The 72,089-nt window shown below is 37.5% G+C and overlaps 3 protein-coding genes across 3 annotated transcripts; 2 read left to right on the top strand and 1 right to left on the bottom strand.

Annotated features, from left to right (window-relative positions):
* Positions 1-24,921: 24,921 nt before the first annotated feature.
* On the bottom strand, positions 24,922-36,459 carry LOC140236278 (uncharacterized). Its single transcript, XM_072316235.1, has 2 exons — positions 36,379-36,459; positions 24,922-25,917 (listed from the first exon to the last, which is right to left on the bottom strand). Exons 1-2 carry the CDS (start codon positions 36,457-36,459, stop codon positions 24,922-24,924), a joined length of 1,077 nt encoding a protein of 358 aa, XP_072172336.1.
* A 5,419-nt stretch (positions 36,460-41,878) lies between these two features.
* LOC140236277 (kappa-type opioid receptor-like) lies at positions 41,879-43,000 on the top strand. Its single transcript, XM_072316234.1, has one exon. The coding sequence runs from the start codon at positions 41,879-41,881 to the stop codon at positions 42,998-43,000; it is 1,122 nt and encodes a 373-aa protein (XP_072172335.1).
* A 10,694-nt stretch (positions 43,001-53,694) lies between these two features.
* On the top strand, positions 53,695-66,636 carry LOC140236178 (gamma-butyrobetaine dioxygenase-like). The gene is made up of 8 exons (XM_072316144.1): positions 53,695-53,813; positions 55,270-55,407; positions 57,571-57,864; positions 60,255-60,505; positions 62,472-62,577; positions 63,917-64,116; positions 65,638-65,804; positions 66,386-66,636. The coding sequence occupies exons 2-8, from the start codon at positions 55,285-55,287 to the stop codon at positions 66,565-66,567; spliced, it is 1,323 nt and encodes a 440-aa protein (XP_072172245.1). The 5' UTR covers positions 53,695-53,813; positions 55,270-55,284; the 3' UTR covers positions 66,568-66,636.
* The last annotated feature ends 5,453 nt before the right edge of the window (positions 66,637-72,089 follow it).

The following is a 72,089-nucleotide window of genomic DNA, read 5'->3' as shown; positions in this document are numbered from 1 at the left end:
CACGTAAAACACACAAGACTTCAGCCTATTGAATTAAGACTTGAAGTAATCCTACGTATGTGCGGAATCTTTACGGTACACGCGTACGCAGATTTTCGTTGAGCTCGGGATGTGCTAGATCTGTCGATCTACTTTTTTCAATACAACGCAAAACGGCGTATTTTGCGGTTTTGTTGCAAACGTAATACTTCTAATTCAGCGGCTGTATAGCGCTAATAATACTGCGTCGCACTAGCTAGCAGACTACGAATCCGTGGCCATGGCAAACAATCAAGTTTTTTATTCAAATTCATGAAATTCTTCCGTCGAGATGTTTTCATTGCAACTGATTGACAAATTGCCCCACATCGACGTAAATAAGCACTGAATTGATCAGTGTTTTAGTAGTAGCCATGATAAAAAAATCATGGGCGTACATACTCGAGCAGGATTCGAACCTACGATCTCCTGATCACCGGACAGGCGTCATCTCCACTAGACCACCGAGCTTTCGCCCGACAGCAAGTGTTGGTTCTAATCCTTATAGCATGCAGCGGGTACTGCTTTGTTATTCAAAATTTCTTTGTTATTCAAAATTCATGAATTTGAATAACAAAGCAGTACCCGCTGCATGCTATAAGGATTAGAACCAACACTTGCTGTCGGGCGAAAGCTCGGTGGTCTAGTGGAGATGACGCCTGTCCGGTGATCAGGAGATCGTAGGTTCGAATCCTGCTCGAGTATGTACGCCCATGATTTTTTATCATGGCTACTACTAAAACACTGATCAATTCAGTGCTTATTTACGTCGATGTGGGGCAATTTGTCAATCAGTTGCAATGAAAACATCTCGACGGAAGAATTTCATGAATTTGAATAACAAAGCAGTACCCGCTGCATGCTATAAGGATTAGAACCAACACTTGCTGTCGGGCGAAAGCTCGGTGGTCTAGTGGAGATGACGCCTGTCCGGTGATCAGGAGATCGTAGGTTCGAATCCTGCTCGAGTATGTACGCCCATGATTTTTTATCATGGCTACTACTAAAACACTGATCAATTCAGTGCTTATTTACGTCGATGTGGGGCAATTTGTCAATCAGTTGCAATGAAAACATCTCGACGGAAGAATTTCATGAATTTGAATAACAAAGCAGTACCCGCTGCATGCTATAAGGATTAGAACCAACACTTGCTGTCGGGCGAAAGCTCGGTGGTCTAGTGGAGATGACGCCTGTCCGGTGATCAGGAGATCGTAGGTTCGAATCCTGCTCGAGTATGTACGCCCATGATTTTTTATCATGGCTACTACTAAAACACTGATCAATTCAGTGCTTATTTACGTCGATGTGGGGCAATTTGTCAAGCAGTTGCAATGAAAACATCTCGACGGAAGAATTTCATGAATTTGAATAACAAAGCAGTACCCGCTGCATGCTATAAGGATTAGAACCAACACTTGCTGTCGGGCGAAAGCTCGGTGGTCTAGTGGAGATGACGCCTGTCCGGTGATCAGGAGATCGTAGGTTCGAATCCTGCTCGAGTATGTACGCCCATGATTTTTTATCATGGCTACTACTAAAACACTGATCAATTCAGTGCTTATTTACGTCGATGTGGGGCAATTTGTCAATCAGTTGCAAATCATGTTTTTGTTGTTTGTTTTGCTTAATGTATTGTTTTGTTTTTAAGCAGACAGTACCGGAAACCAGCCTCGTCCCGTGTTTTTAGTTTTGACTAAAAAACTATAATCGACTATTAAGTCTCTTCGTAAAACGGAAACTTGCAGTTGATTTAAAGTTACAGCAGACTTCAAGTTGGATAAAGTTAGCGTTGATTTCACAATGAACGCTAACTTTATCTTGATAAAACAGGGCCCAGAAGGACCAGTGAACTAATTGTCTGCATTGCACCCAATACTGGTACTGCTGGTCTGTCTAAAGCCATTTTCTCTTTGAAAAGATGTTTGCTGCTCACTGACACAGGTATTTATAGCCAACTAGGACTGCTTGGAATTGTTACCTACTTTGAATTTCATTGTGTGACTTCACTGCCTTAAACACCTGGAAATGCTAACCTCTTCGACTTATACTTCATTATTACTAATAGAATTCTAATTATACTTCTTATTACTTGTATAATTTAGGAATTATTGACGATTCTTATCATTCGGCTGTCCTTAATTCTATTGCGTAATTCTCGGTGATGACGACCGTCTCTAGCGGTCCGACTGTTAGAGGAGAAGGTAGTAGAAGGATGGCAGTCGTGGTTTTTCTGGCGGCAAAATGTCAATTTTTTTTTATAGAACCGCCAGTAAATGATTTTAAAGAGAAAGTACTCCTTTGCATGTATTCTAAATTATATTAATGGTAACTGCCTTTGTATTATCGTTTGGGATAATGTTGAGTCAAAAGACTACAAGGGACAAAATGTTCTGCATCTTTGTAATAAAGTCAGGTATACTAATCAGACAGCTGGCGTGTCTTGCGACTGTGTTATGACGTCTTATCCATTCACATCAACTTCTGTCAATTGCTTCGAACATGCTAACCCTCGGAATACATGTACGAGTGTTATGTAATAGAATTTTTAAATCATGCAAATAATATTATGAAGTATGATGGAAATTCTATTAATAATAACGAAGTACAAGTAGAAGAGGGTCCCGCCCGTTTTCAATTCCTTCATCCACCCACGTGTTTCACAGAAGTTGACGTGCCATGTGTGCCTGGTATCAATGACTGATTGTGCTGTGCCTATTGTACTGATTGTGGTGGATGCATCCGCATGTGCAAGAATGAATCTGTATACAGCCTTTTTACTCTTAATATTCAACACGATTACTGCCATATTCAAATCTCAAAATCCACAAACATCTTGTCTGTCTTTAAATAAAGATATTCATGCTTTTAGCATCTTCTTTAATTTAAGGAGTACCTTATATCTGCCTGGGAAGAATAAGTCAGTAACTGGTAGACTGCAGTCTACTGGCACATTTACACTTATCTTTGAAAGATGAACACTCCTTACAAACCCACTCCTTTATAGCCATGAACACTTCACACTCCGCACACTGGAATTTTAACTACTTTGAATTCCTTTGCGTGATGCACTGCCTGAACACGTGGAATATGCTAACCCTCTTCTACTTGTACTTCGTTATTATTAAAGGACAAGTTCACCTTCATAAACATAAGGATTGAGAGAATGCAACAATATTAGTAGAACACATCAGTGAAAGTTTGAGGATAATTGGACAATCGATGCAAAAGTTATGAATTTTTAAAAATTTTGTGTTGGAACCGCTGGATGAGGAGACTACTACAGCTTGTGAGTCATATGCGTACAACAGTATAAAGAAAATGTAAAGAAAATTCAACATATTTTCACTTTTTTCGCATAATAAAAGAGCACTTGACTTGCCTCTTTCTAAAGGCAGGGAGAATAATATTACCCATAACATTTGTCGATAACGAGTCGGGGGAACGTGTACTTTTTTCAAAAGATGAAATTTTGTGAAATTCTCTCTATATTTTCCTTATATTGTTGTACGCATGTGACATCTAAGTTATTCACACACTGCAGTAGTCTTCTCATCCAGCGGTTACTGCACAAAAACTTCAAAAATGCATAACTTTTGAACGGATTGTCCGATTTTCCTCAAACTTTCAATGATGTGTTCTACTAATATTGCTACATTCTCTCAATCCTTATGTTTATGAAGGTGAACTTGTCCTTTAATAGAATTCCAATTAGTATACTTCATAATATTATTTGCATAATCTAAGAATTTTGTGTGGGGACTGAAAATAGGTGAAATAGGTCAACATAACCAAACTTGAGTTTTCCATATTTTCTGAAAGAGCAAGTCTTTTTCTACATTATATTGAAGTCTGGGATCATAAAACAAACAGGAACTTGTGTTTTCGGCAGTTTCTCTCGAATACGTTTTGGTGGAATAGTGTGATTAGTTGTTTCTCATGGAACCCTCTTCCCATTTCTCAAAAACCATGTTCATGCACTTCACTTTCAACTCCAATATCTTTGGAGAAAATGATGCTACTGCAATGAAAGTCGGCATTAATCATGTACAGAAAGTGCTAATGAAGCATGCTCAATTTCAGCCTGGTAAAGATTAAGCGCTTGAATACACCCTGCACTTCAGAGCCTGTTTTCTCAGTTCACACTTTCCAGAGTGTGTCATTTCTTTCCAATATTTAGATAGGTTAGGAGAGTCCATTTGAATTGAATTATACATCATTTTAAAGCTTAGAATCTGTTCTTTCAGAATATACTCTTACCTGTAACTAAAAATACATATCTGGCGACTTTTTGTTTATTTTGTGATGCAGGGTCACATTTTATCACAACATTTTACTCTATTTTCGGAATTTTAAGAGCCTTATTTTATTTTGGGATTAACGAACCTTCGGAATAACGAACCTTATTCTATATTTGTATCATCGAACCTTCGGAATAACGAGCCTTATTTCATTTTCGGATTAACGAACCTTCGGAATATTAACGAATCTAATTTCATTTTCGCTTTAACGAACCTTCGGAATTACGAACCTTATATCATTTTCGGATTAACGAACCTTATTTCATTTTCGGATTAACGAACCTTCGGAATAATGAACCTTCGGAATAACGAACCTTCGGATTAAAAAAAAATCTTCGGTATAACGAACCTTCGGAATAACGCGCTGTAACCAGTTAGAACATCGTCTTCGTGTGCCTGCTGCTGGCAAATCTCCTCACACAGAAATCCTGAACACAACTTCATCTCTGGTGTATTCTAGGGGCTGCTAGCTACTAGTAGAAGTAACCGTTAGACATTTTCTAGAAGCATTAAACCGTAGTAGAACCTCTAACGTACAGTACTACTAGTTTAGTAGTGAGATGCTGACGTGTTTCATGCCGCTAGCTAGCTAGGCCCATATCAAGAAAGTCAAACTTAGCATCAGTCGGACAATACAAGCGCAGCCCGTACGCCGAACACGGTCTGGTTTATTGCTATGGTGCGCCAAAGTAAATAATGTTTGGTACTATAAAAACAATATGAAAATCAGGGATTCAGAACAAAATCAATGCAAAATGTTGCTCTTATGTCAAAATCAAGGGCATCAACATTATTTCATGAAGCCTCCGGCTTTTAAAAAAAAAAAATATTAGCTGGGAATTGTAACAGAACCAGACACGGTTCCTTTCGGCGCACCATAACAAAATACAACAACCCGGACGCACTCCGTCCACACAGAGGGCTCCGTTGCCTCTCCCTCGCTTCTTCTACCACCCCGACTTTGCCACTGTCACTATCAGTGTCATTGTCACTGTCATCACTCAATTCACTTTCGATGTGAAACTCAGTCTTTCCGTACAATGTAAGGTAAAAATTGGACGTTTTAATGTTTCAGCCGAGAAAGCAGACGCGACTACAGACAGGCCAGATATTGTATCCACTCACCAAGAAATACGTACTTTATGAATGGCGGCCTCGATGTCCCGCTGCACTCCTAAAGGGCTTTGTCCATTTCGTGACGTCATATTTTAGGGCTCGAAAAAGACGGCTGTTCCGGAGCGAAAATCTGTGAAGTAAATCAGTCAGTTTTAACTCGCGATTTCGCAGTGGGGCGAATATCTTTTAATAAGTCACATTAAAAATCTGTTATTGGAGACATTCCCCTCTGCTTTGACACCTTCTTTCATATGATCCTCTTGATTTTAATGTCTCTTTCACCATACTTAAAATGTCAAGAAAAATAAAGAGAATAATAAGAAAATTCTCGCTTCTTTTGACCATAACTTCAAAAATGTTCCTTTATATGTAGAGACCAATAAATCATTTAAAAGGTTTTATTTTGTACTTTATGACAGAGACCGTACTTCAAAATCTTCAAAAATGGACTTATCGGTTTTTGCGAACATACTCTTCATATATATGACCGTGCATCATAAAACCAACCAAAAATCGCACACACTGGTTTTGTGTGAGGATTGAAAAATAGGTGAAATGGGTCAACCAATCCAATATTGAGTTTTTCATATTTTCTAAAAGAGAAAGTCTTCTTATACGTTATACTAAATCTTGGAATCATAAAACGAACAGGAAATTGTGCTTTTGGCAGTTTTTCCTCAAACACTTTCTGGGAGAATAATGTGAGGGTCCATTTGAATGGAATCATACATCATTTTAAAGCTTAAAGTCTTCTCTTTTAGAATCTGCTCTTAACTAAAAATCCATGTCTGGCGACTGTTTGTTGGTTTTGTGATGCAGGGTCATAAGTATATATATATATATATATATATATATATATATATATATATATATATATTTGAAGAGCTTGCTTCCAAAAGGCGCTAAATTCTTCATTTATAATCATGTTCCATTTGGAACATTTGTTTATAGCATTACACTTCTTTTCTTAAACCACAATTCGCTGTACATGGCTTTGAACGTAATTGCGAAAGACTCATACATTCATATGTTCATATGTGAAAAAAAAACTGTTATCCAAAAATGCATGAGAATTGGAAATATTCAAAAAATGCATGAATCAACGCCTCTTCGCTCTTATACTCTCCCTCTCTTTCTACCTATATTATATGTTTACATCATCTTATACTACTTCGGGTATCTCAAATATTCTGCCATTTTATAAATCGGTCTTTTTAAGTTTACCAGATTTTTTTAACACCCGACGCCCGAAGTCAATATAACAGATGAAAAACGGAAAAAATCAGGGTTGTTTAAGTTAAGTCAAATAACTATACCCAGAAGATTTGAAAGGGAGGGAACAGACTGAAGTTGCAAGCCACGACGTAAGGTAAACGTACTTTTGTTAGAATTCCTGGAATGTTCTAAACAGGACTTAAAGGTCCTGTTTACCTTTGGGAGTGATTTAAAAAAATATTCAAGATATCACTTTTGATGCATATAATGTAGGTCAGTTGTATCACAAAACATCCTATATAGCATATATAATTTTTGCAATAAAGCCTAAATCCTGATGCGCTTATAAACATGATAAATAAACAACTTGTTTCTGTTCAATCTTGGATTTTTGCAAACAAATTATCCTTTTTAATAAACATTGATAAAACTCATTATATGTTGTTCAGTAATTCGGCACCTGTGTTACTTCTCTCTGTCAAGGTAAACAACATTGATCTGTCACAGGTCAATAGTACAACATTTTTGGGTCTTTATATCGATAGTGATTTATCTTGGAGAACCCATGTTAATTATGTAAGCAGAATTATTGCTAGAAATACCGGGGTTCTTAACAAACTTAGCTATTATTTTCCATGTAATATTCTACAGAGCGTATATTCAACTTCTTCTCCCATTCTTAATTATGGGATTCTGGCGTGGAGAAATGCTTCTCAAAACCTTATCGATTCGTTATTTCTTGTACAAAATTTAGAATTGTTAACCACACTAGGTATTTATCCCACACGAACGAACTTTTTGTTAGTAACAAAATTTTTGAAAATTCCCGAGTTATTTCATTACAACGTTGGCCTGTTCATGTTTCAATTTTCACCTGGCCAGTTACCAGACGTATTTTCCCAAATGTTTACAAGAAATTATACAGTTCATGATTATCCAACTCGTCAACGTTACGCGTATCACCTTCCACGTATACCCGAACAATTTTCGTGAAAAAAAAAAAAAAATTGTTCTCTGGGCCCAAGTATTGGAACGAACTCCCTACGGAACTTTTAAGTTGTACCACTGTATACCTCATTCAAACGAAAATTGAAGCAGCAATATCTTCTTAGCAGCTACATTGTACGGCATGCATAGTGTATAGTACTTGTTGCTCTTTATCTCAATACCCCTTGTCTATCCCTTATTAGTAGTCCGGCGAGATCATAACCATGAACACTCTCTTTCATCAGTCTGCCTGTTGCGCTGTTCAAGCACCTATTGTTCCATTCGATTATCGAAATTCTCGCGCGTGACAGCTGTCGGTTGCCATAGTCACACGGCCTGCATGGTTTTAGGACCCATGCTGGAATGTTACTCCCGAGCTCTATTGCCCTAGTACACGGTATTGTCTACATCCACGACAAATCTCATTATTATTCCACCTTCTACTTATGTATTTACGCCATATTACGTCATTTTCTATACTTCACACCCCTTGAATCTCTGCAATCCCAATAATTGTTGTCCTACCATAATGTCCTTACTTGTAGTAGGTTATAATATTGCTGCAACATGTGACCTTTCTGTATTTTATTCAGTAACACTTATTCAATTGGATTTTTTGTTTTGTTTGTTTTAATCGGTTCCCCCAGTTATAGTTGGTCTTAAAAACATCTGCATTTTAAACTTCTCCTCATCGGATTCATCACGGGACCTGCGGCTGTACAAGCTAATGCTTTTACGCAGGCCCCATCATATTTTTTCCCATCATGACCACAATTCAATTCGAATGTATACAGACCTTGTGTTTATACCAAGTCAAACTTTTGTACATCTAATTTATTTTTTGTATAATTTTCTTATTTATATACTTTATTGTGATATATGTGAGAAATATGAAAATACATTGAAATGAAATGAAATGTAATGAAATGAAATGAAATGTAATGAAATGAAATGAAAATATAAAGGGATATCACGATTTTCTCGTTAAACCACACTGGAGACGGTTTTGTTTGGAAACATCTTTATCATAACTATTGTTCACATTTTTGTATATTTAACAATACTTAACATCGATTATATTGGTTCAAATTTTTACATTTGTTTTTTTCTATTCCTAATTCCCATTTAAAAAAAGAAAAATTTGAAGTACTAATGCTGGGTTTTGTGTTTCACACACAATGGTGTGATAACGCACATTACGTTGCACTATTCATTCATTCATTCAATCATTCGTTCAGTAATTGCTCTGATAATCGCAAATGTTTCTAAATATCTAGGTCAACTAGACCCGATAAATACATATTCGACAGTTATTTTAGTACCTTGTAAAAAAAAGTATCTTAAATATTAAATGCTTTTTGGATCTAAGTTCTGCCACGGAATGGTCATACCCTGTCTCTGTAAACTCAGTCAATTCAATAAAAAAATGTACTTTGCAGGTAGTTTTATAGCTTGAGTTGCCTTGATTTCTGGAAGACATCACCATGAACTATTCTTAAAATCTAACATATCCGAAGACAAGAAACGTGGCTAATATTACTATATTCGGCACCGGTTCGCCTATAGGGTGCAAAGATCAAACGTTCCCTCATTTACACCTGTTATGGACATTTTTCAATTCAGTTTGTAGATTGATAATATCTTTAATTGCAAATGAGTATATTTATTTATATTCCACATACTAAGAATCTTGCTGTAGGATTGGTCAAGAGCTGAGCACGTGATAAAGCGTAGTTTTGCCCATCACATCACCTGAGAAGAAAAGTTCGTTACACTCTATGATGATAGTCATTTTGTTTTGCTGATCTCTTAGTCCACACAGTTTTAACGCGCGATATAACTTACGATTTTGAGCATGCGCGAAATAAAAGCGCGTTGCACTGTGGTCTAATATTTCACCTGGGTCAAGTGATAGACCACAGTGCAACGCACTTTTAATTAGCGGCCGTCTTGTAATCGCCAGCCCACTTCTAAAGGCCGTGTCACACCATTCCGGGCAAGCTACGCGGGCTTGTGGCGAGGAGGTAGTTTCCAGCACGTAGAAGATTTTCAGCGGGCGAACAAGAATGTTTGCAATTTTCATTCATGCCTTGTCATACCGTACGGGGGAAGTTTTGCGGCTTGACTTGCGGGGAAACAAATTTGCTCCCCGGAGCTCTCCGCAGTTGATCCGCACCTGACAGTATCTAGCGCGTAGTTGCCCGGAGGTGCTCACGCAAGTCCGATTTAACCGCAGCCAAGTTTTGAGCGTGACCAAAACTTTTTCCGGGTGAGTCGCGGGAATGCCCGTAGAGGTCCACGCAGAACGCCAGTAGGAGGCCCTTAGCGGCAGCACTTCCCAGGCATATCCCACGCAGGTACTTCGCAGTCCCGTATGCAGCCAAGATAATGAAATTCTGTGGGATTTCAGCCATTCCATTAGAGGAATTCCTTCACTGAGTTGTCAGCCCCCACGCGACTGTACAAAGGTCACACAGTGTACTCGCAAGTGTAATTTAAGTAGAACGCGTCCAGCAAGTAAGACACATGCGCTGACTCGCTCAAATCCTTTTCCGCCCTCAGGAATGTCCGGTAAGCTAGAAAATCCCTACACGTAATAAGCCCGAGTAGCTTGCCCGGAAAGGTGTGACAGGGCCTAAACACGGTTGCGGGTAAAAATATATGCGTGCGCACCTCCGGGCGACTACGGTTGAGATACATGCTAGGTACTGTCATGTGCGGATCATCTACGGGGACCTCCGGGTAGTCAAAAATGCTCTTTGCAAGTCACACGCAAGGCTTGCCCGGAAAGGTGTGACACGGCCTTTAAGTTGACTCGTATGTTACCGTACCGTGAGTGCACGTAGTCTAGGTGCCTTGCCCGTGTTTCAGAATGTCCATCGATTTTAGCAACAACACAATTGGTAAATGAACGTAGCTTAAAAGGCTTGGCGTAAAGATACCTAGATCTATATCTAGACTACCTAGCAGGCCCAACAGATCTGCAGTAGATCTAGCTGTGTTGTTCGCCCCCTCCCGTCTTGTTCCCGACAGTTAAAATGATATGAGATGTGGAATTAAACGGGAATCCAGATGTGGAATAAAAAGCAAATAATCAACTTGTGACTTCAGGCGATATCACTCCCTCGCTTATCCCTGCAATTACCCCCCGGCTAAATACTGGTTAGTGGTAAGGTTAGAGTTAAGATTAGGGCTAGGGTTAGGTTTAGTGTTAGGAGTTCGGGTAAGGGTTAGGGTTAGGTTCAGGATTAAGATTAGGATTAGGACCAGGGGAAGGGTCCGGGGTAATTGCCCAGGGGGTAATTGCCCTAGATCCCTTCCTCGGCGATCTGAATGTGTACGCTATCTTTCGTCAGCTGCGCTTCGGAAAGATCAAATAGCTACAATCAGATCGCCTCGGAAGTGATGGTTTGCCCCATCACCTTCACCAACGTTGATTATTTGCGTATTAGTTTATTATCAATTTATATCTTTTCACGATATCTATCATGGGGTAAAAGAAAGGAATTGGAGAATATCACTCTGACAAGAAACAGTCAAATCCAGAATGAGTTGAACTGCAGTACAACAGTTTAATTCTTTTAATTCATACAGTGGGGGCGCTGTGGCAAAGTGGATAAGACTCCCGACTCCCGATCGGAGGTTCCGAGTTCGAATCCCGCCCATTACTTACATCCTTGGACAGGATGTTTTAGGATTTGTATAATAATGATGATTATTATTAATATTATTATCATCATCATCATTATTATTTATATCATTGCTAAACCTAATAGAGTGGGATCGTACAATAAAATTAATAAACAGGTAGCATATCTTGGTCAGAGAACGGGTGGAATAAGTGCGAAAATGAGTTTGCTTGGAATAGATCATCAAAATAGATGGAGCATGCCTTTACTTAATCAAAGAGTGAAAGCAAGGATATTCAGTTTTACAAGTTTATGTTTAATGTCTCCTAATATCTATATCTACTGTGCTCATTCATAACAAAAGTAAGATATATTTCAATGCATTGTAAATGAAAAATTCCCATATACTACTTTTGAATCGAAGTTGTGAAAATGGTATTGTAATATCTCTTTCAACTCTTTCCTTTTGTCGTCTGTAGGCTTATAGTTAATGGTGTACCGTTATTTTTGATAGTATGTGTTGCGTGACAGTGATGGACACTTAAAGTTGATAATTTGATGTTTAAAAATGATAATTTGATAAGGATTCTTGGTAATATCACATTCATTCAATTGTTTTTCAGATAGAACATTTCCGAGGTCGAGAAACGTGGCTATGGGAAAGTTTTATCTTACTCATTATCGGTTGGAATAGAATTGCAAAGGGCAAAGGTTTCCTCATTTCTGTCTGTAGTGGAAAATTCTCATTAAAGGTGTGTAGACTGATCATATCTGTAATTATCACAAACACCATTGTACATAATTAGCTTATAATGATAAGATATATTTTCACGATATCTATTTTCAGGCAGATGAAACAGGAGTGGAGAATATTTGTTTTTACCAGTTAAAGTAGTCCATTTCATGACAGCGATAGACAAAGAGATCGTCACTCCAAACATAAGCCAACAGATCGATTTGATTGATTTATTCATTGATTGATACCAACTGAAGACATTTATTAGGCAAAATAAAATGTAAAGGTAAATCATACTGGCGTTTACAAATTATTAGAGGCAGACAACCTTAAAATCCTCTCCTGCAAACCTGTATTAGGTTGTCCATACAAAAAAAATACTGTACTTTATACAATAAAAAGCATATGTATTAGAATTTATGTGAAGTGAAATGAATAAACTACATGTATTTCACACAATCGCTCGTACATACGTACCTGCACATTTACGTACGTGCTGACATACGTGTTTAATAGTTACGCCCACATACAGGATAGTGGGATCATAATATAATGATAATTAGTATTTTTATCGGTGAAATGTGTTTACCGTCTTGAATGAATCCCAACGGTGAGTAACAATTTCGAAAAAAAAAAGTGTTACGAAATCTTGTTATGGCTTCGCTGTGTGTCTCTTAAGGCAGTGTACCCCTCTCAAGCCAGGAATTCTGTTCTCCGGACATGCCGGAGGTTTGTACAAGTTCTACAGTCAGGATACAGGATGCCTTATATTCTAAAATATAGTCACAGATCACAGACGAAATCATTTTCACACACACACATTTTGGAAAAGATTTGGAGAGCAGATTTCCCACACAATCTCATCTTATTTCTACTCCCGCCTTTTTTTACTTTGTTTTGCTTTTACTGCTGATACTCTAACCCTTGGTAAATTTTATCCACACATTTTACCTCTGAGAGTTTCGCCGTTGATATTTTCATCCTTTATAATTTTCCCTCGCATATTTACCACTGACAGTTTACCACCGACATGACATATACCCCGCACTGCAAAAACATCAGTGTTAGATTTAGTACCACGGGTGTTAAATCTAACACCGATCAAGTGCCAATAGAGGACCACACCTACAGGTGCAGAAAGTACGTTGTGATGGTGTTGAAAAGTGTTCACCTGGCAGTATACATGGTGTTAATTTGACACTACAACTGGTGATATTTTTGACACTGCGCTGGTGTTAATTCAACAATGACACCGCATAGCGTTGGTTTGATATTACTGGTGTTAATGGCAATGGCATAACACCCGCCCAGCTTCAATAGGAGACCACACCAACTGCTGTTACTGTGGTGCAAATGTGTTCACACTTTTTTTTTTACAAAATCAAGTACTTTATCGGAAAATTCTTGATCGTCTTGTTAAAGTTCAAAATCAACAAGAAAAACAGTAACTAAGAAACTATTCAAAAACAATTTTTATATTTTGAAATGACACCCGGAGGTGTTGATTTAACACCACAAATGAGCGCCGAAAATTTAACACCAGCTCGGTGTTTCGTATTTAACAGCGGACTTCTTGCAGTGCGGTCACATGCCCCATTATTTGATCGGAACTTGAGGACTGGCTCAGACATTAAAATTTTTTATCAGCGATCTTTAATTGCATTACAGCGATATCTAATTTAGGTTGATTTGATAAGATTCCTGGAAAGGTTATTACCATTTCAAGTGATCCAAAGATACTGTATGACATTGTAAAGTCACCGAGTGTGGCTGTGTGAAACATTCTATTAGCTTGATACAGTTACATGTATATTCTATATTATATATATATATATATTCTATATACGCCTATACAGAATACAAACGACATAGAGCTTATCCTTTCCTACGTAAGAGAACACCCTCGTATTTGTGTGTGATTTTTGTCTGTGCATTTCTGATTTTCTTCCTTGTCTTTTCGTTTTTCTTTTTCTGATTTTTCCTATACAAAGTGAAATGGCGCCACAACAGGGTCATTGCATCACGTAGCTCTCTGCGGTGTGAATTTGAGCGGACGCAAAAATAGCCCAGAACCGACCGTGCAAACTCGGACGACGCGAGGGTTCAAATCAGTCAATACATTCCGACCAAAAGTGGAGCTTTATCATTATAGATAAAGTGTTGCGTGTCATGCTTTGATAGAAGTTCTTGGAAGATCCTTATTTCAAGACTTCAAAAGATACAACAAGGCCAAGGTCAACATGTTTGGCTATTATGCAGCTTCTATTGTTTCGTACATTACAAAAGGACAAAAGTCCAATCTCCTCTTTCCATCACGTGCAATCTTAAATTGAATGTGCAAACAAATCATATCTGTTGTGTTCAGTAAGCAAACCTTCAGGTTCAAACATGTCGTTGTAATAAAAACATGAAGGACGCGCGTTTACCGAATAACCTTATTTTTTTTTTTTGCTTCCATTATTTTCATGTCGATATGGGATTTACCATATTCATAATTCATTGATCTCATTTCAGCACGGCACAAGCTTACCAGTGATGGCTGTTCTTCTGCATGTCAGTGCACGAATAAGAACAAAACAAAACAAAGATACAATTGTACAATCTTATACCAAGGGAATATAGATTAAAAATACAACATCATAGAAAAAAATACAAAATACAAAAAGAGAAAATGTCTTTTCTGTGTTATTATTATCATCATCATCATCATCTTTATCATTTATTCACCATCGAAAACTTGTTGATAACAGTAGGCCTATACATTCTTCCAGACTAGGTCAAAGAGCATATTAAGTATTTTTGATTATGTAATTCCCTGTTAATTATCCTGATCGTGGGAGAAATGTTGGCAGCTTATTCAAAACGTGACCTTCTCGTCGGGATACGATCGTGAAGAGAGTTATCTGGACTCGTGTTTGATCTGGTGACTGCATGAGAAGCTGCCATGGCTGTTGTGATATTAATGTGACTAGTGCTATGGTGCTACGGTTCCAGTCCAGGGCAACCTCGTTGCTGCTGTAGTCATGGATGTACCCGAACGACCCTCCATCTAGACTTTTGTTATGCTACCAAAACCTAAATAATGTCAGTTACCATCTTCAGTCAAATGTCTTTACCATAGTTCTCCTTAACATTGTTCAGCTTTGTTTTCATTGTTTAATCAAAGTTACGCACAGATGCTTCACAATGTATCAGACAGACAAGAACTGTCAGTAAAGCAGCATTTCAATAGAAGAATCGCAGAGTGGCAAGATCACACCCCGAGGTGATTAATGTTTAATTTATAGCTTTATTTTAACAAGTTTGTTCTTAACCAGATTTTTTTCACAACCTTATAAGTCAATATACTGGATGAGCAATTAAAAAAAACTGTCAACGTTCAATGAAATAACTACCATGAAGCTTTAAGATACAATGTATAGTGAGCAGCTTGAAGCCGTGACTTCATTCGAAATTTAGACGGTAAAATAACTTATGTGGGGATTCCTTGATTAATTCAAAGCAGAAAGTAAAGAGAGAGGGCTGGCATGACACAATATTATCCGCAATGGTTTAATCACACATATTTCCTACCTCATACATTCATTTGTGAAATTTAGTTGTTAATCATTAATCTCTCTAAATATCTACATCCATTCTCGCCTCTTATTTCAATGCTAAGTGTAAAATTTTTGAAATTAAATGCTATTCTATTGATTGATTGATTAATTAATTGATTGATTGATTGACTGATTGATTGATGGATGGATTGATTGATTGATCGATCGATATCTTTATTGTCCATAGTGAAATTCCTTGTATTGGAGATCTCAACAAAATAATCATCAAATACATCGCAGGTACAGCACAGACATATCGCAGAATGCAACTGAAAATAAATCATGTTAACATAAAATATCACATATGATACACCATAACAAAATGATACATTAAACCAACGTTTACAATTATGTAATAAAATATTAACATTTGGATCAAAGTTCTGACGATTCTAGTCTCCATCAAATCAGTACAAAAAGTTTTGGACCACAAATAACGCTTTATCACTATCGTCTTAACTCTATAAAGCCCAAGGGGGGGGGGGACACATTGTGCCCCCTACCATATTTTTGTTTGCCACTCCTACACCCTTTACCCGATTTCAACCAAATTTGGTGACTTTTCCTGAAATCTTATTGCAAACATTTTGATATATAATTCAGGTATGTCCGATATTCCATGTTAGTCAGATTTTGCATGATTTTCTGTTTCAATTTCAGTTAACAATATAATTATGGATGAAATGGGGGTTTTCTCAACTGTAATTTGCTGAAGGACCAAAATATGAAGTAATAATGGTTGTGAATTACCCTGAAATGGTATTCTTATTATTTCCTTTATTTTTTATAAGACATAGGCATCAAACAATAGATATAATAAAAATAATTGAAAACACAGCATTTTTCAAAGACTACCTTTTTATTTTGGGTTATCTTCACACAAGCTTTGCTTGTTTGTTTATCATATTATCAATCTGCAAAGTCAAAATCTCAATATTTTGGAAATATGAAATATGATACCAATATATGTACCCATTCCAAGCAATACATTATAGATTTCATATATTTCTTTATATTGTAATGAATTGGGCCCCCACATGTTGACCTTGAGAAATTTCAACCATAACAAATAGTGATGGTTGACTTGCTTTTCATTTGTAATAAATATGAAAATGATTGATATAAAATAAAAACATATATACTGGGGATAAAGAAATAGAAAGAAAAAACGTGACTTTAACGTATTTCCTATGTATTTCTTTATATTTTTGGAAATAGCGCCCTCATTGGGTAACCCTGAGAAATTTCAAATGTTGGGTCATGTAGAGCATGAGTTGCTTTACCCATGTGCCAAATATGGCGGTCATACATCATATAATAAAGAAGTTATGTTGGGGGAACAATGTGCCCCCCCCCCCCTTGGGCCTGGAAGGGGTTAAAATAGCTTGGGCTTTATAGGGTTAAAGGAGTGTTGCGTGACAGCGATATCTCTTATATGCTCATAATCAGTTATTTAGATAAAAGTTCTTGGAAAATTATCATGATTTCAAGTTTTCCAATTATACAACAAAGCCGAGGTCAACAATTGTGAATATAATGAAACTTGTACAAGGTATTCTTTCGCCAATCGAAAGGCAAAAGTCCAACCTCTCCATTTCGTCTCGTGCAATTCAAAATTGAATGGGCAAACTTATCATTTCTGTTGAATATTACCTGAACTGCTAAACTGAGTTGAAATGAGACCACACCTAGGAAAGTGCATAGGGGCGGGGTTTAAGTATCAAAAGGAACACGATTTGTCGGCGTTCATGCTGACGTAAATGCAGTTGCGGCCCAATTGCGGACGGACTTTATTTTAGCCTGAGACCGGTTATAGATTTTGAGATATCAGCGGTCAGACCGTTGTCTGTATAAACTTCTCAATTTTGTACACGTACCGCAGATTTTCCGTCCACCTTGAGTTGACAACACTTCTCTACTTCACCTCTCTGTAGGCTTCCGAAGTCTGAAGACGCATGCCTAAGACCGTTTATCACTTAGAGACAAAACATAAAAGGTAAGATATTGTAGAACTTTCTCACAAGAAGACCAGAATTAGGAACAAGTTTTTGGATCTAAAAGCTGGTACAGTACTTCGAAATCAATGCTGTACTTTCATATTGAAAGTGGGCTAATTGGAATGCAAATTATGAAATGAAGGATTCACATTTTCTATATCAGTCCGTTTCTTTCATTTATCTGCCAGAAACTTCTCTATTGTATCATGAGAAACTCATCTTTGCTTCGCACCATTAAAAAGAAAGAAAGAAACCAACAATGTAATCAATTCCACATCATTTGCTTACTGTTTTAAAACTTAAAAACGTCTTGCAGTAGTTTTCGCTCTTTTTGGTCGGTGACATTACTACCAATCTCTTACATCTCGATTTCTGCCTAAGTGTCAATGCAACTCTTTTTTCGTTCCTTTTACTTTCCCTTGACGTCTCCGGAAACATACAGACTGATCTGATGGAGTGAAGTACATGATAAATGAAAATGTACATATTAGGTATGTTTTCACATTGAAATTGATCAATGACGTCTAATCAACCGTTGACCTGGGAACAAAACTTATAGTGCCAAGATCAATATTAGACTGTCAATATAAGGGCCCACTTAAACCTGCCTGAAAACAAGTTAGACTGGAGTGTCATTAATAATTACTTAAAGCTGCGATCTTTTCCCCTTTTCAGCAATTGTTGCCGAACTGCCGTGTCAGTCACCTCTTCATAGACCGCTTCAGTAAGTAAGCACACTTTCTTCAAGAGCCATGTTGTGTATCATCGCTTGAGCTATATATTTTTTTGTGGTCTATACTTCTCTTTACAATAAAAACGTGTATCATGTACTGCAAAAAGAACAGTGTTAGATCTAACACCATGGGGGTTAAATCCAACACCATTCAAGTGTCAATAGAGGACAATACCGACAGGCGTTGAAAATATGTTGTGAGAGAATTAGAAATGTTCACCTTGAACTTCGTGGTGTCAGTTTGAAACTGTAGCTGGTGATGTTTTTGACATTGCGCTGGTATTATGACACTACATGGTGTTGATTTGATCTTACTGGTGTTAAATTCAGTGGTACAATACCCGCCCAGTGTCATTAAGAGAACACACCAATTGGTGTTACCGTGGTGTAGATGCATTCACATTTTTTTCTTCAAAAATCAAGTAGGTTCCTACTTTATCGGAAATTTCTCGTTAATCTTGCTGAAGTTCAAATCAACTAGAAGAACAGTAACTAACTACCTATCTAGAAAAACAAATGAAGTTGCGCTATCAAGGTGATAATCTAACATCACAAAATGGGAACCGGAAAATAAGCACTAGCTCAATGTTTCATACTTAACACCAGGCTTTTTGCAGTGCGGTAGCCTGAAGTTATAATGCTCTGGGTCTTTTGCCTGTGTGTATGACCGGGTGTCCCAAAAAAAGCGGAACGGTGGATTTTCAGTACCTTGCGGTCTAAAAGTTATATATCTTTTGACATCATTAGAAAGAGCATCTTCAGCAGAAGACTATGATACCAAAATAATCAAATTTGGTTCAGTACTTTTTATTCTACGCCAATTTCTGAAAATGCAGTCATTGCCAAATTTCGCCGGATTTTTGGGACTTATGATATAATAATTTGAGTGCGACACGCGATCCATACGGTGAATATTGTGTAAGCTCAGTGATCCATGTCAACAAAAGATACAGCTTTCACATTAGGCACGGGCCAGGAAAAAACCGTGTGTGTGTGTCTGTGTGTGTGTGTGCGCGCTCCCAATATGAAAGCGTTATCTTTTGTTGACATGGATCAACGAGCTTACACAATTCACCGTATGGGACGCGTGTCGCGCCCAAATTATTATCTCATAAGTCGCAAAAAATTGAAAATGACTGCATTTACAGAAATTGGCGTAGAATAAAAAGTACTGAACCAAATTTAATGATTTTGGTATCATGGTCTTCTGCGGAAGATGCTCTTTCTAATAATGTCAAAAAATATATCACTTTTAGAACGCAAGGTACTGAAAATCCACCGTTCCGCTTTTTTTGGGACACCCGGTATAGAGATGAAAGTATTACAAGAATAAAAAAAGGAGGTAATTGAATAGATAATTAAGAAATGACTGAGAAAACTTATGTCAAAATGAGGGGGTACAATCAAACTGAAAATTTTAATCGTACTTAATCTATCGAGATGAAGGTACAATCCAGAAGAAGATGATGGTTGTGTGCTTTCATCTATAATAGCGTACAGATACCATGTTCTTTTTGTTGACTTAGAATTATGTCTCGTCTTGGTGCCAGAGGCTGAACCTTTTTTACTGTCCGCCAAATGTTTTGATGGGCTTTATCCTATTTCGAGGGTGCTGAATCCAAATCTGTCTAATGCAACACTTGCAGTCTTAAGGGTTTTTATACATTCAAGAATTTTAGTGGAAATTTCGGTGATCATTTTTGGATATCTCAAAACGTTCAAGAATGCTAGAGTTTCTTCGTCCAGATTCGAATTCAGCACCCTTGAAAAGAAGGTTAACCTTATTCTTTCTTTCCAAAATTCACAATTGTGACCGTGCACCACAAAGCAAACAAAAAGTCGCACCCCTTGAGTTTACGTAAGGACTCAAAAAAGGTGAAATGGGTCAACTAAGTCAATCTCGAATTTTTCATATTTTTTTGAAGGAGCTATCTTTCTTCTACATTATTCTTTATCTTGGGATCATAACACGGATGGGAAAGTGTGTTTTCCGCAATTTTTCTACAACCCACTTTTGGGGGTAGAGTAGAATGATCAGGAATGCATTAGAGACCCCTTTTAATTTCTTGAAATCCTTAGTAAACACTTCACTTTCAAGTCTAATAACTTTTGAAAACAAAATTCTATTGCTTTGGAAGTTGGCATTAATCATGGACAGAATGTGTTGATTTGTAGAATATGCTGGATTTCAGTTTAATCTGATGATCCCTTCATTGTTGTTGCTCCAGTGGTTGACATCCTGTGATTTGTCCCTTTCATTGTACAGCTAGCGCAGCTTGGTGAAAGATTAAGCGCTTGAATAGATTCTGTACTTCAGAGGCTCTTTTCTCAGTTCACACTTTTCCAGAGTGTGTGCTTTCTTGCCAGTACTAGGTTAGGGGAATCCATTTGAATTGAGTTATACATCATTTTGAAGCTTAGAGTTATACATCATTTTGAAGCTTAGAGTCTACTCTTTCAAAATTTGTTCGTCACTAAAAATCCATGTCTTTTTGCTGGTTTTGTGATGCAGGGTCACAATTTATTAGGTAATACATAAGAACATCAGATGTTGGCGGCCAGTTTGATGTGATTTTTCCTTTTTCATTCTTTTGAACCGTTAGCACTCTGAATCTTTTTGACCGGATATAAGCAGCTTATATTTGCTTTGTTTTAACAAAGTTTATTATATATCACTAAATAACTTTAAAATGGCTCCATTATTATGAAAACCTCTGACAATCATGCAGCATGTTTGTGTTTACTTTTATTGTATTGTTTTAGTTGATTTTGTGTTTCGTGTTTCGCGCTTCTATGATAAATGTATTGTTAATCTTATAGCAGCCTGAGAATTCAGTTCTGTTTTAAAGTACATTTTGACATTCATGTTTTATTTCAAATTGTGATTTTAAACTAGATTGTAAAGGAAATCTCCATTTTCAAACCCAAGGCTTTTGTGTTATTTCCTAATGTGACCACACTGGTAACTCATACATCTCTCTCTAAATATTTTGAATATGATTTAATGAAATTAATAAATTAAATCTAATTGAATTTTGAATGCCTCATAACAACCCTCAATGTTGCAATAATTGCATCATTGAGGGTTGTTCAGTAACCTCAAAATAAAGTAAAACCTTCATTTTCTTTTTTACCATTTACTAGGAAATACATATGAATTTTACATTTTGCCTGCAATTTTAGCGGTCATCTTAACTCTCTCAAAAATGTCGAGGAGTTGCAGTATCCAGATTCGGATTCAGCACTCTCGAAGTAGGGCAAAACAATTAATGTATTTTCAACTCATTCATATTCGCCTCTTATCATGTTTACAGCACAGCTCTCTCACACCGGCTTCTTATCCCGGAGTAGTGTTTATTTCCCCATTCTCTTTTCTACTTATTTTTGATTGGTTTACTATCATTTGAAATATGATATGCAGAATAGCCCATGTAAGGAATGATATCATTAGGCCTACATTTCATTTATACAATGTGGTAAGCTTTTCTCGCAATTTCGTAACAATAACATTTCTATACCTTTATCTTATATCGAGAAAATTAGATTGGCGCTTTCAATGAAATACAGGAGAACAAATTTGTAATTAATGTACAAGGAAAGATAAGTGAGTGCGCGCATGCATAATGCATTAATGGACTCTACAAATTCTTGCGTCATCCTTTATACAGGTCTTACCGTCCGAGCAACAGTAAGAAATATGGGGATTATAGATGTAAGTATCGAATAAAGTATGTATAGTACATATGTTTACTAAATGCATTCATGTTCACTAGCAGTCCGATATAAAATCTTAGTGGCCCAGGACCTCCACCCATGCCGAGTCATGTCCTGCATATACATATTACATATATATATATATGAAGAGTTTGTTTGCAAAAAACGATAAGTCCATTTTTGAAGATTTTGAAGTACGGCATCTGTCATAAAATACAAAATAATACCTTTTAAATGATATATTGGTAACTACACATAAAAGTACATTTTTGAAATTATGGTCAAAAGAAGCAAAAATTTTCTTATTATTCTCTTTATTTTTCTTGACCTTTGATCGCAAATATCTCCATTTGACAAATATGGACTTATCGGTTTTTGCAAACAAACTCTTCATATATATATATATATATATATATATATATATATACATAGTTATATACATAAATTATAGACTATAAGAGTGTAAGAGGAATTCTCGGTTGCTTTACTCCAGATCAGTTATCAGTAATATTGAAAAAAAAAAATCATCCATGGTACATGAAGAGGAAGGATTGAGCGGTTTCAATGCTAATTAACATCACCACTTCTGGAAGTGTTTTCCTTAATTCTTATGTGTGTATGTGTGTGTGTGTGTGTATTCATCCTGTTTAGCCATTCAAGTAGTCAAATCTTTATAGGAAAGGGGGAATTGTTTATTTTGGGGATTTTTTTTTCTGAGATTTAGGTATATTAATCTAATAGATTTGGAATATTGCTAAAACAGTAAGGATGGGTCGACACTCTACTCTAAAGTGCAATTTTTAACGAGGGTTGTAAAATGTAAATAATGCAAATGAAACCCCTCGCTTCACACTTGTTTCAAATAAATGCCCGTTTTCCAAAGTTGACTTCCAGACAGCCTTAATCATCTTTTTCAATTGGAAACATTTTGGCCAGAAATATATGTTTGTATGTCTTTTTACTTTGGAGTGTAGAGATTGTATTGCATTACTCTGGGGCTCTGATTATTAGAAGGTATGAATATATTCATACGTATAACATGACGTACATGCACTCTCAGAAATTTTCATTTTCCGTCACAGAACTGAAAGGTCACCTGAATTCGACGATTGATTCCATGACAACACTTCAAAGGGGAAATCCAGTCCAAATTTAAGTTAGTTCAAAATAAAGAGTAAAATATTACGAGTTCAATGGTATAATTTTGATCGAAATTGAATGAAAAGTAAGGAAGTTGTGACATTTTGAAGTTTCACTATTTTGCGGGAAAGCAGTTCTTGAACAGTAACTATGAATTATGCAAAAGACAAAGTGAGCACGTCATTCCCTCATAACTTACCGTATAGTTTGTACAAACTTCAAAATTTTATAACTTCCTTTTTAATCATCCGATTTCAGTCAAATTTTTACTCATTTTTATCTGACTTACCTATACTTGGACTGGGTTTCCCCTTTAAGGGATGGTAGGCCTACAGTTTCGGTAGAGATGAGGCTACGGACTTCCAGCGTTGTTTCATTTTTTCATAATGATTTTGTGAGACCATTAGAAACTTCTTTGAAATGTAAAAGAGCATATAATTCAAGAGCAATTCAAAATTTATTTCATGAAAATTGGTTTTAAAAAGGCTGAGATATCCAAAATAAAGCGATCCTACGGTTGTTTTCCTTTACTTGTTTATGGATATCTCAGCCATCAATGTTCAAAGCTGATTTTTATCAAATAAACTCTGTATTCCTCTTAGAATTGTATACTCTGTCGCATTTCTTAAAGTCATTGCCAAGTATCTCTCAAAAAGTTAAAAGCTGAATCCTCACCTGACTTTACCACCCCTATAATAACGCAATGTTGCTTTCCCTTTTTAAACAGATCCTGGTAGAAATCGCATCCGAAGTAGTGGACAAAGTTGGAGACGTGGTGGTTGATATTATCGTAAGAAATATTCTCAAATTCTTGAACAACAGAGTACGGTGCATGAAATTGAATGATCTCGTACGAATTCTTTGACCTTCTTGTTAATAACCATGCAGTAGGAGATCCATGGGAGCGCTGCCCCTTTTTTCTTTATTGAAGACAAAAAGTGTGCATGAAATCGAAAGATGACCAACATAAATAAAAATTATACAAAAATCTCTTTACTTTGAGAGTGGTGACACCCCCTACCCCTTTATAGAATTCCTGAATCCGCCCCTGGCATATCATGACAATCGACTTCATAGTATTTTCTTCTCTCTATTCATTTTTTTTTTTTCGATCAGGAGAAAATAATCGACGACGACGACGACGACGACTAGTTTATATCGAGAACCTGATGCTGCTTCTGGCACAGCCAACAGCCCATCACAGTCTTCACTCCGAAATAATACCCAACAATTAACAGTCGCGAAGAGTCTGTCTCTCGATTCCATGGCCTTGTTAACGATCACAAAGTTCTGTCTCTTCCGATGATGACTTTCCAACATATTTGTGTGTGTGGGGGGGGGGGGGGGGATTCTGAAAGTAATTGGCTCTCTTTTGGTTACACTTGTTTTTGTTAAATGATTTCTATCCCTTTTACGATCGAAATGTTACAAACGAATATACTTCATACAATACGTTGTGCACAGTGGCGGATCCAGTGGGGCGCAACGGGCGCGCCCCCTCTTTATTTTGTGTTAAAACAACAGAAATAAAAGGGGAAAAAGGGGGGCTCCTCCTTTTTATTTCTGTTACGGCGCGTCCCCTTTATGGAATTCCTGGATCCGCCCTTGCGTCGTATTCCTCTGTTTGAAGAGTAGAAGTAAACAAGTTATAAAGTGGATGAGCGTTCGTTTTATCACAATCAATGGAAATTACCTTTACTTGATAAGACTTTCGCCTGCTGGCTCTGCAGGCTTCTTCAGATCGAGCGTTGTGAGAAGGACTTCCCACAAGCCGACGTAGCTGGCGCACGCCGATCTGAGAGAATGGGATCGTATATTGAGGAAAGTGAATATTGTCCGAGATCTCGGTTGAAGGTTCTCCCTTGTTGTTTCCGAATGTGAATTGCTTCCCTTATCCAGCGTGAGGTTTTTCCAGAGTCTCTGGCTAGGATGGAACACTTCTTCCAGTTGATGTGGTGGTTTTCACTGGCCACATGGCCGTTGATGGCTGACTTGTGCATGTGGGAGGTGGGTTCCTTCTTTTTTCCTCTTGTGTAGTAGGACGCACTAACTGTGTCTACCTCTAGTTTGTGTTCATTTTTTCTGGTGCCAAATTTTCTAGCTGTTTCTCCAATGTAGCTTCTTTCACAGTTACCACACGGAATCTGGTAAACTACCCCCGCTTGGTCATCGATGGATCGTTTGTCTTTTGGGTGGACTAAGATGTTCCTGAGTTTCTTGTGTGGCCTGAATGCTGTGGAGATGTGGTATTTCTGGTAAATCCTTTGCAATGCTTCCGAGGTACCCTTTACACATGGGATGGTTACCAATTTCCTCCTCTGATTGGTTGGTTTGGTCAGTGAGTTCTTCTTGGTTTGATTATCCCCCCTTTTCTTTTTGGCTTTCTTGAAAGACCAGCCAGGGTATCCACATTTCCTGAGAGAGGACTGGATGTAATCTTCCTCTGCCTTCAGGTCTGCTTCCTCCGTGACGATGCTGTGTGCTCTGTCCATGAGTGTACGGATGACCCCTAGTTTTTGATGGAATGGATGGTGGGATTGGAAATTCGGGTATTGTCCCGTGTGTGTCTTTTTCCTGTAGACGACCATCTTGGTTGTGCCATCCGGTCTTTTTGTGATCTTGGTGTCCAGGAAAGGGATGGAATTATCAACCTCCAACTCATGGGTGAATTTGATACTGCCTGTGTCATCGACTTGGTCTAGGTGCGCCTTGAGTCTGTCGACTGTGTCCGCCTTTACGATGGCAAGGATGTCATCCACATAATGCTTCTAAACTCTGGGTTTGATGTCATCATGAGCGGAGGCAATGGCTTCTTCTTCCAAGTATTCCATGTAGATCGGCGTGCGCCAGCTACGTCGGCTTGTGGGAAGTCCTTCTCACAACGCTCGATCTGTAGAAGCCTGCAGAGCCAGCAGGCGAAAGTCTTATCAAGTAAAGGTAATTTCCATTGATTGTGATAAAACGAACGCTCATCCAGTTGAATTTCCAATCAGTTGGACCTTTTCAGCAAGTTATAAAGTGTATGTTGTGTGAAATCAGAGTAATACAATCAGATACATTTATTCACTTTTTATCACCTTTTGTCACTTCTTATCACTTCACTTCACTTCACTTCACTTCGCTTCATAAGTCTATAAAGCGGGGCAGTAAGTAAGTCGTTTGCTGTTTATCGGCAGATATCATAAATCCAAGTAATTTTTGACTAGCTGCAAGCTAACATTTCCATCAGTAAGTTTTATAAAGCGAAATGCTCGATTTACAAACCACGATTTTATGCTTTCCCTAATTTTGGGAAGATATTAAAGCCCATAATTCAAAAAGCACCCATGTGAGATTTCTAGGATTTATTCCAAAAGGTACACATAAAAACTTGATTCATGTATCCACATTGCAAAGAAGCACCATAAGTTACAGTCATTAACAAATGATTCATCTGATCCCGACTACAACGAATTCTAGCTTTATTTGCACTGGTTGAAATTACTGGAATTCTCTGAATCGGGACATAAAAACCGCTCTTTCTTTTTACTTATTTAAAAGGAGATTGCAGTTTGTTCTTTTGCAATGTTACAATAGCAACTGCTATGAATCGGAATAGTTTACAAGTTTATTTTGATACCCTCTTGCAAAATCTGCATTGCCGCTTACATTGTCGCCTGTAGCCTACTGGCTAATTACAGTGGGTTACGCCATTTCCTGACCCACTTCATCTAACACACTCTTTCTGACACACTTTTTTTGCCATTCATTTTGTACACGGGGCAGTTTTCATGAGACGGCCTCTGTTAGTATTGGCTACTGTTCGTGATGAAAGTTTCTTTACAAGCTAGTCCAACAGTTAATGGGTTAGTCTTCGAGATGTCCACTCTGTACGCTTTAAATATACGGGAGAATTGGACGTTTGTATGTTTGTTTGACCATTTTGTCTTGCTTTATTATTTTTTTTTTCATCGTCGAACCTCCATGTATTGTTATCTCTGCTGTTGTGCTACTCTTGCTTCCTGTCATATCCTGTCGTGTTGTAACGTCAGTCTTTTCCCCTTAACTCGTTTCATGTCTGTTTATAATCATGTTTGTGTTGCTTTCTATAATATGCATCTTTTCCCTTTTCGTCTGACTCTATATGGGTTTCCGATTCCCTTTCCCCAATTCTTTTAAACTTTTTTTTTTTTGCTGTCTTTTTTTTTCTTTCTTTCATGAGGGGCCCACGCTTTACCAGCATTTTCTTTTCAGTGGGTCCCTCCATTTTTCGCAAAGTGCATATTGATATTTCACTTTATTTCATTTTACTTCAGTCCTATTATAAAGTATCTTTACTGTAAGTGTACAATTATTATTTACTATGTTGAATCCACATTGGTTTCTTTACATGATTTTTATCACTGAAGAATTTAAAGTGAGATATATACTATGTTATTTTTATTGGAAAAATGGAAATAAATTTGAATTGAATTGAATTGAATGCGTCTTGTTCTTTTGTTCTGGTTATAAAATGACGAACTGGTGAACACCAAGTGATGATTAAAGATTTGTCTTTTGCTGACTAACCGAAATTTAATTTTGTTAATGACATGGGGCGTTTCGTGTGTTGTTTGTCGGGAAGGATAAACGCGATTTTGTTAAACATAAATAATTATGTATCCAGACATAATGCGCGGATATCTTATATTTATATTCTAGAGAAGTCATGATTGATATGAAACAGAGAGAAAGAGGGAGAGAGAAAGAGAGAGAAAGGAAGACAGATTGAAAGAAAATAGCAAATATTAATGCACACATTTATTTATTTATTCATTTATTCATTTATTTATTTATTTCTAATCTTTTGTCAGGGTAGTCCATTCACCAATAAATAGTGGTCTTCCATGGAGCCCTGAATAATATTGATGAACATATCTACATTAAATAGCAAAACGTGTGAAGATGACATATACAGTGTAGATACATAGCGCCTACCAGCATACTGTACATTGCAAAGTAACATTAAAAAAGGACATGCCACAGCAAGAGTTCACCAGAATGCCGAAATAACAATTAAAACGCTATTATACAGGAATGATAAAGCCCAGAATGAATTTCGTGTGTTACTTACAAATAGCAACTTTGTTTAAACAATCTCTTAAATGAATATATGGAAGAAGCTGATCTAATTGAATGATCTAGCCTGTTCCATTCAAGTACAGAGGATACGATTGGGCTGCACTTGTGACAATCAGAGCAAAATCTTGGCACACGTAGATTTCCACTGTCTATTAGCCTTGTATGATGTTCATGTACATCACTAGGCTGAACTAAGTGCACCTGAAGGTATGAAGGTGCTAAATTATGGACGCATTTATATATCATCATAACGCGGCTGAAATCAAAACGTTTGTCTAGTGTCATCCATTTAAGACTTTTGAATAAATCAGCCGACGGTGTGTCATATGTTTTGTCCAAAATTCAGGGATCACTCCAAGATCTTCGAGTGATCCTTGAGGTCACTCCAAAATGAGTGAAAATATTCACACCTTCTCCTAGTTTGTGTCCTAGGAATTCTGTGGTACGCGAACCTACGGTGCATTTGGATGGCCTAGCTGCCAGATTGGCATCGTGCAGTCTATGCAAGACTTCATCTAGAACCTCCACATGCTCTTGTCAAGTGTCTGTGGCTGCGTTTATCAACTCCTTTTCTCGGCAGAAACAGGTTATCCAAACAGCTTTCAATTTGGTCGCTTGTTGATATCACAGGAGAAGGCCCAGATATATCGTCGTGCTCATCCGCGAGGACATCGAATGGATTCTGTGTCGGGATGGTGTAGGTAGTTTTGTCCGTTTTGTGTCCCTCATCATGCCCAGGGAGACGCACTTTGGAAACAGTTCCCACTATTTCGTGGAGATTTAATTTCTCCTCTACCAGCTCCTCATTATTAAGTCTTGCGATAGCTTCGAGTTTGTTGAGTTCGCTAACGGCAGATAGTTCGCTAACGGCAAATAGTACTTGGCTAAAAAGCTCTTAAAGATCACCGTTGTCTGTACTTGTCTCCTTGTCAGTTTGACTGCCATTACTGACATTTGTTTGACGGAAATCTACGTTTACTTCATTGTCTATTGAACTTTGCAGCCTTTTCACTAAGATGTCTTTCACCGCGTTTCTGGAGTTCCGCTTTTAGTTCCTTTACGCGGAGGGATTTTATATCAACAATGACCATTGTGACGTCATAATAGTCCAGTTCAGAAAGGCTTAGCAATACCGCGTAGAGCTGACCCAAATCACTTGCGCACACAAAATTTGCGCATACTTGTGCTCACAGTCATGCGTAGTATCCAAGGTGAAATATGCGCAAAGTGTTTATATACCGCGCTAACGCTCAGAGGGTGCGTTTATAAGATTTTTCTTTTGGCCAGAAACAGTAGCTGGGTTCACACGTACATCAATTAGCCTGATACAAATCTCGAAATTTGCATCGCGATCGTCATCCCGAGTTTTTTGCACGTGTGGACAGAAAAACCCCGAAAATTAGCGGGATAAGCATCGCGATGCTAATCCCAAGAAATCTTGCGCTGGTTCGCCAATTAGCAGGATAATTGGCCCCGCGCTGGTACGTGTGAACGGTCGGGATTAGAATCTCGAGTTTTTATATCCCATCATGCAATGCGCACATCACAACAGCGAGGCCTCTGCGAAGAGGTCCTTCACCTCTTTGGAGCACAACAACAACAGCGCGCGAACCACACCACTGACGCGTAAAAGACAATGGACAAAGGTAAATGCGCGCAGGCAGTGATAGAGAAGGGCGCTGTGTGACCCAGTTTGCAGGCATTGCTGTTATCTCTATCGGCGTAATTCGGTACGTGTGGACGCTCGCAAAAAAACTCGGGATGTGCATCGCGATCGCCATCCCGCTATTTTGTACGTGTGAACTCGGCTAGTGTTTTGAAACACTGTTTATGGCCAAACAGTGTTTCTAGCAAGAAAAAAATCTTATAAACGCTAACCGTGATTTGAAACAGTGTTTGTTTCAAAAATCTTATAAACGCAACCGCGATCTCAAACACTGTTTATGCGACGTCACAATGCCTTGCGCGCACCCTGTTTGACCTTTTGCCGAGGAAAAACTGCGCAGAGTGAGTTGCGCAATGGCACAGTCTGAGCGAGAGCCCCAACACGCTTGGAGAAAAAAATCTTGTAAACGCTCTCCTGACGAAACTGTGGTTTTAAACGGTGTTTCAAAACAGTGATTCAGAACAGTGATTCTTAGGCACGCAAAATCTTATAAACGCGGCCAAAGTCAAGTGAAGAAATTGACCAAAATATTTGAATAAAATGGCCAAAATCTAAAAAATGTCCTATAGTTAAGAAAAATCAATAACGTAGTTCTCACCACCGTCCTTTTGCCGTCAGAATGGTATGATAACGTCCTGTGAATCTGCTATTTGACTGGTATGATAACGTCCTGTGCATCTGCTATTTTGACTGGAAAAAAGTGCACTTTTCCGGGAGCTCATGAAAACACACCCTTCCGATACGAAGACCAGCACTAATTAACTGATTTTATCTGTTACGATGTTTGTTTGAATTTTCTTCAATACCCTGACGTTGGGTGACATAAGAAAATAAAAAGAAAACATTGTCATTGTCTGGGGCGGATCCAGGAATTCCGTAAAGAGGGGGCGCGTCTACAAAATTAAAGGGGCGGCGCACGCACCCCTCCCCCATTTTTTTCTTTTTATTTCTTTTGTTTCAACAAAAAATAAAGGGGGGGGGGGGCGTGCGCCGGTTGCGGTCCTCCCTGAATCCGCCTCTGATTGTCATTGTCAACCATTGTCATTGTCATTGACCCTACCTGCAAAAATATCACGAATCCGTTATAAATTCCCCAAAAATTTTTGGATCACTACCAAAAGTTGACCGTTTATTACTTGTGTCATTCTAAGCCTTTCCTGCAAGTTTCATACCAATCCGTTGACTACTTTTTGAGTTATTTTGCACACAAACGAACGAACCAACCAAACAACCAACTAACTAACAAACTAGAAAAGCACTCCGAGAGCGCAGACCTCCGCCAAGCAGTTACTTTCCATCGATATCTTGCTCTTCCATATAATATGGAGATCAGTGATTTCCACCCACTGAAAAATTGCCCGAGATCCCCAATAAAGAAGCCTTTGTTACGTCATAAACCCTCAGATGGGCGGGGCGCCTCGCCCTAGCAGAAACAAGGGCACGCACTTTAGTGCGCGCATGCAAACCTCAAATACGCCCAGCCTGAACTCCCAAGTTCATTGACCCTACCTGCCAAAATATCAAAAATCCTTCATAAATTCCCTAAAAATTCTTGGATCATTACCAAAAGTTAATCGTTTGGTACTTGTGCCATTCTCAACCTTTCCTGCAAGTTTCATCCCAATCCGTTCAATACTCTTTGAGTTATTTTGCGCACAGACAAACGAACGAACGAACGAACGAACGAACGTACGAACGAACAAACAAACCAACGGTAACAGTCAGTCCGCAGCACGTATGCTAATGAGCCGGATCCGGCAAGATTTATTCAGCACTCTCGTTGACGATCTTTGCGTTCGAAAGGTGTCTCGTCGTGCGAGATTTTGCGAGACTTTGATAGGGCTATGGTTTTCACAGTGTAGCGACTTGTACAGTACATACATTTGTCATGGCTACAAGTCACGGTAAATTGTTCTCCAGATTTTGATCTTTATTTTGGTACTAAATTTGCGTATAACATCGGATCTTATCATGACTATATAATCAGTTGAATTTGCGAAAATTTTACCTGCTTTTCACGGAAGATTTTGTCGTCTAAATTTCTTTTTTTTTTTTTTTTTGGTTCCTGACCGGATTAAGAAACTGTTGTTTCTGATTTTGGCTTTTTCGTAGAGAGGAAACTTAGATGCTCATCATTAACTTATATTTGAGTCAAGGAGACGCAAGCATGATTTATACTAGTTTTTCCGTTTTGAAATGTCTGTAAAATTCACTCTTTAGCCGGAAGTATGCTCCACACAAAGTGTACAGTGGCGCGAAAGCGCTCTCTCATTGGACAGTGCTTGCATTCAGCGCTTGAACTACACGCGTGCCAAGAAATCGCAAGTGGCATGAAACCGTTATGTAGCAGCGTAATGACGTAATGCAAGCGCTGAATGCAAGCGCTGTCCAATGAGAGAGCTTACTCTTGAGATTACACGGTTTCAAGCTGATCAGCACTGACATCGATGTATATTTTACTGGTTCCTGACCGGATTAAGCAACAAATTGTCAAGATATTTACATGGATACAAAGATTAGGAGATGGACTACTAAATAAAGCATTTTCATCGAGACGCAAGGTGAATTTGATATTTTTTGACGTCTTGAACGTGTACTGCACGAATAACTTTTTTCATAATTTTTCAAGCTCAAATTACGCTATGATATTTTTCATTTACAATAATTTGAGTAACATGTGACGATAGTTTACATATTTTCCTTGGATTTGATGCCACATTTGTGAACATAGGGTGTATTTTTGTTGCCGAAAGCCCAAGGACAAAATCACCTTACGCAGCTCGTTAGGCCTACGTATGCAAGCCTAGAGCGGGCTTGCATACAAGTTGAATAAGTAAGAGTGAATTATCGGGCGCTGCGGACTGACTGGTAACGAAAACATAACCTCCTCCCTTGGCGGAGGTAACAAACCAACGGTAACGAAAAAATAATCTCCCCCCTTGGCGGAGGTAACAATAAATATTAGAGAAAACGGAAAAGAAATTGCAACACGGGGGGGGGGGTCGGGTGGCAAACAACAATTTTTAAGCTTCCTCGCTGTTACTCTCTACTCTCTCCCTTCTCCAGCTATCATCTCTTTTAATCTCAATCTCTCTCCCTCTCTCCCTCTCTCTCTCTCTCTCTCTCTCTATCTATCTCGCTCTTCTTGACCCTCATTTTCATGCTTTTTAAAGATGTGTTACTGATTACTGAATTGATGTGGAACATAACACTAATTCTGTTCATCAAAAATATTTCTTTATTAGCTTGACAGTAACACCATTCTGGTGTATCTCACAGCTAGTTAGACTCGTGTACAATGTATACACATGATGGAATGTTGGCATTTGATGGAGTGGTGTGGAAATTTTATTTATCTATTTATTTATTCATTTATCTATTCAATCATTAATGATTTCTTTAAAAGCAGGGTTGTCCCGCTCAGAGCCACAATGGTCTGCTTTGCAAGGGAGCCCTGCATCACATACAAAGGTTACAAAATCAAATACGGATTACACATAATATCGAGTAACATATATGCAAATGGAAAATAAAACGAAAATATATATGAAAACATAATACAACATGATACAAGTGATGGTCATACGAAATAATAACTAAATCAAAAGATAGACTGATGAAGCCGGAGGCGTTTCTTGAAAATGTGTAATGGAGGGGATGATTGAACGGAAATTGGTAGTGAATTGAACATTTTACAAGGGGAGTATGAGTATGAACGTTTTTTGTAATCTGTCTTTGGCTTAGGTAAATATAAAGGACACATAAAAGAAAAAAAAAAGAAAAAAGAAAAGTGATATATTCCAGCAACTTTAGCAGCTGGTTTGCGAATATCAAGGCAAAGTGAAGAGCGACTGAAACTACAATTCAAACCTTGTTCTACTCTTGCGTTTCATATTCCGGTAAAAGTTTTCTTGCATGTCTTTCTTTCTTTCTTTCTTTTTTTTTTCTTTAACCACGGGATTACGTACAACAAAAGAATGCTGATCTTATTTCTTTTTAACAGCATTGTCAGAGGCATTCACTTATCTCCACGGAAGAGGTAGATAAGCAAGAAGATTTACGTGAACTTATTTTTGTCCTAACTAAAAGAACAGTTCTCCTGATCTCTATAGGTTCACATGCATCTTTACATGATTTTAGGGTGATTGCCAATCTGTACTACCCTATCATATGACTCAGTAAACGTGTTTCGTTTCGATTTGTTTGTTGCTTTGAAGTATGCAACGTAATCCACACACCAGACAGCGGTGATCAAATGCACTACAACTTTCATGGACTGAACCTTAGCACAGATGTGACGTCACTGGATTTTGAGATCAGCGCAGAAAATTCCGCTCGAATCGCCTTTAGTTCGGATCCATCTCAGACGAGTTTCCCATATGAACTCGGTATGCCTCCTATCTTATGCCTACATCTTTTTTTTAATTGGTAAAGAGTATCAAAATTCGGGAAAACAAATCGGGAAAAAAGTAACATTGTGCTTGCTGATATTAAATGCTTTTATTGCAGCCATCCAAAACCAAATCGAAAATAAATTGAATAGATCATAAACAAGAATCCACGCAAATACAGAGATCGATAGACATTCCAACTACTCTTTAGTAAACGATATCATTCACCAATATCTAATTTTTCAAGTGAGTCTCTACTATCGCACAGTCGTGGATAACATATCAAGGGTTAGCTAGATATTATTCTTCGAGAAAATTGAGGTTAAGGCAGTTGAGTGAGAAAAACAAGTCACAATGATGTGCTTCGCAAAATTGGTCAATTCTCTTCTCTTTATACCTTTACTGATAGCTCATAAGTGAAGTGGACACCATGGACCAGATGTTGGAATAATCTCCCTGAGCAAATAAAGGCAACCACTAAATTAAATTATTTTTAGGCACTTATGAAAAAAGTATATCTTATTGAAATATAATAATGTATGAGTGATATCTTAAAGATTTTTTTTTGGAGGGGGTATGTAAGCTCATAAACAGCTTATACATATATATAGGTACACACCGTATTAGGAGTCTAATGATTTGCTGCATCTGCCTTTTTAAAATCATACTCATGATCACATTGAAACTAATACTGTAGATGAAACTATGTAATAGATATGTGCATGACACTGTTGAAAAATACACTAAAAACAAACCCAATTATATATCATATTGCCAAACGTTAAATTCATGAAATTATATTTTACGCCATGCACAGCACAGCACAGCACTCACCTCAGCACAGTATTATAGGTCTAGTAAAAAAAAAAAAGTCTATTTGAAACAAATAAAATGATGATTCTTTTTGTTAGTTTTCGCCTCTGTTCTTTCTTACCTCACAAATTACTTCGATATTTTGGAATTGATTTTTTATTCTATTTTGTAGTCACGTCCGTTATACAGTTATGTATAAAAGTCGAGTTTCGAATTTTACCCCGAGGCCTCGATCCATGTAAAACTGCTGCTTATGATCGCGGTCTCCTGCTTTTCTGTTAGTACAATGTCTAGAAATGCACAATTCTAAAATTAATTCATTTAAATCCCCTTTTTTTCTAAATTTCGTTTATCATAACGACATGACATATTCTGAATGAATAATAAATCATCATTTCGATGATTTACAGCTGTCATTTTCACGATTTCCTTCTGAACCTTTTTGTGTGTGTGTGATATTATACTATACATCTTTTCGAATACTGTCATGTTCTTAATAATATGTATGTAGGCCTTTTTTGAATTAATTTGTCAGACAGTACGCTAAGCTTATGCGTCATGTAATGTATTTTTCTAATGTATGTATTCTTTTGTTATGTGTGGTTTGAAAAAAGGCAGAAATAAAATCAAACCAAACAAAACAGAATTTGTCATTCATAATAAAACACACGTAACAAAGTCTTATCAACGTAAAGCAAGGTTGGCGTTGTATCAGAGATTCATTATTGCGATATCGATATTAGTATTATTGTTATATCAATATCATTTCATGTTGTCTTAATCATACATCGTGAAAAGTTCATATTAGATAATCAGACATAAAGCCATGTAACTTTTCATCATGTCAGCCTAACACGTAAAATGGTTCTGCATTCATAGTCTTTAAGAACACTACGGGATTTTAGACATAGAGTAGCTGTCATGTTATATCAATTTACTGAATTTACAGTTCCTTATTACTTTCGTTCTGATAGGCTGATGTACATATGGAGCTGGTATAGCGGCCACATCATAATTATTGCGATCACATCATTAATCTCTCTTTTTCAAAAATAGAAATAAAACCACACCATCGAAATTTCTATAACATTGTGTTTCCATGATAATGGAGAGTTTATGAATGAGCTTTGATGCATTTCTGGAATGTCTGCATTTATAGATAAAAGCAGTAAATGTACATTCACTTTGATTTGCGTTAAACATATCTGTTTTCAAACAGTTACTGGTGGAGACTCGAACACAGTGACAAAGATTTTTCGTCTCGGTGTCTTGGAGCTGAGGAAGAGCGTTTCAAGCGATGCCATGTTGTCTGGGCCTCATGTGTACGATCGCTTCTGGCTGAACTTTGCCTCGGGTAACTTTTCAGTCGGTCGCTATGGAAACCTGGAACCATTCTTTAATTGGTTGGATCCAAGCCCATTGCAATTTAGATCCATAGGGCTTATGACATGGAGTGGGTCAACTGGTCGATGGAAGTTTCATACGTTCTGTTAATGTTTATTAATATTGTTTTAGAACCGTAAAGGACACATCAGATGCGAAGCATAATAAAGATCCCGCAGCTCGATAGTTCTGTTTATGCTAAGTTGTTAGATCATGCAGCTATAGTGATATTGCAAATGAACAAACATGACAAACAGAATTCGATAAGTTTATTTTGAACATTCAAAAAGCTTTCCATAAAACTGTGGTGATGTGTGAACGTGATATCATTTGACGTTGTTGATGCCATTTACAATGTGCTTTGTCTCTGTAGAAAGCTTATACGTATGTATATCATGGCATACGCTTTATAGATGAAATTAAGGTCAAGAGGGGAATGAAACCTGTGATTATTGCTAACGTTTTCACACTAGAAACTTTTAGCTCTTGAGGCTAGAAATGTTCAAGTCGGGTTGGAAAATGGAAATAGTTGTCTTGCGCATGTGCAGAACATTTTTTTTTTTTGCCTCATAGTATCCGCGTCGTAGAATTGTCGTTGCAGATTTACAGCTGAATCGTTCACTTCCCGTTCTATTTAAGGTTTTTACAACAGTCGCAACTTTATTCAATTAAGCAGCTGTTGTAGGCAATGACTCACCAGCTCTGAGTGTCAATGTAGAAGTAACAATTATTTTCTTAACAACATATCGTGGTCTGTTGCTCTTGCAAAAGGTAATTTTTACATCTATTCTTGTCTGTTATAAAGATATTATATCACCGAATTCCCTCATAGCAATTAGTGAATATTGAAACATTCGTATTTGTTACACCTATCGTTGCCACAATTATAACGTTTATGTTTGTTGTGTACGTGGTTGTTAAATTCATGCTTTTGTGAGGCCATGGAGACCACAACTGGCCTTACAAGCCTTACTAACTTTGTTATTTTGGTCGTTTTTACTGGTAATAGAAACTAACAGTAAAACAGAGAGGGATGAGTTACCAAACCGCAGCCATTCTTTAATTGGTTGGATCCGAACTCGTTAAAGTTTAGCTCCATTGGGCTTGTGACCCGGAAGGTGTCAACTGGTCGATGGAAGTTTCATTCGTTCTGTTACTGTAAATTTGCGATTGTTTTGGAACCAGTAGGGGAGTACTAGTGAGTTATGTTCTTCGGGGAATCCCCCACCCCCTCTGAAGAAAAACGCGAAAAAGACAGCTAGAAAAATCCAGTGCGGAGCATTTTTAATCGGGAAATGTTACAGTAGCTGTGGGTTGTAGCATCACATACTTATCCCTTATCATCTCAATTGCACGTGCGTTTGGTTTTCTCATCTGTGAGGTGAAAACCAATGTTTTCATTCATTATTGAATATCTGCTTTTTTTTCATAAAAGGCAAGGTTGCAAGAGTTTGAAATTTTGTACAGCCCATGCTTTGATTGTTTGAATGCTGATTTGTATTTTTTCTTATCTTGTCGGAGTTAAACTAGTAAACTTGTACCAAAACCAAAGCACATGTGTTTGGTGATAATATTATCCCCAAAACAAAAAAAAAAACAAAAACGGACAATTGGACCATAAAACGGCATTGCTGCCAATTACAGTAGAGTCATACTTTTTACAAGGGAGATGGACCCCACCTCCCTGTTTTCTCATGCTAATTGTATTCATGCTAAGTTTTCTATCAGCTAGTTAAAAAGAGCGAACTATTTATACGTAGTTAATTGGCACAGTGGCGTATTACGTAACTGTGTGGGTGCTTTTCAGTTCTATAATTTGAAGCCAGTAGCTTGTACAGCGTTAGCAATGCCTAGGGAAGAAACTGGTAGTTCGGTATTATACTTTCATGCAATTTGGCGGTGTGCAGTAGGTGCGATACGAGGACAATTTTGCTATCAAAGGTATAGTTCCGAAGTGTATACGTTTATGTCAACTAGTAGCGTTTGTGCGTGCTGTAGTTACATGTATATTTTCTAGTCATTATGTGTTTTTAAACGTTTGATTATATTTGAACTTTTGTTGGAGATGAAATAAACAACTTGATCTTGAACTCAACACTTACTTGATTATATTCTACATTAATTCATAAATAAATGGTATATTGGTATATATATATATTTAAGAAATGCAGAAAGTGCCGAAATTTCATCTGATAATTCCCTTTAAACGGGTACCGACTGTTCATGCTTTCTTTGACTTGAATAAAACATCATCAGAAACATCTTTGAAGAATTTGACATGAAATGCAGAGTGAACATGTTGTCCGAATTAATTACTTTCATGATTTAAAGGAATATTCACTCGGTATTAGAGAAATACCCAAAGCCGATATTATTAAGCCGATATATTAATATTGATATCCCCGTTTCCGACGACTCGTCATCGGATCACTAATCATATTGAAACAAATCACCCATATTAGTCAGGAATATTGAAATAGGTTTCCTCCTCGTTTAAATAAACAATCATTAATACAGTTGTCTCTCAGTTTCTGTCAAATATAACTGTTCGTTGATAAAATCATGTCTCCTTGTAAGGAATATCTTTGCCATGAGTATACGAAAAAAGAGTAGACACACCTTTGACCCATACACTGCATACGGAGACAATAGATTTTAAAGAGCCATTATACATTATTATTATAGCGTCAGGATACCATGCAGTGTGAAGGTAAGTCCTATACTCGGATATATTTGAGAATCTCAGTAACGAACTGTGTACAACTTTGTAACTAATATCTGTGTGAGTATACGCAAACATACTGCGAAAATTCATTGTGAACAATTCAATGAAATTATTCACAATTCATTGCTGAAAGTGCTATTCTGACAAAAAAGGAATTATCATACCCTATACTAGGCGATGACAAATTCACCTCTGTCAATTTGAGTCTTAATTGATATTGCTACCTAATGAGAAATACACAATTTTCTTTATTAGCCATCTTGTTTTAGGTCTGAGTGCGATGACAACTCTACCACTCGTTTTGTTTGATAAATGTTTTTTTTTCATATCACACTTGAAAATGTTGTGTGTATCATCGATGGCACAGAGGATAAGAGTCATGCCTATAGTCTCTACTGAGAATACAGTTGAGAAACATTTGCACACATGTATTATGAAACTTTGATCGGAAGCTTACAAAACAGATCAAAACTGAAAATTATTATTATTATTATTATTTATTCGGCAATTCAATATACAATGTACAATACAAGCTGATATAAAATACAAACAGAAAATCGTAAATACATGATATAAAAATTGTGGTGATTCCAGGTGCATGCTGCTGGTTGCCAGGGGAGGAAAAGGCAAACTTAATCACCGAGGCTCGAGACCTTCCTCCCCGACCAGTGCATGCACCCAGAATCAGCTATATCAATGTAAAACATATATGGAAGAGATAGGACATGTATTCACTAAGATACAGAATGAAACATTTATAACCTTTGACCCTAATTTACATACCCAAAATGGTGTCTGATCAAAAAGTTGTTATTTTATGAAATAATGTATGTGACATGAACTAAGCATGTGCAAAATTTAAGGGTGATAGAAGCTGTTTTTCTTGAGTTATTGCAAAGAAAGTTGCAGAAAGAAAGAAACATCTCAATACATTGCAGATAACACTAAATTCAACCAAGATTTTTAGCGTAATCCCGACATCGAATGAAAAAACGAAGGGTACATTCACGATAGTCCAAGATCTCAGCTACAACATATTAAAATCTGAGAGAAATTCATTGAAGCATAAATGAGCTAGTGCTCGAAAAAGATAATCATGTCAATTTTCATTTGCAGAAAAACTGCACTCCCATACAGATAACACGTCGTAACGAAGATACAGAATGAAGTGCATGTATATTTGACCATTGACCCAACTTTGCACAGACATGATGGCATCTGAGCAAAACTGAAAATTGTTCAGTGAAATTGTGTTGATATTCTGATATCGATATTATAGCTCTCTGGATAAAACAACAACGTCCCTGGTAGAGTTTCCTGGCTGCAGCGGTTTTGGCCCTTGGCAGTTGCTTGGAAAGATAATAAATACATCATTAAAGTTAAGCGGAAAGCATTTCCATCCCCCCCCCCATGTTCTTGCCTTATGAGCATCACAAACGAAACAAAGTATAGGGTATAGATCAATATCAACAAATGTTCCTGGACGTAATAATGTTGTCCGTTAGATATATGGTTCGGGAACTTCCTTAATGAATCATATTCGCTGTGTTCGAGAGAGAGTAACAGTCATTTATATGACTGTGTTAGCTTAACAATATGTGAATTAGTGCCGAGGAATGAAACCGCTATTTGCTTTCAGAGCAAGGTATCATCTCCTGCTTGTAATGTGTGCCTTGAAGTTTTCTTTTTATTTTCTTGATCACTCGAGCTGAGAACATCAAGTGGTAAGTTTATCTGATGTATGAGACCATGAATGCAAAGCTCACTCTGAAGCCGCCTTCAAAGTCGGGCATATTTTTCATCGACGTAATTTTAATTGCATTTCATATACATGTATATACATATATATATATTTTTTTTTCTTTATTTGGCGTGATACAGGTCAATCAGTAACTAAGATTAATTATCTAGATTCGCAAATCATTTATTTTCTTCCCCGCACCATAGTTCAGATAGTGTTATAATATGACAAGATTTATGGGTTAAGAGACATTCTTAAACAAAGAAATTCAATCATTATCAGATAGAGCAAAACATAATCTTTCCGGTGATATCTTACTTGTTACATAACTGCTGATAATTATTATAGAAATTATGATTAAACATATCCTGTTTTTTTTTTCTTTACCTTGTTTCCTTTTAACAGATTCGATCAGAATTATCTAGAATGGGCAAGAATGTATTCGTTTTGCTTTCAAACCCTTAATATGAAAACAATAAGTTCAAATAAGCAGATGAAGGACTCATTAGGTATCTCATAAGAAATCATGAATAACATGAATAATTGGCGTGCTTCACATTGATTTTCCTATGCAGCGACGAAACAGTAAGACAAGCCTATATTTTCACCATGTGAGTGAAGTTATGTTCACTAAAAATCAATCTTTTTGATCAATGATAATCAATGTTTTTTTTTTATGTGTAGTATCTTTTTCACCAAACTATTCTAGAGTTTTAATATTTCTTTTCTTTTAGCGAGTTGTCTGTTGTGCTAATAAAAAATAGGAATCAATAACACACCTCAAATATCAGATCCTATAAACACATTGAATTATATTACAATGTTCATGTGTGATTGCTTTATACAGGTCTGTTTCCTAGCTGCTTGAGACAAGATGGCGGAGGCATTTGACTACCAAGGAAGCAGTGAGATTTTCGTCAGCCATGTAAACTCGGTGAAATCCAATCATTCCAGTCTTGCTCCTAGGGATATATGTTTGGCTGGAGCGTATTGTGTTTTGTTCGTTCTGGGAGTTACTGGGAACACCGTGCTGTTACTCGCTATCGCACTGTCGAGGAAACTCCAGACGAGAACCTCTTTCCTCATCATCAACCTCAGCGTCAGTGATCTACTGGTATCCACCCTTCAGCCGATTCAGGTCAGCGTGTTGCTAAGAAGAATTAACTTGCCACTTCATGATGTGATTTGCCAACTAACAGCTGCACTTGATATTACTGCTATCGGGAGTAGTGTCATCACCATCATGCTGATTGCTTTCAATCGCTGCGTGCTCATTATCAAACCACTGCAGACATTTGACCGCATCTTTTCGGCAAGACACTTGGTTGCCATGGTAATTTTTTCTTGGTTGTATCCCACCTTAGTTTTCATCGTCCCACAGCTGGCTGGCCATGGTCGTCTTGGATATGACGCGCGTACGCGACTCTGCATGTGTGATTTCTCTCACAAGAATGTAAATACTTTCGTTCATCTCGTTAATTCCTCGTCAGCGATCGCTCTCGGTGTGTTGTTCGTCTGCCACTGGCTCATCTTAAGGCGGGTAAAACAGAGTGCCGCCAAGTCCAGGTCGAGTTCACTGACCACTGAGAGAAGATATCGCAGTCATACCGAACACGTGATCACCAAGAACCTCTTGTGTGTCGTATGCTGCTTCCTCCTGTGCGTAACCCCCTTCTGGGGCGTCTTCCTAGCCATCCCGTTCCTGGAGGGATCCGCTCTGCACCGAGCACTCAGAGTGACACCTTACGTCTGTTTACCCCTGGTGCTCGACAGTTGCCTGAATCCAATCATCTACGGCTGGAAGCATCCTCACTTCAGGGTGGTCATCGCCTGTATGCTTCGGGGACGTTGGCCTGATATCCCGGAGCCCTCCCGACTGCTGGCACGATTCCTCGCTCGTAACAATGGTGGCATACAGACGTCTCATTCTAATAGTGTGGCAACGGGATGCGAGACACAGAGCAAAAATGTCATCATTGAGACTAACAATAAATGAAATGCATGTGTCTCCAGAGATTTATTTGTGATTTTGTTTCTTTGATTTTTGCAGCTTGTTGTCGCTTGTCATTAACGTATATGATTATGTTTAAATTGGTAATCCGTCTTTATCTTCGCTCTGCATGTGCAAATGTATGTTAAATTTCTTATAGGATCCGGTGCATCATATTTCATACTTAGTCCTGACTATGACACAGATTGATAGCTTTATTTTTCAATGTGTCAATAATGATGATTTCAATTATCTTTGTAGAATTACCTGTAAGGATCAGCAAATCAGTAGTCACCCATTAAGTTATGATAATCGTGCGGTAGAGATTAACTTGTTTTTTAATAATTTGAATACAATGTATAAATGGGGATAATCTATTTTGTCAAAGTTCTGATTATTTAACAATTAATCACTTTCGATTTTTGGAGATCTTGAGTAAAATTTTTGCGTTGATGCTTTTGAATATGTGAAGCCTGAAGAGTAATTTTGAGAATGTATACAACTTTCATTAGATAAGTTTGCCCAAGTTTCATTTTCTGTTATCGGGCTTTATCTGAGACATGGCTTACTAAAAATTCTACTTTTTGCACTTCTTGGATGTGATCTTCTCACAAACAATGATAACTTATTTCCTCCACCTTCACTGGCACCTTTGTCAAACACAACACCTTCCACAGATACCCAACTCATTGCTTTTTGCCTCAGCTATCTAGTTTTGTATCCTCATGTACGTGTCTAAACCTGCCATTCGTTTTGAATGAAACGGTGGACCTGGTTCTTTTGTATACTTGTTATTTTCACACTTTCTTGAACTTGAATAAAGTCGTGATTAAACAACATTGTTAATTGTATTTTAAAACCATGCTATCGGCTCTTTTTGACTCTCTCTATCTCTCTTCCTTCCTTATCTTCTCTCTCTCTCTCTCTCTCTCTCTCTTCTTTCATATTTTCTTATTTGCATGACAGCGACTTCGGGATTTGTCGGGGTGTTTATCAAGGGCCAGTAAGGTTTATATTCCTAGCTCGTGTAATCGATTTTGTGATTCCAGATCTCTTGTACAGGAGATTGTGGGGAATGCACCCTATATACAATTATCGAGTCCATTCAGGAAATTTCCGAAATAGCGGGATAATACAATTACAACCCTATCTCTAACAATTTCAAACTTTTGTAATGCTTGTTGTCTTTTCCTTTTCACCTTATCAATGGTATATCCATGAATCTCACTCTCATATTTTGTAATGTAGATGTAATTGACATAATTATGCACTTAGGGCTCCTATATCTTATGTAACAATCGTATTTACACGTTTCGTGGGAGGTAAAAGTAAATGCATGCACGAATATTGTCTAGTTGTATTTGGTACGTGATATTGGACAGGAAGTTTTGCTTGATCATTGTAATGAGTTTATGGAAGGGCTATAATAGGGACATGATTAGCTAGCATCTCTTATTATACAGGAGTCCATCTTTATTGCTATATTTATCGATATAGAAGCACTATGAGGCACGTTCAACGGCGATGATTTGTTGAACTGGTCAATATAATTGTGCATGTGAGTGTGCCAGCTTTAGCCAACTTTCTTGATGATGTGGTTGGGAGGAAGAGATTGCTGGCCTACTTGTAAAATTTAATTCAAAGTGCATTGTTAGATTGTCAAATTGGTGTTTTTACACCGCAGAAGATAACACTGGTCGTTATTAATGGCATATAAACGCGTTAGCATACGCCGCATTTCCTGACAAGCGCTTCTTATCGATTTCGTTAAAGTATAGTACTTGTTTATAGTTTTTATCAAAAGTAACACTATCCTTGTTGTTATAAATACGCACTGAAAGGAAATAAGGCACTCGTCTAATGTTTGATAGGTTGGTCACATGCATGGTTCCATGGAGAATTGCTTATAATATCCTTGGTTTAAAATCCCATATAAGACCAACACATTTCGGTTGGTTCTAATGGTGTCTTTTGGTTTCTATTGGTAATCTATTGTTTTCTATTCCCATTGTTAGGACCAACAGAAAAAAAGGCTAACAAAGACCAGTACAATTCCATTAGAACAGATTGCATCCATCAGATCCCAACAAGTCCAACAAAAACAAACATATCCTGTAGGCCCTATTGATTTCTATTGGATTTCTTTTGAAACCCTTGAAAAAAATATCTACTAGACAGTTGGGTTTTTACCTTCTATTGGTTTCTATTGTTTTTCTTTCTACTGGTTCTGTTGGTTTTTATTTGTCTTTAATGGTTTTCTTGGTTTCTATTGGTTTCTATTTATTGGTCATGAATATTCATCTTAAATTCTAATACCAAAGGAATAAAAAAAAAATAACATCTTCAGTATTCATGCCAAAATTAAACTTTGAACTTTATTAGAAATTGTATTACACACAATATGCTGTACATGATTTTAACTTTTATTGTTATCAAGAACTGTTTTCATATTTTATGGTAAATGTGTAGTCTCATTTGTAACAACTCCTGAAGGGAAATAAAGCACTCGACTTAAACTTTGAATTTTATTAGAAATTGTATTTCACACCGTTGTTATGTTGTACATAATTTTAACTTATGCTATCAAGTAGTATTTTCATAATTTGATAATAAAAGTGCGATCTAGTTAGTAACCACTCTTAAAAAAAAAGAAATAGATATTCAGTTTTGGTCAATAGGAATAAATCGTATCTATTTTTGGTGTAGCATGTGCAATGTAAAATCTAGGTTAAGGTTGATTACTGTTGGTTTTCTATTAAACCAACAGGAAAACTAATCTGTTGGACCAACAGGAAATTGTCTATTGGTATTCTATTGTCCCTATAGGACTTTCTATTGGATTTGTATTGGACCAACAAAAAAAAAATTCTAATAGCATATTCTTTTGGACCAACATACCTATTGAAATCAACAGGCCTGTTGGTGTTGATGGTGAAATAGCCTATTGGAATTTCGACCTTGGATTACAACAGTATTTTCGGCTTTGCACTGCTAGCTCTCTATACAGAGATGTGTCAATTTGCCTGTAATATAGAATGTTAAAACCAGTAATGTGTTTAAGCTATTAAAGGATATGAAGCTAAATGAGAAATTGTGTTATTTTTACAACAGTGATAGATCGGTTGAATATTTGTCTTCATTCGGATGCTTTTTTTTAAAAAATCCAATTACGCCGGAACGTGAAGAGGAAATGAATCATAAAACACTGTGTAACATCGCATTAAAGTTTGATCAATATTAAAAACGAAAGTTGCTGAACTTTGTTGTCCAAGACATCTACACTGACGTTCAAGTTGATTGAAAAGAAAATGCTTGTTTCTAGAATTGTTTTGCAAATCACGTTTTGTTTAATAAACATCACCATGCCATGGGTTTGTATACCGAGCGTTTCCCGGACGAAAATATACTGTTAATGCATGCTACAGCTTTAATTTTCCTAACCCTGATATTTTTGCTCAAAATTCACATTACGAAGAAGAGAATACAGGCAATCGGTAAAATACAATACTGTATACATTATTTACTTTTATTTATTAGAGCTTTTTTTAAAGAACCATTGTTTGAGTGTATATATATGTGTGCGTGTGTGTGTGTTTTGGCATATAACTATTGTTTGAGTGTATGAATGTGTGTGTGTATGTGTGTGTATATGTTGAAAAGGGAACGTGTTTTGTTATTGTTTGAACTTTCTCTGTCGGGTCCGTGATGGAGGTGGGTGCATGGGAGGGGTTTTTGGAGCCTTATGGAGCATGCATGTTGGTTTTATTCGGGGCCTTTGGTGGTGATGGTGCTGTGTGCAATGTGTGTCCTTTTCCTGGCATGGGTGTGTGTGGTGGTGATGGGTTGCTCCTTTAGTCCATGTTCCAGGCCAGATATTGGTACCACCTGTGGTGGCAAAACCTTTTTGGTGTCATTTTGTTTGTCGGACATAGATATGCTTATCAAACTGTGATAGCATTTCCAAATGAGTAGCTTAGTCATAATAAATGTACTTTTAGCCAATTTGGTCTCGTTTTTATATCCCTATAGTTCTGAATCGAGACTAATCGCTACACAAAGAAGAGCCCTGTCTTCTGTATGTCCACTGGTGTTCTGTTGTAAAAGTTACATTGAAGTCACATTGAATGAGAGAGAGAGAGAGAGAGAGAGAGAGAGAGAGAGAGAAGAGGGAGAAAGAAAACAAAAACAATAATCTATACGAAGCATAACATTCTATGTGTCCTTTCAGGGTATGACGTTATAGAGAACCATGATTTGCCCAATATAAGATAAACAATGAACAACAGAGAAGGAATGAATCCCACTAGAGGAGCACAGTATAAACTGCGCAGGTGCATCCGCAAAGACTCAGAAATATACATGATTATCAAAGTTCACACTCTGCCTGTCTTTGGTCACAGAGCGTCAAAAACTATTTGGTATTGGTCGGGTTAATGGCTGAAATCTATGACTAAGCTACTACTCTGGAAATGCTATCATAGCTAAATATAATCCTTAGATATATGCCATTGTATATGCCTCAGATGGTAGCAATTACCCATTCGGGTCTTGGCCCACGGACTACTATAGTATTGGTGTGGGTTGAAGACCTAGGTGGTGGTGCGTGTGTGTGTTTGTTGCGATGGATGTGTTCGCGTTTGTGCGTCCGTTCATGGCGACCATTAGGGAGAATTCCACCCAACCATGTTGTTGTTGTTGTTATCATAATTTTTGGCGTTGCATTCAAAACTCGAATATTTCACACCAAACATTATTCATTATTTTATTTTTAGACACCACTTTAATTTTTTTTCGCACTTATCATAAACAAAATATTTTTCAAAAAATATATAAAATAAACATTAAAAAAAAAAAAAACTGTCCCAACCATCCGAGGTGTGCATCTCTTTTATTGACTTTTTGGCGTTCTGCATGAATGACTCCCGAGTAGCTTAGTCTTTTCTTGCCAGTCGCTTTCTTTAAAATCTAGAGAGGACCGTGTCCTATATTGGTCCAGCAAAAGCAAAATCATTAGGTTTGGTGATGTGAAAAAGACTAGAGCGCGTATAGACCAAATCCTTAATAAATTGTCCGGATGAAGCGCCCACAATGTAGAAACAAAATAAAGAATTAACCACCTCGTAACCACAATCCCTGAGTTCCAGGGATTCTGTATTCAATAGGTTGTAAATAGGAATGGCAGTTTCAATACACCTGTTGGTAGAGCTTAAAGGGGCATTCCGGACGATTTTCATCATTTCACATCATGTAGTACATAAATCAACAGCTTCACGATAGATTTGTAGAATTTATTGTGGTTCTTGAGCAGAGAAACAGTATACTTTCAAAAACCTTAAACAAATTACACTGAACAAGGATGATGACATAGGAGCCTCACACATCTCAGAAATGTAGCAGTGTAATTCCATTACAATACCGCATGCTTGCAAGTTCACCTGTGTGTAATCTATACATGCATGCCTTCTTCCTTTGTTCTGCTTCCTTGAGCCACATCTCATGCATTCTTATGGTGAGGCTGCCATGTCATCATCCTTGTTTATTGCAATTTGTTAGAAACTTCGAAAACATTCTTATTTTTCATCCCAATCATTATAAATCCTGACACTCTGTACCCAGTATAACTAATTTATATATGTTCAAATGTAAAAATTTGAAAATCATCCGGAGGTCTCCTTTAACCGTCGATCGCTGAAAAAAAAAATTGACACAAATTATTCTCCCAGCATGGTATCAAAGGATTGAAGTTCAAAAGACTGGAGGGGACAGTGGATAATGCGAGGCTGGTTTTTCCGAAGCTTCAATAGAAAACGTCATTATAAGAATAAGTATGTTGGGTGTTTCGGTTTTTTTTTTTTTTTTTTTTTTGGGGGGGGGGGGGTTGATTCACTGAGATAATTAAGCATCGATGATGTGATGATTATTCATGTAATCCTCATAAATGGGCTTGCTATAAGCACATTCGCCTGACTGCGATTAGCCCGTGGTTTTGACAATGTTGAAAAAAAAAAATGTACACATGTAGTTGCAGTATGGAAATTAATGTTCCATTAGAATGAGTTAGGAGAAGAACGTGTTATTCATGAGTTCCAATACAACACGTTGAAATGGAAGACTGCGAAGTGTCAATCAACAGACTATTCTCGTCGCCTGCGTGGTCTATATGGGCCGTACGCAAGTTCATTCCTTGTTTGAAAATGAATTGTATAAATATTGCTACCATGGCTACGTCGGGTAAGCTTATAGCATCACGCCGCTTTGAAAACAAGTCATTTTTTTTTTTATTACCGTTGTGCCAGAATAATAGTATGAGCTAATTACTGGCATAATGTTTCTGGCGTACTTATACACTCTGAAAGAAAAGCGCCAAAAACTCAGCAACAACAGCATAAAAAATAAAATATTTATACAATACCACATAGACCCTATCCATTAGAAAATTTGCTTTGTGACGTCACTACCCTCAGCCGAATTCCATCCATAAGATTGACAATAGCCGGCTATAGTTTGTGGCTGTCAAATATCGCGTCTCTCACTCCATATAGGCACATTAAAGTTTGTTTGTTTTATTTTGTTTGTTTTATTTTATTTAATTACGGGATAAAATGCCCTCGATCAGCCAGATGAGGCTGTTTTTCAGAGAGGCCGTGAGTACTGTGTTACAGCAACAACAAAAATAACACAACAGTTAACAAATCAATCAAAGTAAATTAACAATTACAAAAAACACATAAAAAACAACAAGCATAACATAATGAAATACATTACAATATAGCAGAAACTAGATACCAAGAACAAAAAAAAAGAAGAAGAGGAATATAAACGTAACCACTAAACACAAACGCTACAAAAGAGGGTGACACAAACAAGTTCACGTAAATTCAGACAAATTAGCTCAAACATAGTTATGAAATCCACACTATAACACATACTCTAACATTCTTTCAAAAGCCTTCAAATTACTTAGTATTCTTACATTTTCTGGGAGGCTATTGAATATTTTAACACTGGAATAAATGCATCCAAATTTCATAAAATTTGTTCTGGGTTTTGGAAGTATGATGATATTACGTGAATTACGTAAATTATATTTATCTATTTTGATAACTACTTTTTTACAGATAAATAATGGCAATAACTGGTGTAATAATTTAAAGATAAATATTGCCGCGTGTTTTTCCCAACGATTCATAATTGCTTCTACGCAAGATAATTCATATAAGGCTCGACTACTGAAACGATTATCTACTAATAGAATGGTGCGGAGAGCCCTCTTCTGCAAAACACTAGTCTTATTTGATTTATTAGACTTTTACTGGCGTTCCTCCACACAATTGAACAATAATCCAAATGGAGCTGAATTAACCCTTTGTATAAAACAAGGGTGGTGTCTTGCGGAATATATGGCCTTATTCTCTTGAAGCAGTACAACGCAGAAGAGAGTTTGGCCTTTACATTGGCAATGTGATTGTTCCACGTCAGGGTGTCGTTTAAGGTCACACCTAAATAGTCCCGCTAACAATAACACGTCTTTTCACATTAACAATCAATGATAGTTTTCCGTGCCATTAGGTCTTTACACCATTAACCAAGAGGTAAAAACGCATCATAAATTCTATTCAGACTGCGCATCAAGCTCATCTATTGTTACTCTGATATGACAAGCACCCACACCATTTTTGATGTCTCAAGAGGGCTTCGGTACAGTACCTATAAAATTATTGTACCGATAGGAAGGTACAAGCTGCACTGTGAAATGCTAAATCCGTCACTCCTGGAACCTTATGTAGTTGTAAAATTCAACACTAAAAATGTTGGATTTAAAGGGAAGATAAACCCCAAGAGCAATGTGGATTGAGTGAAAGCAGCAACATTGGTAGAATACATCAGTGAAAGTTTGAAGACAATCGGACAATCAATGCAAAAGTTATGAATTTTTAAAGTTTTGGTGGTGGAACCGCTGGATGAGGAGACTACTAGAGGTTATGACGTTATTATGAGTGGACAACAATACCAAGAAAACATAAAGAAAATTCTACAAAAATCAATTTTTCATGAAAATTACAAATTCCATCAACTTGATTTTGACATAATGAAGGGTAGCAATTATTCCCCCTGCTTTCTGAAAGAGGTTGGTCCATTGCTCTTTCATAATTCTAGAAAAGTGAATTTTTATTGAATTTCCTTTATATTTTCTTTGTATTGTTGTCCACTCATACGTCATATCCTCTAGTAGTCTCCTCATCCAGCGGTTCCAACACCAAAACTTTAAAAATTCATAACTTTTGCATCGATTGTCCGATTTTCCTCAAACTTTCACTAATGTGTTCTACTAATGTTGCTGCTTTCACTCAATCCACATTGCTCTTTGGGTTTATCTTCCCTTTAATACCATTCCATGTTTTAAAGTGTACAAAAAGATGGGGGTGCAACCCACCCTTTCTCCTGTTCTTCGGTCCATATCCACTGTCTTGAATTAAAAAAAATATATATATAGCTATAAAACTGCGAAAAATTACACGGACTATGTTCACATGATTTATCCCGAAAAATTAACCTGTCAAAGTGGTCACCACAAAGAAGCACGTTGAACCCCTTGTTATGTGATATAAATCGCTTCTATAGACCGGATCGTATCAAGCAGTTAGGCAGTGATACAAGGAAAAGTTGATAAATAAGAGTGAAATACTTAATTAGTGTGTAATGCTAAAGAGACATATCCATTTGCTTCGATTTGACAAATCATTTCATATTAGATTAGCCGCTGAAAAACAACGAAAATAGTCTAAATATGTGTGATAATTTGGATTATAGGTCGTAATCATCTTCAAAAATATTCATTGTTATGTACCGAGTGCAGTATCATTGTAAAGATTGTATTTTTTCTCTATTTCATGTAAACCTTTAAAAAAATAACGTTTGTCTGTTTCTGCAATTAAACTCTTCGTTTGGATGCTCTGAATGCGTGCCATGGGAACCAAAACTCTCTTACACTCAAAACCAACGTGATATTTTTTTTTTCATATAGACAGTAAAAACTCACGACAAAGAACACAAACATGTAGGGGTAAAGTTTGAAAGAAAAATGATTTCGAAGGTTCATTTATAAGAAAAGGAATGTAGATGTAAATGAAAAATTATACATAGTATCAGGACCTCAGTTTTCATGGAAGAGTTTAATACAGTCAAACCTGTCTACAGCGGCCACCCATGCAAGTGAGACCAAAAAAGCGGCCGTTATATAGACAGATGGCCGCCATAGATAAGTTACTTTTTTTTAACGTCCTTTTTCTCACTCGGAAAGAATTGTTTAAGAGGTCGTATACACCAGGTGGTTGCTATAGACAGGTGGTCCTAGAGACAAATTTGACTGTCCATGAAAAATGGGTTGAAGGCTGCAACGATTCATTGTTGTCTATTCAGCATTGATTTGTTTTCTGATAGATAATGTTTGTGTGTTTGTTTGGTTGTTTATTCATTTTCCATGCCATTTCACTTAAAAAATGCACAGAGCAATACATAAAATAATCATACATGAATAAAAAAAAGACGGATGGCCCACTTCAGGTTCTGTGAAACATACGATTAAGTTTAATTGAACGTGAAAAAACATACTGAACTCTAAACAATATCACGCGCTTGAAAATAGTTTTGGAGCCACTCTTTGGGCACCTCTCTGAAAAATATTGGAGAATTTGATTGCAAAACAAAACAAAACAAAACGAAACACCATGATTTAACCTGCTAAAATACAAACAGAAATTATACGAACAGTTATTCTTGGACACAGCTTCAAGAATAATATTGTTTGGTTTCCAACAAGTACGTATCATTTCAAACCTTTTTTTTGGGGGGGGGGGGGAGATGGGTACTAAGTGCTAGCAGTTTACAAAGGTTCTTAGTTTATTTTGTGTCCAAACTCTTCTATTGCAGATTTTTGACTGGATCCAGCCACTGCGGCATAACATGGCAATGAGGTTGACGAAAAAGAGGTAAAACGGGTTTCACAACGAAAATGGTTACACATGACAGAATGTTTACACATAACAACATTTCCTTGAAACCTTGCAATAACGACAGAAATCGGAAGCAAGATAGATATAGAAAATGAGATAAAACAATTTTATTATTCCTTTGAGAAACGTGAAAGAACAGCTAGACTAGTCTATTTCAATAATGCACGGATTAAATTGAGAATGCCTTCATGTTTAAAGTACGATTTATATTCATTTTAGATTCAAGGCCATGTGTCCAAATAATGCATATCGTCCGAAAAACAATCATTCCTTGCGTGAATGTCCAAAGAAAGTGATAACTTTCTAACATATTGGAATAGTGGGAACTACCCTCCAGATTTTCATCTCACAAGACAGTGTACATTGTACTGTGTACTAGGTCGTAGAAATTGATGACGCTGCCCTCAACGTTACAAGTGGGCAGTGCCGGTGTTCACTGCCATGACAAACGAGTACTAGGAACCCCGCCTCTCTATGGCCTAGCTCTCCAGCCTTGCTAGCTAGCCCCTCCCCCCCCCCTCCCCCCCCTCCCCCCCCCCCCCCCCACCCCAAACAATACAGCAAGCGGCAGCAGCAGCGGATTGTGGTACGTATAGTGTAATGGTTCGGTTGTCATTCAGCGACCGCGCGACGCGTGATTCTTCCCTTCTCGAAGTGTACATGTATGTGGAGCCAGATCAAAACAAATGCAAACGTAGCCGTAAACTAGTGGTGCATCGGTGAAACGGGGCAGAATATTTGTCGAATGTTAGTTAAATAGCGTGTGATTTCGTCGAAGAAGCCATTCTAACTGCAGACGGATTGAGGTCAGTCTCCAAGGATTACGACTATTGAATCAGCGGCAGTTCTGGTTGTCATTATTTAATGCTTAACGGGAACTGCATGCATCAGTGCATGGCAGGTTTAACGAGAGCTGTCAACAGCTAAGATTTGGCAATCCTGGTACGGTACCTGGGTTTTAGGGGGTTAAATTATTCATGTTTCTTATTTCAGCACAGCCGTACAGGCTAAACGTAAGATTTAGCTATCATAGGATTAACCAATTGATGTTAAGAGATTATTCTTAACACGTGTTAGAGAATAGAAGGAAGATATTTTGTCATCATCACTGATCAATGCAATGGCAATGCACAAAAATTGTTTACCAATTGTAATGTCAATGTCACCATATCATTCAAGCGAAATAGATTGTCTGTTACAGCTCAAGACATTACAATTTACTAGATCAAAGCAATGAAAGATACTATCTCTCAGCTGATGCTCAGTTTACGTTAATACTCGTTAATCAAACAACATTTCGCTGTGACCATTATGATCCTTCATAGAAAAGTTAGGGGCCTACTACTAACGTGTTAGATTTTTAGTTGCCTGTTACAGAATGAGGATGAACATGAAGAGGAGTCCACAACAGTCACACAGCAGGTTTAACATTGTCACTTTGAAAATGGACAATTTGATTGATTCCTGAATCCTAACCAAGCTATACAATGTGACTGTAATAACATTCTCTTAGTCTTGATCCTTCTCCGATCTCCTACACTATCTAATTTTGTGAATCTCGTCCTTGACTGCCAGCTGACTATATACATTAAACTAGGTCCTATATCCTATTTTTCTTGATTCTGCTACCATTAAAATGTCAGCTTTTCCTGTTTACCTCCCTACTAACCCTAGCCTAGTTGTTTTGTCTACTAACTCACCTCAGAGATCTTGAATTTATAGACCTGTCTTATTAGGCTTGTGTTATGAGTACAGTATCCCTGACTTCCATGGCGATATGAAGAAGAACATGATATTAGGTAGTGATATTCTTCCCCCTGTATCTTCCTGTGACTATTTCAATACAGAACACGACAAATTAGGGTCAACAGGTTTTCTTTTCTTTTTTCAATATGATCACTGTGGAAAAAAAAAAAAATCTGTTGAAGCGAAACTTACAACATGACGCTTTTAGTTTTACACGTCTCTAATGCCAATGGCAGACAAGCTGTGAGGTACTGTAGCATCCAATCTGTTTTTTGATGAACATAGTAAAAAGTATATCATGGTATGGCAAATTGTCCCCCAAACAGATTGAACAGATCACTTAATTTGTCAGTCTTGACAAATTTGTAAGTCTAGTTTAAGAAGTTTTGATGTCCTACCTTTGTGGAGGAAGCTTGTTTGCACTAAAAATGTACCGGTAGGCCTAGTTTGTTCTTTTTAATCTCTCAGCTTTTAGAATTAAGTTTGAAATTTCAAGTGTACTTGCTTGTTTTTCAGCAAGCTGCCGTCACCATGTTAGCCAGATCTTGCAAGATGTTGAGAGGCGTCGCCCAAGGCTTTGTTGCCAATGGCAACAGGCATCTGACTCAAAAGCCAAGCTTGGTGAGAGCGTGTCATCGACTGCAACATGCTCAGGTAAATCTCGGTGTGAGTGGTTCTCAAGAGAGTGATAGTGCGCAGGTCTCTGTACCATCAAGAATGTTATTGATCTGGTTTCTAATTATGACAACTAACTTGCTGTCATCTCATCATTACCTACATCAAGGGAGGAGGTTAGATGTTTTTTGTTGGCATTGGTTTGTTTGTGTGTTTGCAGAGTAACTCAAAAAGTTGAGAAGGGATTTAAATGAAACTTACAGAGAAAGTTGATAATGACACAAGGAACAGATGATTAGATTTTCATAGTCATCCGAGAATATTTTTATGGATTTTTAGAGGATTTTCTAGCTTTTGGCATAGGGTCACTGAACTTGAGTTCAAGCTGTGCGTATTTGACGATTGCATCATACATATGCCCTGGAAGCTGGAAGCTGATGGCATAAACAAAAGGCTTCTCTATATTGGGAAATGGGCTGGTTTCAGCATGCTTGTATAATTAGTCCATGGGCCAGGCCAGATATTGGTACCATCTGAGGTGGCAAAACCTTTTTGGTGTCATTTTGTTTGTCGGGCATAGATTTGCTTATCAAGATATGATAGCATTTCCAAATGAGTAGCTTAGTCATAGTAAATGAATTTTTAACCAATTTGGTCTCGTTGTTATATCCCTATACTTCTGAATCGAAACTAACCGCCATACAAAGAAGAGCACTGTCTTCTGTATGTTCCATAGAGCTGTAAAATGCAGCTCTATGGCATGTTCACAGGTGTTCCGTTGTAAACGCGGTGCGCTTAGTCTTTATTCAAGGCAGCGAAGGGAATATCCAAAGGTTATGATGTCCACAGCGCTTAGTCTTTATTCTAGACGGCGAAGGGAATATCCAACGCGTATGATACAGTGTATATCCTTTTATCTAATAACAACAACAACAAAAGCAATTCCTAGTGAATTTTACTGTATTTTTCAATCATTTATCATTTTCCGGTGAAAACGCTACGGTGAAAACGCTGATACCACGCCAATGTCGCTTTATTTCCCTCCAACAATATAAGATAATGCAAAAACAATGTACCGGTACACTACGATACATTATAATGAATGATATCGTAAATGAACAGAGTGATTTTTGTTTAAAACTGATGTATTTGTTGATAGGGTAGTATAAAAACAGTATAGATAATCCCTTTTATGAGGAACTTTAGTTATGATAACGGTACATTGGTCTAGATAAAGAACTAAGCGCACCGCGTGACAGCTGTGGACATCATAACTCTTTGGATATTCCCTTCGCTGCCTTGAATGAAGACTAAGCGCACCGCGTTTACAACAGAACACCTGTGGACATACAGAAGGCAGTGCTCTTCTTTGTATAGCGGTTTAGTTTCGATTCAGAAGTATAGGGATAAATACGAGACCAAATTGGTTAAAAATTCATTTATTATGACTAAGCTACTCATTTGGAAATGCTATCATAGCTTGATAAGCATATCTATGCCCGACTAACAAAATGACACCAAAAAGGTTGTGCCACCTCATATGGTACCAACAACCCATTTTTCGGGTCTTGGCCCATGGACTAAATGGGTGGAAATCAGCTTCCGTGTGGAGGTCTGCGCTCTTCAAGTGCTTTTGTAGTTTGAAAATAAAGTATGATGTATACATACATGCTAAGTACTGCTTTTTGCTTTTTAGGGCATCCGACTTAAAAGGTAACCATGTGCTCAAGAAATTGATATTGATCTATAGATAGAAATTATATAACATTCTGTTTATAATTTTTGAAAGAGTAATGATCTCTAGGGTTATTATGACCAAACTGGCAGGTCTGGTAACAGAGGTGTAGATTTTGTGGTGATAAACTATTTTATAGATCTGCAAGTTGAGCATGTACAACGTGTAGTTTTGCTGGTATGGCCACATGTACTATCTGTTTTATTGTAATCAGACACACGCACTGCATACATTTCATTCTCTGGATCATACTCCCAACACGGTATCTATTTACAGGTCTGGTTAGATTGGTAAATAACATGCATGTCTATTAGGAGTGAATTTCCTTAGTTAACAATCAAATTTTGATTTTACCCTCGCCAATTGCCCACTCTTAGAATAGTCACAGAAGTATAACTGGTGTTTTACTGATGATGTAATTCTTAATCTAGGGTTTTTTTGTTTTGTTCTGAATGCACGTTTCATAGGCATCTTCTCGTATGGGCGATGTCATCACAAGTGTTGAACGATGCGATGATAAGGCTTGGTATGAAGTCAGATGGGCTGACGGCCACACAGCCCGTTTTCCATACGTCTTTCTCTTCGATAACTGCCGCTGTGCAGACTGCTACCACACCGGCTCCTACCAACGGGCAGTTCTCATGGCCGATGTCGATCCAGATGTCCTGCCCACTGGACATTCCATTGTTGGTAATGGGGAGGCCATTCAGGTTTCTTGGCCAAATGGACATTCCAGCCCTTTTCCTGCTGATTGGCTAAAGGTTGGTGGTTTCCATGGTAACCAGGATGTGACTTTGTCTGTGTGCGCTTCAGTTAATGGGGGCTTACAGCCAAACATATCATAGTCATATCTGATGAGAGACAGGTTGGTCCAGTAGAAGAAATGGGTTAGTGTGCAACCCTGATGATAACAAAATCCCATTGATTATGCCTCCGCCAACGAAGTGGCCGGAGGCATTATGTTTTCGGGTTGTCCGTACGTCCGTCCTGTTTTGTTTTTGTCGATATCTCAAGAACCGTGAGGTGGTTTTGCATCAAAATTGGTATGAGGGTATATCCTGGGGGGATAATACTTTGTTTGGATTTTAGGGTCACGGGGTCAAAGGTCAAAGGTCACAGGTCATTTTGTGAAAAAAAGGTTGAAATTTCATGTTTTTCTCCATATCTCGCAAATGGTTCAAGGTATCTTCATGGAACTTAGTATGTATGCATGTACCGATTGGCAGTGATTATCTAGGGAAGTTGGGGGTCATGGGTCAAAGGTCAGGGGGTCAAAGGTCAAGGTCAACTCCTCAAAATATCACTACTTTCCTTACATTTATGCAATGCCTGAAGGATTTTTTAAAACTTTATGTATGCATGTATAACCCAATATATATTCTGTGGGACGTTTCTTGCCAAAAGGTCAAAGGTCAAAAGGTCAAAGGTCAAGTGAAAGTGCTAAATTGCACTTCTTCCTCCATATCTCAAAAGTAACTCGAGGTATTATCATGAAACTTACCTATTTATGCATGTTCTACCTAACAGTGATTCTCTTGGGAACTGTGAGGTCAAAAGTCAAAGGCCAGGTTTAGATAATATTATTTTACCATTTGATACTGAATTTCTCAATGCTTTGAAAATTACTCAATTCATAAACTTATAAAAAGGTCAAAAGTCAAGTAAAAATCATCAGTTCCCCCAAATACCTGCACTCTGACGTTTTAATCATTCATCCAATTGAACCTAGTTCTAGGAAAGTGAACATTCAGCACATTTGTGGCAAACCTGTCATTTTAATATTTTGCCAATTGTGTGAAACTGTCATCACACATTGTCAAGACATTGTACTATAGACCTATTAGGAGAACCATGCATTATGGCGGAGGCATACAGCAGTCGCCGTAGCGACATTTCTAGTTTTATTTTGGTTTCTTTTGTGGACCAGTGAAATTTAAAAAAAAAGTCACAAAAACTGTATGAATAAGTCTGCAGGGAGAGATAATTACTCAGGTATGAATACATTGCACGTTGGATTCAAATGAATATTTGTGACCCGCTACAACAAAATGGTCCTAAAGTCGCGCACGGTCAAAGCCGTGAAAATCGAATTTGAAGTCAGAGCATCAAAATTGGTCAAAACTTACGATTTTCTGAATTAGACATATTATTAGAGTCTGACATGTCTTCTATCGTCTGTCGAAATTTTGAAGCAAAATTATGAAAGGAAAGACCAAAAAATAGCGTTTTTCTAGGCCATGTTTTTTGGCGTTTCAACGAAGCAGAAACTGGTTCGAACATTTGGATTGAGCGCCACAGATAGGCTCCGCCCCTAACAACGACCAGAGTGATCTCATTGGTCAGTTTGCTGCTTGCCGCTAACCGAAGCGTGAAGCTCGCACACTGCCTAGTCGACTGGTGCGTGCTGGCAGGGTGCGCCTTGCCCAGCCGCTTCTCCTGGCATCCTGGTCACTGATTGGTCGGTGAGGAGACCGCCGACGCTGTGTTTGAATGAGCATTTCGGGGGTTGCTAGGGCTTACCTTCTATTGTCCGGAGGTGAATACTGACTTGCGTGTCCCTTGATCTCGATTGCGTCGCAAGGAGATCTTTTAGGGTGCTTTTCTCGAAACAGTGATTTCCCAGACGTCTCGACATGCTCTCTTTTAAACACCGATAACTCCACAGCCGATTATTTTTATAAGATGTGTTATATATCAATTTAAAGCAGAAAGATTAGGAAATTGTGTCATGCAATTTTCAAATAATCGGCCTCACCCGACTTTAGGATCATTTTGTTGTAGCGGGTCACATTTTGTTGTTTCATCATGTGGAAAATGTTTTTCTGATCATCCAGTATAGTTGGTCATTTCCTTCTGAAATTAAAATTATGCAGCATGCCCAATGGGTTAACATTTCCTAATTTGTAGCATAATCATTACAAGTCCTCTTGTGAAGACAATTTTTTTTGAATGTCAATCTCTGATGAGTTTTGAATCAATTTCATTCTTTTCGTCTGCCTTCCCCTCTCACTTCACCTCTGGGTCATTTTCCCCTTCTCTCTCTCTCCTCTCCTCTCTACCCTTCTTCCTTTTATTTTATCTTTACCCTCTCTCTCCATCCCTCTTTCTTCTCTTCTCTGTCTTACTTTCTGTCTCTCTTCTCACCACCCAGAGACATGAGTTTGGCAAGAAGCCGTACGACCCGCTTGCATCGCTGACAAAGAAATCCTGGGGTAGCGAGAAGGCTGCTGACATCCCTGTCTTCAAGTATGATGATGTAATGGAAGACGACAAGGCGCTGTACGACTGGCTGGCGAGCCTCATGACAGATGGGATCACCCTCCTGAAGGAAACGCGGGGGGAAGAGGGTGTGGTCGACAAGATCTGTAAACGCATAGCATGGATCAGGACCACCATATACGGGTAAGTATGTTTTAATCAAAAAGGTGATAACAAACAGAGTCAGAAAAATTGCAGCTTGTCAGGGCTCAACATGGTAAATGACGTAGTGTCCCAGGGCCACTAATATGTCAGGCCACCAAAATTCCAAAAAGACTATCTTTTGGTGACCCAATGAGGCTTTTAGGTTTCAGAATAGATTACCTTGTTTGTATATTTTACTTTGGATCAATACATTTATTTTTAGGGGGCCACCAAAATTTCAGATTTAAAGATTATAATTGCCTGAACCGGCCTCTGGAGAAAGCTGCTGCTGAGCCCTGCGACTGCTTGTCAGCAGGTTTGAACACACTGGGGCACAAGTGTGCTGTATGGTGGCTCTAAAAAAAAAAAAACAAACAAACAAACTTTCTCAGTGTGTTTGATAACAGGCTGTCTTTAAACACACACAGTTTCTCCTTAGATTAGGACACTTTGCGCAGATATTTATAATTCTGTAATAGTTCATTTTTCAGCATTCTTCTGTCAATATTTTGTAAACTTATGAAGTCCAAGACACCCTTATATTTTCATGGTTTGATGCCATATCATCATGTGAGGATTTCATCATTCATTCCTTGCTTTTGTTGTAATATACATAGTTAGATTGAAAACTTTTCATTCATTTTAGCTCTGTTTTGGCAATAAACCATTTTTCATTTATTTTGGTTGCATAAAAATTCTGATATTTAACCTCAAAATCGTCGCCGGTCACACGAACCGACGAATCACTCGATTTTGGGTCAAATTTTCGATTTTGAGATTTTCAATCATTTCGATAGTAGACATTTCATACTACATTATTCTGAAATTCTTAGTGTGTAATTCGGTGTAATTTTTACGTAGTTATCACTTTTGTAGAAGTATGTAATTCCATTTGTGAAAATTATTTGTTTTCCCCATAGACGCGTGTGTTAAACAATCGGGCGATTCGAAACAATCGGGCGAACCGACGAATCAGTGCGCATTGACTTGCGTGTAGTTTTTGAGATTCCACAGTTCATTAACCATGCGCACAGTGCGCGTACTATGTAATACATGCGTTGACAATGACAACGCTCAATGTACATGTGCATATGGGCACACATGGAAAATGGCAACGTTCTTTGCAGACCGAAAATACATGCATGTAGCTCTTTGACGATTTCCCGCTTATTTGTTAACAATACAATTCGATAAAAACTTCACAAGTTAGAGCAAGAATTGAAGTCTGATGTACTACAAAAATAATTGGAAATTATAGACATGAAAGTGTGGCAACCATAAGTCAAAAATGGGTTAACTTCAAACGCGATTTTCTGGAATTGTCATTCTTACGCAAACCTGAGGGATTCGTCAGTTTGTGTGACCGGCGACGAAATGACAAATGTTTTTTTTTTTATCAGTGATCCTTATGTTGTTTACATATATTCCTCTCCCCCCCCCCCCCCCCTCCAGAAATCTGTGCATGGCAATTTTCTTTTTTGAATGTGTTTCTGATTTAATAAGTTTTACCCATTCTATCTTATCTTTCCTAACTGCAGGATATCCAGTAAAATCAAGAGTTGCTATGAAAGAGTTAATGAGAATTAGATGATAATATCAACAGCAAATTACTCCGGAAATTGTTAATTTCATTTCTCATTTATGAAAAACTGGAATGTAGTTTTTCTACTTAAAGCATATATGATGATGATAGTGATATCCATAAACCCCACAGCAGTGAGTATCAATCTAATGTCCAGTGGCCACAATTATTACGTGACATACAGGCACTGCTGCGGGTGACATCATGCTGGAATCTTTTTATTTATTTATTTATTTATTTATTTATTTATTTATTTATTTATTTATTTATTTATCTATCTATTTATCTATCTATCTATCTATCTATCTATCTATCTATCTATCTATCCATCTATCTACTTACCTTTTCTTTTTGTGATCTGTCTCTTACTTTTTGTTCGTACAGAAATGTTTTCAACGTCATAACAATGTACGATGCCTGTAGTTTGGCCTACACTGGGAATGCGCTTGGTATGCACAATGATTTACCTGGTTTCTACTACACTCCAGGGGTAAGCAAAGTTTTGTCATACCTTCAAAAAACAATTAAACAAACCATTAATAATTCTTTTATTTGTTTGAATAAACATTAAATAATTTTGACAGTTTCATCAAAAAGAAGAAGAAAAAAACCAACAACAAACATTTGACTTGTATGAGAGAACAGTAAAGCAGACAAACTTTCATGGTAGTGTAACACAACCGGGGCCGTTGTGGGTCGTTGTCGGGGCTCTCATGTCCCTCTCATCACCGCATTCGTACGGACCAGAAAGTACAAATAAATACACTGGTTATTGCCACGGTAATTGAGTTGTAATGACACAAGTGCTTCACTTGCCTTTATTCTTGGAAGCTTGACGAATAAAATGAAGGAAAGTATACGACGAAGTTGCCCGCAGCCCTTTACAATGTAACCGACTGCTTGTACTGACTCCCCACACGCAGTTCTTTCCCAGACGTGGCTAGAACAACTGCCCCTTACTCAGTACTCATACAGACTTTTATCCATAATGCATGAGTCTAAACGTATGCCCCGTCCGTATCCAGATACTCTAATACAACGTGCGTACATGCACCATCATGACTTACATCGTGACATCACTTTGTTACAGTAGTTTAACATTGAACTGCTTTAAGTACGGAGCTGGATAGAAGACTAATGATATTGTAAGCCTTCTTTAAGTCACATGACGTTATGTCTGATTTACCGAGTCTGTTTGTTTATTCATAGGACATATTGGTACTCAAGAAAAGAGAGCAAAGAAGATTGTTAAACAATCATGTAGTTCTGTAAGAACTGATGTGGGAACTGAATAAAAGATAAATAATATTCTTCAGTTGAGTGCTAGAAAAGTGGATGTTTTTGTGCATTTTGTGGGACCAGAAACTAGTGTGAAATAAAAGCACACAAATATTTTTTGCTTGTTTATATGTTCCACAAATTAATGTCTTGATGCTGTGGGATCATATACACAAAATTTATGTTACTAGGCTGAGAGTGAAAAATTCCTTGTGCGAAAAATATCCATTGTTACATTATCTAGAGAGCAGCTGATACGTGTATCAACATTGGGGATACATATTTTCAGTCCAAGCAATAGTTTTTTTTTTTTTTTTTTCAGATTGATGAGGTACTAAATACAGTCACTGTCCCAAAGAAAAAAATGTGTAGTATAGTGGTACTTCAGCTCACGCTGGGTTGAGAAATTTTCTATGTCTTTTTTGATATTTGAATGGTGTGATTTTTGTTGAATTTAGTCATTCATGTTTTGTTTGTTTGGGATGGGTGTTACTGTGTGTCAATATTTTTGAAGTCATTATGCAAACCGGATTCTCGGTCTTTAACTTCAGGTACAGATGCTGCATTGCATAAAGCAAGTTGAGTCTGAAGGTGGCGACAATCAGTTTGTGGATGGTCTGCGCATGGCTGAAGTGATAAAGCAAGAGGATCCTAGAATGTTTGAGATCCTGAAGACGATGAAGATTGACTTCCGGACAGTCGGGGAGGAGTACATCCCTTACCATGTGATGACGAGGAGATCTTTGTTTGAGTAAATTCCACCAAACCATTTGCAAACAACTACTACAACTCACTACAGTGCACTCCCGTTATAACAAACATGGTCATAACGAAGTTCCACTTTAATACAACAAAGTAAAAATTTAGGCTGCAAGATTATCCCCTCTATGTATATTTATTGTTTATTTGTTCGGTTGAGACAAAATGTTGATATAATGAAAGAGAACCGCCAGTCCCAAGGACTTTGTTATTGAACAGGAGTCCGCTGTATTCAAATTCATGTTTATTGGTATTGTCAGTACAGAGGTGAAGTTGTGCAGCAACACATTAATTACATATATGACCCTGAATAGAGAAATGTTATTGAAACAGCATTGTCCATTGTTTTTAGTCATAAACAAAAGTGAAAAGTGCACTTGTACATATGTATGTAGGCCATTTTGTGTTTATTACAAATGATTAGATACAGCAACATAGCAGATGGTCATGTGAGTGACCAGACAGGCCTCTTGCACAGTACTGTCCAAATATGAAGCCATGTTGCAAGACATTTTGACATTTGAATGGGGTGAATATCTTTTTTTTTTCTGCTAATTTTAAGAATTTCACAGATATGTTGATTGATTTTCACTGATTTACTCTGACATTCTCTCCTCAAATACAATGATTTGCTTGGTGTGCTCAATCTAAATTTATTATGATTGTTACAATAATTTTCTTTGCTTCAGTTCTTTCATGTTGTGCTTCCTTATGTAGGTCGGAAAGACTTAAGGGCAGTATTAACCCGTTCCTTCCGCAATTCTCTGAGTGCCTTTAATGCCCCCAAACGAGATTCTTTTCGCCCGTCGACAGAGGGGCACACAGGTTGGTAATCCAGCTGTGTGAATGCAGTCAAGCGGTTCATTGTGTCCCCCTTTCTACGGTCAACTACATGTGCCCGTGAACAATGGAAATATCGATCGGGTTCGAGGTATGAATAGAGCGTGCGCTGATGAGCTCTCAGAATCTTTTGTTTTACACAAAACCAGGTACCTGAATGAGGTGACTGGGGTCAGCGAACCCGCATTTCTAACTGATCTCAGCCTTGATCATTATGTACATGTTCGTACTAGTTTACAGCAGAACAAGCAAAAAACTAAATCAGGAAAAGGTACATAATACTGTAAAACCCCCTTTTTTTAAACAGCAGGAGAACAAATCCTGACAGAATAAACTCTGATCTTTTTATCAAGTCCACTTTTCTGAGCATTTTAACACAAAGAAACATGAATTCAGGCCACTGAAGCAGGCACCCTTGTCTTCATTTTCGGAACCTGGTAAACCAGGTTCCCGTATATCAGTTGCTCCCACGGGAACCTGGTAAACCAGGTTCCCGTAAGGAACGGGTTAAATCGTGATTTGCTTATTCCTGCTCCACAACTTAGGGAAGCCTTATTTCTTATACTTGCGTACTATGCTTGTGTTTTTGTGACTACTGTATGGTCCTTTGAAAATGCGAAATAGATGACAGTGATAGTAATAATTAATTATTTGATAATTTTGAAACATTTAGATTTGATGAAGAGGGAAATTTCAAGGGCATCAACTACAATGACGGCGTGCGTGCCCCATACTGGTCGCTGCCTGTGGAGCAAGTCCAAGATGGCTACAGAGCTCTCAAGACGTTCCACCGCACCATGTACAGCGAGGACAACTTCATAAACTACAAGCTTCAGAAAGGTTAGTCACAGTCCTCCCGTCATCTCAGTAATATTTCTGTACATATGTTCTACTGTTATTCTCTTATCTCTTCCTCTACCATGTAAAAGAACCAATGCCATGTATTGGGTAGATTTTGAGGATGTTATAATTTGTTGATTTAAACTTCATCAAGATTTTCATCAAAGTTTGTAAGTTTGCAGGCGGAGTCTTTGTTGCTCATTGCAGGATTTGCTCTATGCACAATAAAAAACAGTATGTATGTCTGTACATCAAGACCATGTGAGTGCACTGTAATAATATGTTTTTACTGTTATGCAGCTAGAAATAGTTTACAGGAATTTCTTTGTGTCTCTAAATCTGTCCAAAAAATACACTGGCCCAGATATATGAGGAACTGAGTTTATAATGCATCAGTAAATATTTCACCCAGCCCCTGAAACTTAGCTGAATGAAGTGATTATGGCATATCTCCCCTTCTTTTATGATTTTTGTGGTACTGTATGTTTTAAACTAGGTTTGTGTATGATTATATATATATACATGTTTAGGGGGGTGTTTTTTTGTTGTTGTTTATTTGAACTCCTCTGTGTGCTACGTAGGTGAGATGGTAGTGTTTGACAACCGCCGCATCCTCCATGGTCGCCATGGTTTCCGGGTGGAGGTTCAGGAGGGTGAGGAAAGTAAGATGAGACACCTTGAAGGAGCCTACCTGGACTGGGATGAGATCAAATCTAAGATGAGACTGATTTATGAAGACGTCCACGGCATCCCACGCTTTTAAGGTTTGCCAAATTATCATTCCCTTTAAGTGTTTGACCACTCAAGGAGGATGCGTTGATAAAAAAGTTAGAAGAAGACATAGTACTAGTATATAAAAATGTCATCATTTTCAACTTCCTTTGTATATGCTGTCCATACACTGCTGTTCATTTATGATAAAACAGGATAAACCAAAGATTGCTGTTAAAAGGGACTCCCAAGTTGGTATTAAAGATATAAAAAAATTGTATCATATCAGAGATTGATATATCCCATTATGTATGTTAGTTTAATAATTATGCCGTTGCCATTTCTGTAAATTCAGCAGAGGAGTAGTATTGTTGTGTAAGGAGCAGCAATTAAGACTTGAATTTCACAGTGTCCAATTTTTATTTAAGATTTTATTCAACCTATATCCAAGTAGACAAACTGAATACTGTAAAACGAGGAATGTTCATGTGCATTTTAAATTCGGGAATTTTGCAAGAGCCAAGATTCGTGAAATTAAAGTGCATGCGGAAGTTCTTGTCTACACTATATGCATTGAATGTAAGAGGGAACTCACAAAAATTTCATGCCGGGGAAACGGCCGTTGGCTCCAATTCGTGAAAATTTCATGCCACAAAAATATTATGTTTTACAGTAATTCATTCACTTCACATAAATTCAGTTCAATCTGCACAAAGTAAAACAATGTAGAGAATACACTACATACACAGTCTAAATTGAAGCTGTTACACTGTACATGCACATGTGTTTAAACAATTTCAGGCCTGGATCCATTACATGTTTATAGAGGGTGAAATATCTATGACTATAAGTACATTATTAAGCCAGCTTCCTGAAGTATATGGAAAAGACATTATCAAGTATGTTGTCAATTGTTCTGAATGTGTTTTTATGTGTGTGTCTTATCTGTGGTGATAAAGCAATGGAGTGAGTGAACGTGATCTTGCTGCAGGTGAGGAAAGCAACTGAGTGATTACATTGCAATGTTTGTAACTAATGTTTGGGCTATTTATGATTTGGAGAGAACTTGCCTTGAAGCGACAATATTTGTGTAGTTGTATGTTTATGATCTCAGAGGGGTGTTTCACAAAAGCCATTCTTAAAGTTAAGAAGGACTTAAGACTGACTGGTGATCAGTTCTTGTGCTGATTACTGCAATTCTGATAGCACACAGGAACTGATCACCAGTACTAGTCAGTCTTAAGTCCTTCTTAAATTTAAGAACGGCTTTGTGAACACCCCCAAGGTGTTTTTGCAATTTAATAAGTGAAGACTGAATAAATAAATCATTCATTAGAATTCAACTGATGAACGAATCAGTTCACTCATCTGTTGAATTCTAATACATCAATGCATCTCTCTGGATGAGGGTTAGAGTGTAAGCTACAAACGTCCGGGGCTCGTAAAGAATAAATGAAATTAAGTATTATTGATCTGTTGTGGTATAAAAATTGTAAATTGTAAACATGACAAGAAGCAAACTTGATATGTCTCGGGTGTGTCTAGCAAATTGTCTCATGCATTTAGGCAAAAATTATGAATAAAAAAAAGTTAGGATAAAGCCGTAAGGGCCTGACCTAATGGGGATACTCTGTGCTATGTCTCTGGTTTTGTGTGTGATATGTTTCAATGCAAGTTATACTGTACTAATGTCTTTGATAAACTGCTGTAGTGTAGTCTGGTTACCAAAGCCTTCATTTATAGGATATGTACCTTGTATTGCAGTAATGCAAGTATTATGTAGATTTCAGCTTGTAGCCCAAGGAGAACAATTCAGTATTCATATTTGATATATTATTCCACAATAAAAAGTGATGGGTAATCCAAAAAGAGTTGGAGCATGGTCAGATTGTATCAGCAAAACCAAATATCTTTCCAGAACTACTGACAGATATGATTGTACATGTAGATGCTCATTTCAAAAGTTTTAGCTACAAATTGTACTTTCGTTCTAGAGAGTGGCATGGTAGCATTTTTCTGATACTGCACAAACATGTATTGCACGAGATTGTTCTCATATTTTGCATTTACACGTATAAGTGTGCTTTACTACTATACCGAGGTTGTTAAATTTAAAGGGGAAGGCTAGTAACTGATCAGTGGGAATCAGTGGAAATGCTGGGAGATGATTGTTTCAATCCTTATGGGATTCATTCAAGAGTTCATTGTATATCTATTGTTGTGTGAAAATGATTTGCTTCAGAATGGTCTCATATTCAAGTAATGTGCAGTTTAATGCTTCCAGGTTAGCGTCCCTGGTCAGTGACGGAGCATTAATCTGCACATTACTTGAATATGAGACCGTTCTGAAGCAAATCATTTTCACACAACAATAGATATACAATGAACTCTTGAATGAATCCCATAAGGATTGGAACAATCATCTCCCAGCATTTCCACTGATTCCCACTGATCAGTTACTAGCCTTCCCCTTTAAGCTTGAGAGTAGAGTTAAATAGTGAAAAGTATGCAGAGCTGACTCATAACACCTTTCTTGGAATAAAGAGCATCAGCACACTGCTCAAAATATTCTGTGACATGTTGAATACTGGTAGAAATCTTGTACATATTCAAAGCATTTGTACATTACAATTTCACATGATTTTTTTTCCCCAACTGGGAAAACTCAATGCAAACCCAAATACTATCTCTTATGCCAACTATTAAAGCATAACCTTTATTAAGTTGGAGAGACTCTCTGTATAACTGTTTATATAGTGACACATCGTGTCCAGTGTTCATAAGTGTTTTGTGTGTAATATCACACTCACCATACAAATATTTTCTTCTGTCATTTTACCACAGGAAGGCATTAGAACATCAATTTGTTTTGTTTTCCTCTGTTAAATGTTTCCTTTGCTAGCCACAGGAGACTTGTTTCATTGTGAGCAGTTTTCATTGCATATATCTGTTTGTTGTTGAAATCTATACAAGGGGGAATGTTGTAATGGTATCAGTGCATGCATCTGTGTACTTTCTTCTTTTCTTTTTTTTTTGTGATAGAAATATACCTAGTACATTTAATTCCTTTTTTTTTTTTTCTAGGCAATGAAATCAAGATGAGACATGTTATATGACTAGTTCAGCAAGCCAAATTATTGAATGTAGGCGTACAGTATGTGATGAAATGTTGTAAAGTATTGTATTATTTTGGTTCCATGTGCATGTATTTCGTAAAAGGATTTGCTTTGTCTGAAAATTTGTGTCTTGTTTGTACACATCATATTGATGAGAAGACTGCTGTCGACAGCTGGGGCCTATATCCGACACATCCATCTTTTCACACCTTCAAAACATGTAGTGAAACCTTCAGTACTGTTGTGGGCTTTTCTTTAAGCCTGATTTATGATGTCAAAGTTGTGTTCTTATAATGCATATTTTGCAGTCCAATAATGAATATTCAATTTTGTCACCATTATTACTGTACATGTAGTAGCTGTTTATATTATTCAAATTAGTGAAACGTCGATGTAGGGCAATTTGTCAATCAGTTGCAATAGCTGTTTATATGTTCACCAGTCTTTATGAACATGACTACAGTTTTGTGTCTCAGTAACTGTAGCCATCTAATCATGTTACTTTTTTTCTTTTCTTTTTTTGCTTCTGGAAGTGGTTTTATTTGTGTTTCAAAAGCTGTTGTAATACTCTTTGTTGTTGTTTTTTTCTGACAAGCCATGTTGAATATTCTTTTTGACAAGCTATACGTCGATGAATGGATGCTTTCTGTGAGTCCAGTGAGTATTGAAGTGGAGGAGGAGGAGGAAGATAAAAGCTACTCATAATGTAGGGAAAAAAGAGAAGGGAGAAGTAGTACTACAAAAAAAAAGTACATTTGTATATTTGAGGAGGGAGAGAAGACAAGTAAAGGTTAGAAAAGAATTTTAGAATACATGTACTCAGAAATGTTACGGGATTGTCTCACCATAATACAACAAACCTCTCCTGCTCCCATGAGGTTCACCAAACCTCCTGTAATGAACTAGAAAAACAAAGGTGTCAGATTGATGATACCTACTGTAGCTATTTTGTGCTAGGATGAACCTCACTTTTGCACTCCCACAAACAAGTTGATATAAGATGAATGATGTGTGTGGTTTGAAGTAAGAGAAGTACACTGTACATGTAAATTTTGTTTACATAAATGAATAGCCTATATACACTGTACAATATTATTTTTCTCATGTTTTAATTTCTTCATACTTCATGTGATTGATATATGTGACCCGCTACAACAAAATGGTCCTAAAGTCGCGCACGGTCGAAGCCGTCAAAATCGAGTTTGAAGTCAGAGCATCAAAATTGGTCAAAACTTATGATTTTCTGAATTTGACATATTATTAGAGTCTGACATGTCTTCTATCATCTGTCGAAATTTTGAAGCAAAATGATGAAAGGAAAGACCAAAAAATAGCGTTTTTCTGGCCCATGTTTTTTTGGCGTTTCAAAGAAGCAGAAACTAGTTCGAACATTTGGATTGAGCGCCACACATAGGCTCCGCCCCTAGCAACGACCAGAGTGATCTCATTGGTCAGTTTGCTGCTTGCTGCTAAACGAAGCGTGAAGCTCGCACACTGCCCAGTCAACTGGTGCGTGCTGGCGGGGTGCGCTATGCCCAGTCGCTTCTCCTGGCATCCTGGTCACTGATTGGTCGGTGAGGTGACCGCCGACGCTGTGTTTGAATGCGCATTTCGGGGGTTGCTAGGGCTTACCTTCTATTGTCCAAGGTGAATACTGACTTGCGTATCCCTTGGTCGTGATTGCGTTGCAAGGAGAACTTTTAGGGCGCTTTTCTCGAAACAGTGATTTCCCAGACGTCTCGACATGCTCTCTTTTAAACATCGATATCTCCGCAGACGATTATTTTTATAAGATGTGTTATATATCAATTTAAAGCAGAAAGATTAGGGAATTGTGTCATGCAATGTTCAAATAATCGACCTCGCCCGACTTTAGGATCATTTTGTTGTAGCGGGTCACATATGTTTATCATGAATGGTGAGTAGCATTGTCTATGTTTACAAACTCATGTTATTTGCATTCTCTTGGTGAAAATTATTGCTGCAGCGATGGTAAGGGGTTCCATAAGATGTGAGGAATGTTGTGATATTGTATTCAGTGTTTCATTTGCTCTTCAATTCCATCTCTACTGTAACCAAGACTTAAACCTAAGTACCTATTGTACTTTAGTGAATGTTTAACTACTTATGTCACAGACAACAGTTTTGAGCTTTATTTTAAATTGTTCATATGTGTATTTTATGTATGGTATTTTTCATTTTCAGTGATTTTGTACCTCGGGTATAAAGGACATTCTATTCCAAAGAAGGTGATGATGAACATCCAGTGCAACTATTATAAAAGAAAAACTTGATTGTCACCTTAACTGTTAAATAGATGATCATGGATTAATAGAAAGTTGGTCCCCTTTTTGTGTGCTGTGTTTGAGTTGAAAGCCAGTATCTTTACAGAAAATTCAATGTTAGCCTTATTCAAGCATAAATTGAAGCAGAGAAAACTACAAATTGTGATGATTTT

The sequence above is a fragment of the Diadema setosum genome, chromosome 12 (assembly GCF_964275005.1).
Source record: "Diadema setosum chromosome 12, eeDiaSeto1, whole genome shotgun sequence".
NCBI classification, from domain to species: Eukaryota; Metazoa; Echinodermata; class Echinoidea; order Diadematoida; family Diadematidae; genus Diadema; species Diadema setosum.
This window is presented reverse-complemented; position numbering and strand designations above follow the sequence as displayed.

Coding starts and splice junctions, on each gene's coding strand:
- LOC140236278 (XM_072316235.1), bottom strand. CDS start 36,459: ATGGCATCGCTTGAAACGCTCTTCCTCAGCTCCAAGACACCGAGACGA. Junction 25,918..36,378: donor CTGTGTTCGAGTCTCCACCA/GTAACTGTTTGA, acceptor GCCATCGTAAAG/GCGGACACAGTCGACAGACT.
- LOC140236277 (XM_072316234.1), top strand. CDS start 41,879: ATGGCGGAGGCATTTGACTACCAAGGAAGCAGTGAGATTTTCGTCAGC.
- LOC140236178 (XM_072316144.1), top strand. CDS start 55,285: ATGTTAGCCAGATCTTGCAAGATGTTGAGAGGCGTCGCCCAAGGCTTT. Junction 57,865..60,254: donor TTCCTGCTGATTGGCTAAAG/GTTGGTGGTTTC, acceptor CTCACCACCCAG/AGACATGAGTTTGGCAAGAA. Junction 64,117..65,637: donor ACGAGGAGATCTTTGTTTGA/GTAAATTCCACC, acceptor TGAAACATTTAG/ATTTGATGAAGAGGGAAATT.